This window comes from Archocentrus centrarchus, chromosome 6 (genome assembly GCF_007364275.1).
Source record: "Archocentrus centrarchus isolate MPI-CPG fArcCen1 chromosome 6, fArcCen1, whole genome shotgun sequence".
In the NCBI taxonomy this organism is placed as follows: Eukaryota; Metazoa; Chordata; class Actinopteri; order Cichliformes; family Cichlidae; genus Archocentrus; species Archocentrus centrarchus.
This window is the reverse complement of record NC_044351.1, coordinates 2,346,555-2,397,036: the sequence shown is the minus strand read 5'-3', so window position 1 is coordinate 2,397,036 and position 50,482 is coordinate 2,346,555. Positions and strand designations below refer to the sequence as shown.

At 46.5% G+C, this 50,482-nt stretch overlaps 1 protein-coding gene across 2 annotated transcripts; it reads left to right on the top strand.

Moving 5' to 3' along the window:
* The first annotated feature begins 723 nt into the window (after positions 1-723).
* On the top strand, positions 724-50,023 carry dgkzb (diacylglycerol kinase, zeta b). 2 transcript variants are annotated; one of them, XM_030731555.1, is made up of 34 exons: positions 1,037-1,395; positions 21,810-22,864; positions 24,422-24,530; positions 25,575-25,670; positions 26,369-26,446; positions 26,520-26,576; positions 26,667-26,735; positions 28,123-28,194; positions 28,351-28,467; positions 28,545-28,619; positions 28,781-28,882; positions 29,105-29,187; positions 29,490-29,550; positions 29,665-29,778; positions 30,695-30,835; positions 30,919-30,997; positions 32,437-32,492; positions 32,590-32,652; positions 33,244-33,317; positions 33,512-33,623; positions 33,944-34,143; positions 34,660-34,760; positions 36,493-36,584; positions 37,761-37,830; positions 37,905-37,945; positions 38,411-38,598; positions 39,063-39,149; positions 41,378-41,446; positions 43,288-43,322; positions 43,938-43,981; positions 44,307-44,427; positions 46,367-46,403; positions 46,491-46,590; positions 48,999-50,023. In XM_030731555.1, the coding sequence occupies exons 2-34, from the start codon at positions 21,855-21,857 to the stop codon at positions 49,086-49,088; spliced, it is 3,843 nt and encodes a 1,280-aa protein (XP_030587415.1). In that variant the 5' UTR covers positions 1,037-1,395; positions 21,810-21,854; the 3' UTR covers positions 49,089-50,023. The 2 variants fall into 2 exon arrangements, with proteins under 2 accessions (XP_030587416.1, XP_030587415.1); XM_030731556.1 differs by lacking the exon at positions 21,810-22,864 and having other exon boundaries at positions 724-1,395.
* The last annotated feature ends 459 nt before the right edge of the window (positions 50,024-50,482 follow it).

Below are 50,482 nucleotides of genomic sequence, written 5' to 3'. Positions count from 1 at the left end.
GGTGCAGAGATGGGGGGTGTTATTCATCTTCAAACGGGTCTTTTTTAATCTCAGCAGCCGTCCTCTTGCCCGCTGCACCTCCGTTTTAATTGGCTGTCAAAAATAACCCGGCTCATCCTGCAGTTGCACCTCGGAGCGGGAACCCAGGGGATGAAGCCGCCGCGTGCACGTGGTGGAGAACTGTGCGTGGGCCTCGCCGTGGCTGTGCGACCTCTGCTTCACTGCGGTACGTTCTCGCTCGCTCCGCTCGGTGTGGGCTGCTTCACAATCTTTATGTAAAACCTATATGTGGGAGGGGAGCACATTGCCGAGAAGCGCTTCAGAAATGTGATCTAAGTGAGAGGCAGGCAGCAGCAAAAAGCTCTCATGATCACAATATGTTCATGTTTGGCATCTCAGACCGGCCGACTTCTTCTTCTGCCTGTTTTTGTTTCGGTTATAACGGAAGAAGAAGAAGAAGCAGAAGAAGAAGACGAAGGAGTGTGCCCTGTCCTCAGCTGCTGCTGCTGCTGCTGGAGAGGAAAAAATGAGTTCATTTCCTCCCACCTCCTCCCCCCACCTCTCTTTTTTGAACAGCTGTACAGTGGCTGAAGCGCCAGCAGGTGGCAAAAGCACTCACCTCTCTCTCCTCAGCCAATCAGAGGCAGGAAGCCGGGGAGTGGGCGGGACAGAGGGAAAGGAGAGGGAGAGCCACAGAGCTGAGATAAAAAGTAAAGAGAAGAGAGCAGAGCGGCAGCAGAGACGCGACTCCGCGGAGAGGAAGCCAAACTGAGAAGAGGAGCAGCAACAGGTCAGCAGAGGAGGAAAAGGAGAGAAGGAGGAGGAGGAGGAGCTCCTTCTACACTGAAGGCTTTGTGTGTCTCTGTCAAACTTCCTGGATATGGAGCTGTGTTCAGAGGAGAGCAGAGAGGCTTCCTCGGACTGCGAGGGTTAGAAGGAGGAAGGAAGGAAGTTTAGAGTAAAGCTGCCCTCACCTCCTCTCCCCCACCTCCCTTCTTCTTTCACAAAGAGCACAGTTGAATTTTGCTTCCTCCTGCTCAGAGGAAACGTGCGGAAGGTCTGCAGCTGAAGCACTTCCTGTGTTTGAGAGGGTGGAAAGTTGTGCGTGGAAAGTTAAGCAGCTGTCACGATGGCCGGCTGCAGCTCGGAGCGCCTGATCCCAGAGCAGCAGTGAGCACCGAGCATGGAGGAGCAGCAGCAGCAGCCGCAGGAGGAGGAGGAGCAGCCCGCTCTGCTCAGCGCCTCGCTGCAGGATGGAGGAGAGGAGCCCTCCTCCTCCACCTCCACTTCCACCTCCTCAGCCTCCAACGCCGAGCTCCCCCCGGCGACCCCGCCCCCCCCCTGCCAGCAGAACAGCAGGACCTTCACAGGTCTGAGGATCTTCTGCAGAAGGAGGTGAGTGTCTCCTCCTGTTGCTCCACACATGCGCCTCCAGGTGAGCAGAGGCGGCCACATGCATGAAGAAGACAAGTACAACAAAGTTTTCTTTGCTCAGCTCAGATAACAAGAAACTATCGACAGTGTTCAAAAACACAGCCGAACAGAAACATTAGCAGCTGCTCTCAGTGACACTCAGAGAGCCAATCAGAAGACCCGGTGTAGACTAAATCAGACCAGCTTCACAGAATCACTCTGATGCCATTTTTCACTGTTTTCTAACCTTCTAAAGACCTAAAAGTTGATTGAGTAACATTCAAAATAACCATCAGATAAAAATCCTGCACTTTAACCTTTGAAGCTTCCAGGCAGAAGCTCCACGCGGCATCCTCATTGATTTTGGAGGCTGGTATTGATCTGCGAGAGTTTAAATGATCTGATAAAAATCTCATCCACCCTCTTCCTCTGCTGCCTTCTCACTGATGGAGAGTCTCTGGCTCATCTTTGCGCTTCAGGTTTTTGTCTTTCCTAAGCTCCCACGCTCATACGCCTGCTGTGGTTGCAAACCCCAGGATTTGAGATCCAGGGGGTTTCATATCGCCGCGTGTCCTGTGCAGTAATCCCAGAATAAGAAACCCCGCAGCAAACCCCGAGATTAGTCGATTAACCAGCTCATCAAAAACTGAAAATTAATCTGCACTTTTTAAAAATTCACAAATCATTTCAGCAACTTCTCAGTTAGAAATGCTTCTGTGAGATTTTCCAGGGTGCTGATATTAAAGTGAGGATCTCTTTGGGTTTTGGCCTGTTGGTTTAAACCCGTTTCAGCTCTTTTCTCCTAAAGGCCGTTCAGATTTGTGCAGTTTTTCCATCGATGCCGCAGCTTCTCCGCACGTTGGATGAAAATCTGATTCTTCGTTTATCTAAAATCTCGCAGCTGCAGCTCAGTGATGAAACGTCATTTCATTTTTGATCAGTTTTTCTTGTTTAACGATCAAAATCACATTTTTAAAATCAAAACAGCTAATTAATGGCTGTCGATCTGGAGCCGCAGGAATCACCCGCAGCTCTGTTTCAGAGTTAATTCAGGTTTTTGAAGGTTTTTGAATGAAGTGTGTCACAGCAGAAATCAAATGCAGCATTAAAACTGATCCATTAAGAAAATGAACCGATGAAAGTGCAAATGGCAGATTTAAAACGAGTGATTTTTCACTGGAAAAATCCGGAGTACGCCTCCCTCAGAGATTTCCATACATATTCAGTTCAGTACTGAAAGCTGAACCGACTGCACAAACGTACACAAAGTTGTGCCGGTGACTTGCACACCGAGACGTTGTTCCTACCACTTTCACTCATTCGCAGCTCTTTAACCTGTGTCAGGTCCCTTTGTGTTATCTTTGTGTCGCCCTGAAACTCAGACAGATGTTCTCAGCAGGAGTTTGAGCCTGAAATCAAACCGCTGGACGGATGAACTCTGAGCTGAGCTCCGGTCTGCCGGAGTGGGTGTCTGGTTTGCTTCTCATCATCAGAGAGACACTAAATGAGAGGCGCAGTCGTAGCTGCAGGTTTGAAAAAGTCTGACGTGCTGCAGGGCGGTGCGCGGCCTCGGGGATAAAGAGGTTCTTCAGTTAAAGTCAGTCAGTCTGACAGTTTTGGTAGTTTTTAAGCAGCTTTCCAGCAGTTATTCTGTTCCACGTCTCCATGAGCAAACAGCCTGTGATCTCAGGATAATTCACCAAACTGCCACAAAGTGTCGTCTGCTTCTTCAGGACGCTCGAGTAATTCACATCTTCTAATGTGACCAAGTGTGTTTGAGTCACCGAGAAGAGATTCCTTTCAAAATAAAACCCAGCTTATGTCTGGACTTCCTACCAGATAAATGGAAAAACAATTTTAAAGCTAAATGTATGAAATGAATTACTTCAATAATCGGTGAATCATCTCGGTTGGTTTTCTCTGTCGGTTGGATGAAATGAGACGTGTTCCTAAACTAACCAAAGCAGTTTCAGCTCTTCAACCAAAGCCCATTCAAACAGTTTTTTCCTCGGCGATGCAGTTTGTTTGATGCTTGATGAAAATGCGATGAGTCGAGGAGGACTCGTGTTAGATTCAGATCTTCAAAGATAAAAACAAGTTAAAATAAAGAAATCATTTAGAAGAAAGAGATGGGTCAGCTGCAGCACGCTGTTCTAATGAACTAAAGTCTTTTTCTGCTTTTGTGATGTTGTAATGGGCATAAAGACATTTTTCCACTGATCTGATAATCATCCAGAGCTCATGTTTTCTCTGTTTTTGTGGTTTTCACCCCTGGGGCCGTGGCGCTCGTCCAGATGTTGCTGCAGGAGTTTCAGACGGTGTGATGATTCACTGATTAGAGGAATTAATCTTGATTCATTCAGAGCTCCTGAACCTGTTCACGCCTCTGCACAGGAAGTGAGGCGTCACACGGCAGCCGAAAGTAAAGAATCTGTGTGGAGCTGCTGGCAGAGTCCCTTCATAATTTCAGTTTGGTTTTTTTTTTTTTTGTGGTTTTAAACATGTAAAGCAGCAGCGAAGCGACAAGCTCAGAAATGATAGTGAAACTCACCGGGTGCAGTTTCATCATTTTTTTTCTGTCACTTCTGATCTTGGAGTGTTTCTCTTTTCAGTCTTTAGGTTTGCAGAGGAAACGTCTCCGACAGGTCGGATACAAACGCGGTGCTGCAGTTCATTCGATCTGTCGTGCATCTGAACACTAATGATGATCAATCTGTAAATCAATCAGTAACAACAGAAATCATTCAAAACTAAGGTCCCCTCATATATTTGCTACTTCATGCAGTTCAACCCTAAATTGTTACAGGTTTGAGTACGTTAGCTCGATCAACATTTCGGAACTTTTTACATCCTTTAAAATATGTTTTTGCTGCTCGTTTAGACTCAGTGAACCTTTTCTGAACTGTGAGTCATGCAGAGCTGCTCTCGTAGCTAAAGCCTCCTTTACATTTACTTTATACCTGTAGCCTAAAAGGTGAAGGTGAGGAGGAACGATGCAGGAAGCTCACGTCGTTGGTTTTGATGCGTGGGAGCTGACATAGACGGACATGAGTCAGTGTAGTCTGATGTTTAAAGAGGGCCCGGTCTATTTCCTGTCATATATGTCCTGTTCCAGTGCTGGACATTCATCTTAAACGTTAGTGTATGCGCCCAAAGCTCGGGCTGCAGACCGCTCTAACTGTTTATCACAGTTTTTTCTACTCACAGATTTCTGTGATGTCACAGAGCGATCACTAATATGGTCATCTAAGATGCAGCGAGGGGCAGCCAATCAGAGCAAAGTGGCTTTTAAAGGGGGAGTAGCCAGAACAGCTTGTTTCAGACAGAGGATGAACTGAGGGTTGGGTAAAGAAGGGTTTTTCTGAACTTTAATAGAGTCCAAGAATAGAAACGTGGAGCTGGAAATGAGCAGCCTGGATGATCTCAGGATGTTTCCAGCAGAAGTTTCAGATCAAACAGCCGCTTGTTGAAGAGAGCTGCTCACAGACGACTTTGTAAAATAGTCCAAAAAATTACATGAAATGTAATATTTATAAAATTTACTGTAACGCGACACAATTACATTTAGTCTTTTTTTAAATGCATATCTGAGGATGAAGCTGACTGCTGGCTGCTTTCTGGAAGCCTGCTGAGGGGCAGCCCACATTTAATACATATAAACCAATCAGAGCGGGAGTAATGTTTTTCGCATTGATTGTGCCGCCTTTTGTTATATTTAAATGTTAGGGCAGTGGTCTAATAACTCTGCTCGGTTGCATTGTGGGTAATGTAGGCGTCGGGGTCAGGCAGGAAACGTGCCTTTTCTCACCCTCGATAATAAACCGAATTGTTCCAGGTTTTGGACGCCTACGTTTTAACAGGAAGTGCTTGCTGATATATTTTTAGTAACAGAATGAATCACCTGGACGGTTGGTTCATCAGTGACCCACATTGACCCGTGGAAACATGCCGCTGTACCTCCAGTAAACGCGACACATCGAGGACATGCATCATGTGGATGTTTCCAGCCTTCGGACTTCCTCTTAGATCTGCTGTGATCTCTGAGTAACGCATCAGCGTGTGCGTTAGTCAGCGTCGTCTCCGCCCTGTTACACAAGTTTCAGGGAAAATGTTCACGTTTTTATGAAGATCAAATCAGACAAAGTGCAGCTGCATCACAGAAATCACACAGGAGACGCTCAGAGCATAAAGCAAAAAGAAAGCAGCCGATTGTTTTAGTGCGGTTCAGGTGCTTTTATTTTGAAGTGAAAAAGCTGGATACGCCCGCCTGTGAATAAAAAGGTAACAAGTGCAGATTCAAGTTCAGTCAGGTGGTCCGTTTAATCTCCCATGATCTCCCATGGCCCTCTAATTATAGCTGCTATTAATGGATTGGCAGAGCAATTAATTAAAAGAGGTCATTTTTAGGGCCTGGTGGGAGTGCTTCACTCCGGAGGAGGAGGAGAGGAATCAATCTGCAGCTCTCCAAGGACAGATGAGAGGGGAGCAGAGAGGAGGAGATGGAGGGTGGAGGATGGTGGACTCCTCCTCCTCCTCCTCCTCATCCACCTCTCTGGAAACAGCAAAGGGCTTTAAAGGACGGCACTGCTGATGTTTTTCTTCTATGATTGAAAATGTAAGAAGATGCAAATAAAAAAGCCACAATATTCATACAATTCAGTATATAAACTTTGTGGTAATACACGGTGGAGCAAATATCAGCTGCTCCTCCACCAACTCTCCTCTCATCCATCTTGGACCACGTCAGTGAGCTCATCAGCCAGGTCCCCACTGCTGCAGGTTCTGTTTGCAGGGACCCTCCAGAACAGAGCTAGGACCACCATCACCTCCTGCAGTCCACCGTGGAGGAGGAGGAGTCTGTCAGACAGCGACTTCATCACAAGACAGGAAGGACTGGTCTCATTATCAGCATCTGAACTTTCAAAATAAGAGTAAGGGGATTGTCCACTAGTAAAATCATCTTAAATAAAAATAAAAATAACTCCTGAGTCAAGTCTACGTGAGTCAAATCTGTCATCGTTGCTGAGGCTTAACAGAGGGGTGTTCAACAAAGCCAGGCTTCCTCTGTGTTAGCTGGCTCAATAAAGCCTAAAACCCCAGTCAGAGAGAAGCGGTATCACACGGAGGGTTAATCTGGGCTCTCTGCTTCATAACCTGCTCCTGAACATAAAAACGGGCATTTTAATGCATCGTGTGACTTCTGCACAAAACGGTCGCTGTGCTGTAACGTCACAGCCGAGCTTCATTCAGTGGTTTTAGTAAAGTACGGTTTAACAAGCCGCACATATCAAACAGGTTCCCCCAGCAGAGACTCGATACTGAAGATAACCTGCTCCTGAACAGGTGAGGTGTTGGATGTCTTGTCTGCTCTCCTGCAAACCTTAAGTTCAGGTTTGAGCAGAAATACACCTTCAGAACCTAAAACCTCAGAGGTGGACCGTGGAGCCTCTGCTGGAAGATGTAAGAGCTCCAGGTTTTCCTCCACATCGTTTAGTTTCATGTTTTTAATTAACTGGGAATTTGTTGGATAGTTGCACCTGTCAAAGAGGCCGTGCTCTGTCCTTCATCTTAATTTATTTTAGTTTACGCCAACTTTTCTATAGTTTTCCATTAAATCACAGAGGAAGTGTGAAGGCCTTCATATGCAGATCTGAACCAAATGTTAAAAAAAAAAATTAAAGAAGACCTCATTTAATGGAAAAATTATGATGCAACAAATCTTTGCTGTTGAAGCGATGAGATATATTTCTAATATTTTAAATTCCAGCTCCCATTTTGGAGCATGAAGGGCTTCATCCAGACATTTCGGCTCTTCTGCTTTCAGACTGCAGGTTTGGTTATTGTGGGTTTGCAGCAGCTCACCGTGTTTACTCTGCAGTGTGACGGTGAATTCTCAAAGGTCACAGCAGTTTATGGGATCTGATTCAGGCCACGGCGAGCGGGCCGGACGGGCGTCATCAAACCAGCTTCTGTCGGGAAAATAAAAACTGCTTTATGAGCGCATTTGTTTTCCGTCATGTTGTAGTAAAGTCTGTTTGTACCAGTGTCTGATGAATCAGTGAGATCCATTTATGTATTATAAACTGCATAATGACTTTATTTGTGACTTATTTTGACTTAAAACTAAAAATAAAGAGTAAAAACTAAATTTCAAGGCAATGTCATTACAGTTTGAGGTCATGCAACTTAATTTCTGTTAAATTCATATTAATGTATAATGAAGCCACAGGGAGACATGAGCCAGTGTGCTGACAGAATGAGTGAATGAGGGGGAGGCAGGTGGAAAGGTGAGCATGTGAGCAGCAGAGGGAATGAAGGTGGATGAGTTTAAATACCTGGGGTCAACCATCCAAAGAGAGGGGAAGGAGAGAGTGCAGGCAGGGTGGAGCGGGTGGAGGCGAGTGAAAGGGAAGGTTTCCAGGATGGCAGTGAGACCTGCTGTGATGGTTTGGAGACGGTGGCACTGACACAAAGACAGGAGGCAGAGATGGAGATGCTGAGATCTTCACTGGGAGTGAGCAGGACGGACAGGATTAGAAATGAGTCCATCAGAGGGACAGCTCAGGGTCAGAGAGGCTGAGATGGTTTGGACATGTGGGTGGAGATACTGAAGGTGGAGCAGAGGAAGACCTCAGAGGAGGTTCATGGATGTAGTGAAGGAGGACATGCAGAGGGTTGGTGTGACACAGGAGGATGCTGGGATGGGGGGAGATGGAGGCACTGTGATGACCCCTGAAGGCCCATCGTGTATAAGACAGCACAACATGTTAGAGCTTAGAGCTCCTCACATTTATGTATTTGCTGTAATCAAATTCTCGTTCCTTCTGCTGTCCTCAGAAGCTCTGGGTCATTTTACAAACTGAAACTTTTAATGTTTAAAATCCTTTTAACAGAATTTAGAGAGTAAAAACATTTCTGTTGCTTCATTTTTAAACCTTCGAGTGTGCATCCACTTCTAACGGCGCTCATAAATAACTCCACAGAGTGTGTGTGCTGCTGTGAAGGGGGTGGGCAGAATAATACAATCTAATACAGTATAATTCAGCAGTGGCACAAAGTAAATGAACAGAATGATCTGAGGTGATCCTACAGTTGGGATTTATTAGTTCTATCTTTGTGTCGATAAAATAAGCTACAGTTTTTATCTGTGTTTGCGGATCAGTATTTAGACGTGTTCGTGCAGTAAACTGTACTTATAACGGTGATTATTAACATTCACTGAGAAAAGAACCAGGATATATCCTAACCTCAGCGTAAACCTGACCTTTCCTAATCCTCCTCTAACCCAGACCCAACCTTAAAGCTCCAATGTGCTGAGTTACACGACTGCTGCTCTCCTGTTTCTCAGGTGTCTCCTATTCTGTTTCACTGCAGTCTGACACCCAGGCCACGCCCCCGTCTGTGACATCACCGCTCCCTTTTCACCTCTGATAATGGAAAACACCTGTTGTGACATCACAGACGGAGGCGGGGCCAGACGGGTGTGCTTTCCATCAGTGAAACCGGCCTGGCTGTTTTGTGTGCCCCGAGCTGCGTCTGTCAGACCGATCTTCCTCTCAGATCTCCTCCTCTGATCTGATTGGACGGGAACAAAGGGGGTTAGTACTCCAGAGACAAAACAGTTTGGACGTCTGTCATCCTCCACATACCTCATCAGCTGTTTACGGCCTCACACAGGTCACTGCCCCGTAGAGTCTGAGTAATTTCCCACCTTGTAAACAGAAAGATTATTGAACCCAAACTTTGTGGACAAAGTTCTAAGTTGCGAAACCATCATAAAAAAATCAAACATGAGATTAAAAGTGAGACGTTTCCTGAGACTATATGAGGAATCTTTTTGACCCAGAATGAGTCACAGCTGGAAAATGATCCTGGTTTCAAATGGAGGTAAAATGGAGACCTTTCGGATGCTCTAACCTGGGGATACGAACCCTGAGAGTCTACCCAGAATGCACTTTGTGAAGTTTCCTCCAGATCAAACATGCTGGTTTCAGCTCCTGCAGCTCATTCAGACTCCATCACGCTGATGCTGCTCAGGGGAAACGGCGCCGGCCTGCAGACTCTGCAGTTTCTAACACAGCTTCAGTGTGAGTTCAGCCCTGAAGGTTCCATGTGGAGGTCTCATGAAGTTACTCCAAACTGCAGGAAAAAAATTAAAAAGCACCAGATTTGTTTACTAAGGGAAATCTTTTCAGTATGAAGGTAAACCTTTGAATGGGGGCTCAGGAGGGGGCTCATCAGGGGAGCAGCTTTCATGTAAGCGTTGACTGTCAGGCTCCTCGTTTCCTGCGTGCCGGTGAAAGTTTACATGTTTGTACCTTTTCTGATTCAGTTTAAGGTGAAAATGCCTTTATGTAAAAGTTGAACCTTTTTCTCCTGTAAGAACTCATCCCGAGTCACCACAGTAACCTTGAGGTCCTGTCCTGGCTTCAGATGTGAGAGCCGGGGTGTAAAGGGTTCACAGCTCGGCCCTTTTAAATATGTCACCTGTTCACATCAGCTCAGGTGCGTTTCCGTCAGATCTTTTTGCTCGATCTGAAAACTTTCCACACATTGGGAAAATATCAGCACACATCTGTGATGATTTTTAGGAATCGCGCTTATCTCGACTCTAGTGTGACTGAAAACAAGAAGAACAGGAAATGTGACTGATATCAGGCTGCAAACCAATGACGAACAACAAAAACAGCCCACAGACTCCATCCTCCTTCTTTTCCTTTCTGGCTCCTCCATTGTTCTGACCGAAGATTAGATAAAGCTGTAAAGCCAGTAAAAAAAATAGCTTATAGAAAGTCAGATGGCTCCTCAAAAATGGAAAAAGGAGTAAAAACCTTAACAAAAATATAATAGTAAAATACTTGGACAAGATACTGAACCACGAATTCGTCCTGATGCATCCACTGAAGTGTGAGTGTTAGACAAAGTACTGACACATGAATGTGTGTGAGAATAAAAATTATATATGCATCAAGGTGTCTCTGTGGAGTAAAACTGTTCAATCAGACAAAATCAAACAGAATCTTCATGCAGTAAAACAAAAAGCAAATATCAGGTGAACATCAGTGAGGGTTCAAATAAACGGTAACCGTGAGAGAACAGATGTTTTTCTGCTAGACAGATGTGTCACATGATGCAGGATTTCCTGCGTTATTTTTATTCAGCCTCATTCACCCACACACATGCGTCCAAGTGCTTTTTTTCTGCACCCCCCCCCCCCCCCCCCCCCCACCCCCCCCCCACACACACACACACACAGGGATACTGTGACATGCAGACTGGGGGAACCTCCTGAGCCACAGCCACTGAACACACTCATAGAACCAGGGTTACATCCAGAAACCACTGCATTTCCAGCCATTTGTTTTCCCACCTGGGAATGTTTTAGGAGTTACGATTTCCTGCTTTAACATCATAAAAGAATGCATCAACTAGTTTTTGTTGTCAAAGGGTTTAGAGCTCAGATATATTTCTGCTCATGGTGAAACATTTCTGCACATTGAAAGCACGTCATTGTGTACATCTGGGCTGCTACTGACTGAAAACAGGAAGGGCAGGCACCGCTCTATCTTAGGCCCCGGTCATTCTGGCCCAGAGATTAGTTGGTGACCATCTGGCAACTTCCAGTGGCTTGGTTGGCAAGTGTTTGCTGGACGCTGCTGGATGAAACTGGGTGGTTTTGGGTGCAGCACACTCTTCGTGACCAGTTTCACCCAGTCATTGCTTTGGTTGTGAGTAGATTGTGGCGGTTGCCTGTGGTTTGTGTGGAAGATGCTGAATAATGCTGATATGAAAAAGAGTGAGGCCGACGAGAAACCTCGACCACTCACCTTCAAGTAAAAGTGATGCCGTTACTGCTGAAACCAGCAGCAGCTGTGGCTCCTCTCCAACATCAGGTCTTCAGATTTGACCTCAGGAGAGGCCGAGGAGCTTCTGACTGAGATCACACCTGTGTGTGTGTGTGTGTGTGTGTGTGTGTGTGTGGGGATGATGAAGCTTTCCAAGAAATGTGCAGCAGTTGTATGAACTCATAATTCATATTTGGGAGGGAAAAATTAGAAACATCCAAGTATTTGCTGAATTCTTTGCTCTGATGTTTTTCCGAGCAGGTTTTCCGCTTCTTTGGTGTTTTTGTTCAAGCGGCGTCAAATCAGCTTTCAGCCTCACCATGGAGCCTCCGTCAGAGTGAAGCTGAGCTAAAGTGTCGTGGAATAAACGTGATTTTGATCAGAGGAGGTCCTGTGTGTGTGTGTGTGTGTGTGTGTGTGTGTGTGTGTGTGTGTGTGTGTGCGTCCCAGGACCCAGGGATTACACAGACCCATTTCCTGGGCTATCTTTGCCTCTCGCTGCCCTGTTTCTATAAATAGTCGGGTCCAGGAGGGCGACGCAGCGTTGAGCTCAAACTCTCACATTCTCATTTCAGCTGCGCTTCTACAGGCAGGTGAGCGCGTTACCTCATGTTACCTGGGGTTGTTTAATTTGCTGTGGGATCAGAAATGTGCCGAGTCAAACCACACGATGGCAGCACAGCGACATGAGAGCAGTGTAACGCCTCCTGAGCTGATGGAGGAAAGAAGAAGCTCCCTTTGCTCTCTGAGTAAAGTGAGTCTGAGTGGTGGTGTTGGAGGGATGATGATGTGGCTGGCCGCGCTGCACTGAGCGCTTTTATTAATCAGATTTGTCAGACTGCACAGATAATTAGTTTACTCGCCGTCCTCTTGCTCTGAAAGCTGATTGCTCACTCTCGCCTGGTCTTGGGTCAGTTTTCCTCCCTGTGAAAGCGGAGCAGCGGGCGCTCCTGCAGCCGGACGCTGGCATTATTTAAGGGAAATCCAATACAGAGGAGTTAAGAATTAAAGAGGCCAGAGAGGAGGCAGCACAGTGGTTTGACGGGTCTGCTTCATCTGGTTGTGCAGCTTTTGAGCTTCTTTAACCTTCTGCACAGACTCAGACGCAATAAAGGAAACAGCTTCCTCATCTTCATCCTCCGCTTCACACCCATTAAAGACGTAAACACCCCCAGCAACCAATCAGATAAGAGCAAGGCAACCAGGTGCCCCACCTTCACCTGAGGCTACACAACTTTTTTACTTCCTCATCCCACGCCATAAATATTTTCAGAGCCTGCAGAGCTGCATGGGAAAGTTTCAGTAAAGCCGGATGACACTGAGGCCTACGACAGGTTTAAATGATAGAGGAATGCCATCACTTTTTACAGCAGAACGTCACATAAAAGCAGCTGCACCATTTAAACATCAGGTTACAGAGCGGGTAACAGTCTGCCCCCTGGTGGAGAGTTTAAAGTTTGCACAGGGTTATTACAAAAAGTATCTTTAAAGCAGTGTTTCTCAAACTGTGGGGCGCAGGGTCATGACATGGGGGGCAAGAACGACCTGGAAGAAAACCTGGCGAAACAAGGAAATTACGTTAGCAGACGTTAGCACGGCAACTAGCGAAACTCTCCATCGTCATGCGTGTCATGCGCATAGAGCCGTCGTGCCGCCTCTTCGCCACCCCCCAGACCTCGATTCAGGTGGGGCGTGAAAAGAATTTCATCCGGCGAAGTGGGGCATGATGGAAAAAGTTTGAAAACCAGGATGAATCAGACATTTTTATATTGTCCTGTCATGACCCCCCCTGCTGGGGGGGGGGGGGGGGCAGCGCCACTGCTCTGTACCTAAATGATGTGCTGTGGAGCTGCTAATTTCTCCAACCAATTAAAGATGGACTTTTGCAGATTAACCCAAACATTTGGAGGAAATGAGTTTGGAACTAAAAAAAATGCAGATGAATTGTATTTTTAAACCTTAACTTAATTTAATTAAGTCTGTTTAATAGTAATTTAAATCACAAAAGTGAAAATGAGGTTTTTATTAATTTACTGGAAACAATGTCTCATGGCCCACCTGCAGTGCCTTCATGACCCACTGGGGGGGCTGTGGCCCACACTTTGGGACCCACCACAGTGACTATTTCAGGTACAAAATGTAAAGACATGGTTTCTACTTGCTACTATTTTTTTAAATATGCACATTTATTTATTCATATATCCATGTTTTATTCTATTTTTGGCAGCTTTATGCATGTAAAGGATCAGCCTCTCATGTGTGGAGGTGTTGCACAGTTTATTTCAAACCTGAGAAGCTGCTGCTGAAAGGATGCAGTGCAGTAAAAGCTGTAGTGTTTCCCAGAGAAGTGCAAGAGAAGAAGAAGTGTAAGAGAGGGGTGGAGGAGCTCAGCACTGTCAGTAATCTGCTGAGCGAGCAGGTCGATGATCCGGCCACAGCAGGAGCCGCTGATCTTTTAAGCCTCTTCCAGGTTTCAGGTCTGTCTCCTTATGTAAACGTAGCAGCGGGAAGGAAGTCAGGAATGCTTCACAGAACGGGAACGCGTCAGACGTCACAAACCTGCAGTGACAGGTTTTTGAAGGGGCACGCCATAGATTTGCAGTCTTCATTCGGGACGTGATGCAGGCTGTTAACCCAGCTTGGAGGACAGAATAATCCCGATGAAGCAACAACTTCTGAAAAAGGCACAAAGCTGCAGTTCCTCTGCCGTCCAACAGAGGCGCCAGCAGTGAGTCAGTCCCCATAGACTCCCATGTTAAAACTTTCCAGCAGAAATAAACATGATTACAGCCTGATACAGAAACTGCTTTGGTCTCTGTGGATAATTTCCTCCTTCATAACATTGCATTATTAGGGGCGTGGCCTCTCTGACTGACAGGTGGCTGCAGGGTCTCGCTGGGCTACAGGGTGCCAGAAACCAGCGGGCGACCTTCTGATGTGCTTTTGAGTCGTTTTAAAGCAGCAGACTTTGGGTTCCTGAAGGTTTCAGAGTCACAAGTTTATTTGCAGAACTTTTTTTTTTTTTTTTTTTTTTCACCTTTAAATGAAATGACATTGCTCAGGTTGCCATGACGCTCACTGCTTGGAAACGGCAAAAGCCAACCAACAGAATCTGATTATTTGACGGCTAATTAGCGGTGGCGCCGGGACTCATTGGAGGAACAATGAAGACAAAGAGGAAGGAGATGGCTGTGATGACTGTGAACACAGCAGACTGAATGCTTGGACAAATTAACATGCGGCCCTGCTTCCTGTTTTTCTTTTTTTTTTAAATTGGATCCATAATGCAGCAGCTGCCGGTCCTTGAAGTGCTAATGAAGAGTATTCTGGGATGTTGGAGTGGCCGGCGGCTTCATTCATCTCCAGTTGATCACAAAAGGACGAATGAGCGAAGGCTGCTGGGCGAGCTGGTCTGGGATCGGCCGCTCGGTCCCTCCTGCAGCGCAGAGTGACGTGAAGCTGCGCTCAGGTCAGATTGAGCTGCTGCGTGTTGGAGTTATTTTAAAGCAGCAGCAGCAGCTTAGTGTCTCCCTCCCTCGCTTTACCTCTCAGTGCGTTGCTCCTCTTCATCCCTCCAGGACTGACTGACGCTTCCTCTCAGGTTGTATTAAACTAAACTAAACGTGCCGGCTCTGTCGTCTGTATCTGCGCCCGTGCTCTTTTTCTCTCGTAGCTTCTTGTGCTTTTGTGGCTGTGAAGCTTTTTGAACTCTGTTTTAATCTGCTGGACCACCTCAGGTAGAAAGTCTGTGTCTGTGTGCGCCCTGTGTCGACCTCGCCATTAAATCACTGCCTGAACGAAGCAGATTACTCATTAAATGTCATTTTTGTCCTCTAGCGGGTGTTCTCATTACAGGACACATTCCTGCTTTTTCATTTTTCCACTCTTCTATTTAGGAACTTGTTGTTACAGTAGAACCTGTTATTTCCTGCCATATATCTCCTGTTCCTGTATTAAACACTTTTTACTGCCAGTATGGGAACAGTTTGTACCAGCGTGAGGACTGATTTCTATGTGAAGGATACCAAAAACCTCCATGTGGTTGTTTTGGCTGCTCGCAGATTGGCACGGTTAAAAGGCAGTTTCGACTTGACTGCAAGGATTTGCGAAGCAGTGGTAAAACATGAAAAAGTACACCAGAAACAGGAAAACGCAAACTTTCACCTTCAAAGTAAAAGCTGGTCCTCTCTGCTGCAGGCGGGACGTTTCAAAGGGCGCAGCTTTTCCTTTGAAGGCCATCGGTCTCCATTTCCACAGTTTCACTTCTGCTCAGAGAGCAAATGAGTGTTTGCAGATAAGTTGGCATCTTCCATGCAAACTGTGGGCAACCACTCACCAACCAATCAAGGAACAAACTTTTTTTTTTCCCCTCCCTTTCTCTAAGCCTGTGTGACCGAGGCCCTGTAGCATCACACGTCTAAACCACATCTATCGTGGATAGAGGTCACGTACCTGCAAGACCTGAAACCCTCTGACCTGACCTCTGTTAACTTGTTCCTGATAAGTTCACAGGCTCATTCGCTCATTTTGGGTCATCCCATGTTTCAGAAAGGAGGATTATCTAGGGTACCCTCGCTGGCTGCCAGCGTGTGACTGAAAAGCCGGCAGCCAACGGAGCAGCTCGTCAAATGCTTCCAGGTCAGGTGAGCAGTAGGCTCATCGTCTCGTGCTGGAGGTTGGAGAGAATGCAGCTTTATGGCACTTCTGCCTGCATTTGCTGTTGTTCCCCAAGTGGCAGCAAAGAACCACAGCAGTTAGCCTCCTGAGTCACCTGTATGACATCACCTGAATGATGTCACAGCAGACTATCGCCTGCTGCTTATTGCAGCTCGCGGAGGAGCTCGCTCTGTCTGCTGGTGATTACTGAGTTTGCTGTAGCCGCTTCTCCAGCGACGGGGTTCCGGTACCAGTATTTGAACCGTTAGGTGGTTTTTCCACCACGAACGCTCTCGGTGCTCGGCCAAAAAACGGGTTCAACTCGGTTCCCGCAAGCTAGCTGGACTCGAACCAAGAACACGTGATGAAAGCGGCAGAAGGGCGTGACTCTGCCGACTCAACATCAAGTTTTCTACCATATTACATGTGTATTACATGAGAAAAGCGAAGCGATTTTCACGGCTGTGAATTAGGTTGGGCTCTAAGGCTGAACTTGCTGCTTTGTATCAGTTCATATCACAGATAAAAGGACACAAAGTGCGTACTTGTCGTCTTGCTCTAATCTCTGTCTGTGTTTCCCTCTGTGCTGCACACAGATGCTGCAGTAGTTTGGTTTGGACCCTAAAACGTATTTGCAGCACAGAAAGGGGAGCGTGTTCTCCCACGTTTGTGCGCTTCGACTTCCGTATCCAGACGAGGACCCGCCCACACTCATACGTAAAGGAGCGGTTCGCAAGCACGGTGGAAACGCGGGCCCATTCCTAAGCTTTTCGCCGGTTCTTTTGGAAACAGCACGGGCACCAGAACCCCGTCAGTGGAAAAGCAGCTTGTTTGGTTTCATCCTCAGACCAATGAGGCTGCTGCGCTCGGTTTATTCACGGGTGTGGCGCGAAGCAGACAGGATCTAAGCTACAAAGCATACAGGTTTCCACACAGAGGTACAACTTTATTTATAAAACCTTTATTAAGATTGGAGCAGGCCAACATGCTTCAGAGAAGACGGTTCAGATTAAAAGATGAAACGGTTTGAGACAAACTTACTAAAGAAATGTGTGCTCATAATAATGGAACACATGTTTAAAGTGGACCTATTTTTACTCTTGGACTTTGCTAGAGCAGCTTTGCATGAGTCATTGTTTATAATCATCCTTCTTTATCTCACACTGAGCTTCAGTGCAGCCCCTCAGCTCACTGCTGTCCCTGCTTTCTTCTGATTGGCTGCCCCTCAAACAGAAGGTTAAACAGCATGTGGGTGGGGACTCCATCCCCTCTCGATGACATCATTCAGATCCAAGAATAGAAAAGAAACTGATAAACTGAGTGTTTAGAGCAGTCTGGGCTTTGGGCTCAGAGGGATTGCTGCACATTCATTGAGCTCATTGTTAGACAGAATATGGGACGGGAGCTTTATGGCAGGAAACAAGGAGAGGCATTAAAATGACTTCTGAGTCCAAAAAACCCAGCCTGCCAGCACCCAAAATACTAACACTAATCTGAACCTGAGCTCAGGTCTTTTCATTCTGAGAGTTTTTTTTTTTTTAAATCACTGCATCAGGTTTTGGTTAAGGGAAACTGCTGGTGATCTGACCGCAGCAGGTAAACCCGTCTATTTATAGAAACTCCTCCTCACTTTCACTCTGCTGCCTCACCTGTTACCTGAGTGCTCAGGTGACCCAGCAAGTCCGAGGTAACATGACACCGAGCAGCAACAGGTCATCAAATCCTCAAGTACAAATTACAGCGTGTGAGACATTGAGATGGTTACTTCACACTGCTGCAGTGGCGGGATTGAACATTTACTGCACATTTATCTGAAAGCTTTTCAGAGTTCACATGGAAAATATGTGATCAGCTTTTAAAACACACAATTCATGCAGTGCATACATCAAAAGCGTGCTGCTGCAGGAGGCTGTGCCTGCACGCTGCAGCTTTTCAGCTTCTTTAACCTTCTGCGCAGACTTGGATGCAATAAAAGTTTAATTATTTTCATCCTCTGCTTTATGTCAGCAGAGCATGAATGAATGACATAAACACTCCCAACAACCAGCTGCCCCACCTCCACCTGAAGCTACACAACTCTTTTACCTCCTCGTCCCACACCCTAAATATTTTCACAGCCTGCAGAGCTGCATGGACGTGTTTCAGTAAAGCTGGATGACACTGAGGCCTTTGACAGGGTTAAATGACAGAGGAATGCCATCACTTTTTACAGCAGAACGTCACAAAAAAGCAGCTGCACCATTCAAACATCAGGTTGCAGAGTGGGTAACAGTCTGCCCCCTGGTGGAGAGTTTAAAGTTTGCACAGGGTAATTACAAAAAGATCTTTAAAGGATGAATCAGACATTTTTATATGGTCCTGTTACTTTAAACTTGTGACTCAACCTTTTTCTGCCCTGCAGAAGCTAAAAATGTTCCCTCTGGTGGCTCTATCCCCCAGCAGGGGGCGCAGCACCACTGCTCTGTCCTTTAATGATGTTAAGACTGAGATCCAAAGATCTTTTCCAGATTAACCCAAACATTCCAACTCTGAAGCTTTCAGCCTTAATCCAGTTTAAACAGGTGAGTTATAGAACCCCCCCCCCCCCCCCCCCGCCCCCCGTACAGCTGTTATGAAGGGGGCAGTTATCCACAGAGACCAAAGCAGTTTCTGTATCAGCCGTAAACATGTTTGTTTCTGCTGGAAAGTTTTAACATGGGAGTCTGTGGGGACTGACTCACTGCTGGCGCCTCTGCTGGCCGTCAGAGGAACTGCAGGTTTGGAGGTCAGTTCCTTCAACAAATAATGATTCTTATGGGTTTTTTTTTTTTTTTTAATTCAGGCCCATGTCTTTGTAGAAACACTCTTTTGCTTTAATATTACTGCAGTAAAAAGTGAGTTTTTCCCACCTCGCAGTAAACTGAACCTGTGGCTTTGCTCCCTGCAGCCTGGGCGGGATTAACCCATAAAAGCACAGACTGCTGACAGCTGTGTTTGTGCTGCTGGCAGCGGCTCAGCAAAGTCAGCGTCACTGTCTAATTACTGGCGTATTATTTTTGTTTAGAGGGCGAGAAGCCAGCAGGTAGTCGTGGCTGTAATTACTGCTGTTGTCTGTGTCACAGGGGCGATGACAGCTTCCTGTTGTCGTGCTGCTCCCCTGTGGTGAGAAGCCCACATTTCCTCTCTGCCTCTTTTATAATTCATGCTCCTCTGGTCCCGGCGGGTCACACTGGGGATCGGATACCTCGGTAATTTGCGCTAATCTCCGTACAGCCAGCACAAAGCAGCCCCATCAGAGGCCGGTGTGGTTTTTAGAGCTTCATGTAAAGCAGAGCGAGGCTTTAAAGGCTTCAGGTTTTATTTTTGATGTGTTCAGGTGACTCACAGAAATGAGCACACGGCCCCGTGAAAGCCTGCAGGAACACTAAATGGAGATGGGGCCAGGAAATTTGCCTCACCTGTGCGTTTCCTGCTGTGCCGTCACCCCACCGTTCACGATGAGGAGCCGAAGCTGTTTTAGCCAGACTCTCAAACATTTTACCCTCACAGAAAACAGCAGCTGGTCTGCTGCTGTGCATTTTGGGAAGCCATCCACATCACTTAGGGCCAAGGCTCCATAAAGAATGTACTGCCTTATAATACTACTACTCCACCTGCTGCAGGTTCTGGTTAGAGTGACCCTCCAGAACAGAACCAGGACCGCCATCACCAGCATGCAGGCGGTGGAGTCTGCCTGCCTGCAGGATGAGTCTCACAGTGGTGACCAGCCTACCACATGAGACATGCTGAACTTTCAAAATAAGAGCGAGGCGCTTGTTCACTAGAAATTTGCTGTCATGCCTACAAAATGGATTTCAGCACTGTGTGAACTGCTTCTGTTCAGCTGTTCTTTGTTTACTGTGTGTAAGTCAGTCTGACCCTCTCCAGCCACTCAGAGTCACCTCGTCCTCTGTTCTCGTCGTCACAGCAGGCTAAACCTTCCTAACGTTGCTGGTGTGAAGACCTGCAGCCTCACCAGTGGTTAAAAAGATCTAAAGCCGAACAGACATGACACCGACATCAACTCTGTGCTCAGTATTTTCCTGACAGCAGATATCAGGGCCAGAACTTCTATTTCAGTTTTTAAATTACTGCATACAGATTTTAAATAAGCTGATAAATCTCTGCATTGATATTCAGACAACAGCCGATCCAGTGCATTTCAGCACAGTTTACCTGCATGCATCATGCTCAGCTGTGATTGGTCAACAGAAACTGAAAGGCTTCCAAAAAACACAAGTCTCGTCCCTCTCCTGCAGCTTCATCTGCAGATAGACGTTTACACATTCAGAGACTGAGGTGGTCCAGCAGCCATGAAGGTCCATGCAAAGGCTTCAAGTACTGCAGCAGTTTGGATTCTTCTAAATCACAGAAAACCAACCGAGAGGCATCAGATTCATTCTGCAGCTGAAACCTCCAGAGTCACAAAAATGATCAAACATGGCTGCTAATCAGAAGGTCGACCACAGGGATCGAACCTTCGATCAATCAGAGCTTTTTTTTTTAGAGAAAAAAGTTCCATGAATGTGTGTGAGAGTGAAGCTTAGAGTAAGAGAGGGCTTTGAGTGCTCCAGTGCATTTACCATTTAGGAGGAGCACAGAGTAGATGGTCTGACCCCCACAGAAGAGCTGACGCTCGCATTTTATTCCAAAGCTGAGACGCAGAGACGGATGTCAGTGAGATTTAAAGGATCGGCTATTTTCCAGAACTCAAACATCAGATTATAGAGCACCGTGGATTTTTACTGCTCCTGTCGTAACACACTGCCGATGCCTATTAGAACCAAAACACACCGAGGATATTGTGAAGAAGCAGCACACGCGCACACACATGATTTTCTTTTTTTTCCTGGTGACTGAGGTGTTTGAACCGGAGAAAGAGAACATTTTAAAAAGGCCTCATCAGCAGTGAGGTATAAGCCATCAAAAAAAAAAAAAAGCCTAAAATGAGCCAACTGAGGTTATTATTGTGTAATTAAGAGCCATTTAAAGCTGTAAGTCTCAGCACTGGAAACTCAGCTCGGGTTTGAGGCAGACGCACTCATTGCCAAATAGAAACGCTTTTAGCAGATAAACTTTGTATATCCAAGTTTAGCATGTGGCTAAAACACAGCAGCCCCACCTGTGACCTGTGTGGGGTCATCAGAAGCTTCACAGATGCAGGAAGAGCTGGTTTGAAAGGTGGCGTGGTTCAGAAAATAATGGTGCTGACTGGAGAGGAGGGCGACCTTCTTCTTAGGCCTGATTATGCTTCTGCGCTGGGTCTTTGCAGGGACTACGTACACCCTACACAATAATGTGCACCTTCCTATAAATGTAAGGTCAGGTTAGCTGCTGTGATCAGCCTGTTCAGCACCATCGGTTCCTCCTGTGCATTTCCGGCTACTTTTCCCCAGTTTTTGCATTTATCAGTGAGAGAATAACAATCATTGTCTCAGTATAAGGAATAATAACCATAGCATGGATATAAGGACTCAAATGTCAGCAAATTCCTGGAGGGAGATTGCTGAAACTTTCAGAACAAACAGGAGGGAAGAATTTTATTGTTCCTGGGACAGACTCACAGTATTTACCGCACGGTGCATCTGCACACACGTAGGTTCTGTACGTAGGCAAAGACCTGAAACAGAAATGTGAATCGGGCCTAGAGTCACCCTGTGAGCTGTGCCATCAAAGCTCTTCAGAGTCTGCTGAATCTGATGGCTGAAGCGCTGCCTGATGAGTCTGAGTGGGCCTCCTCTTTGACTGTATTTGATTAAAAACACTTTTCCGTGAGTTCCTGAAGCCTTTGCGCAGTCCTGTCGGTGAAGCGGCACCTTTTCCCTTCCAGTCCAACCCACTCTGCGCTTTGCACTAACCGCTCTTTACATCCAGCAGCGACCGAGGAGCCTTTCAGGAGTCGGCCTGATCGCAGCGTCCGACATGGACACGTTTTTTCGCCGTCACTTTAAGAGGAAAGACGGCGGTCTGCAGGAGGACGCAGCGTCCAAATCCTGCCGCCAGCGGAGGCCCAGCATCGCCGTCCCCACCAGTAAAGCCCGCCGGAGGTCCACCGTCGGCTTGCCTTCCTCCGCCCTATCCCAGCGGCGCCGCTCCAGCGTCCAGCCGCCCTTGCTGTGTGCAGGTGGAGGGCGTCTGGCAAAGGCGGACGCACGCAGCAGGTGGGCGGGACACGCACGCAGGCGATCCAGCACCACCACACCCAGCCTCAACCCGAGGTTTGCCGTTTGTCGGAGGAAGGTGGGGAAGCTGCGGACCATCGACACTCACCTGCTGGGGCCGTCCATGCTGCTGGCCAGTCTGATCCAGATGGCTGAGGAGGAGGAAGAGGACGGTGTGGGGGCGGGACTGCTAGCTGAAGAACAGCAGGTGGAAGTGAAAAGCGGTGCCAACAGGAGGACGTTTTCACGTGCCAGCAGCCTCCTATCAGATGAAGACGACAGCAGTCGTTACTCCACCACAGACGACAGCCAATCAGAGGCCAGCCAGCTGTCAGAGGCGGAGCAGCTGGCTGAGGAGGAGGACGACGATGCCTCCAGGTCCCCCGATCCTCACTTCTCCCGGGCCTCCAGCCCTCCCTTGTCCTTCTCCGCCACACTGGAGGTGATGAAAAAGACTCCCCCGGTGCCATCGGCATCGCGCCCGCTGATCCGGGCGCCGCGCTGCCTCCGGAGGAACTCCTCTCAGGTGTTCGCGGTAGACTCCTCCCCCTACGGCTGCTGTCGCGTCTCCAGCCAAAGGAAGAGGAGGAGGATCTCCACCATCTCCAAAGCTGGGAGCCCCTGGCCGGGAAGAGGCCCGCCACTGCCCTGCCGCAAGAGTTCGGTGTACTACCTCAACCACCCGGGCTTCTACCGGGGCCCCGGGGCCCTGAGTCCGCTGGGGGCCCCCGGCTACGACTCCTGCCTGGAGAACTGGAGCACCTTCCTGCTGTACGTAGGCCGGCTGTGCTCATTGTAGCGTGAAGCTTTTAACCGACCTCCTGATCATTACTAGCATTTTTTTATTTATGGGATTTTAACCCTTTAAATGTTAGCTGTCTTACTGTGATGGTGGTTTCAATGGAAAATGGGGGTTACAGCACCATGTAGGAGGCGTGCCAGAATATTTAAAAAATACGAACCATTCAGAACGTCTGTGTGGAAAAAACTGAGATAAAAATATATTTTCATCAACTCAAAACTTTAAAGCAATTTTTGGCACAATGACACGTTTATTTTAATAAAAATCAAATAATAAAAACCAGAGAAGCTGAACAAGGATCTGTTTAATACACTCAAAGCTTGACGACATACTACTGACATACATACTAGAAGATGACTGAAGTGAAAGCTGTGGGAGTAGACGGCACCTGCACAGGTAAAAGAGGTGAAACAGAAGGATGTTATGAGAACACTTTTCCAGTTTTGAAAGGTGTCTCATATTTTGTGCGTCAAACCCGTCACAGCAGCCCTCCAAAATAAAAGCCTCGTTTCTAACTTTTACCTGCAGGTCCCAAAAGGTCCGAACATTGATCTGTTACCTCCAGGGTAATAAGAACCCTATGGGGTATTTAATGGTCAGAAATGTGATGTAAAAACATCTTGAGATGTTTTTCCAGCCTCTAAACTTAATTCTTTATACATTATGTAGTTCTCAATATGAATTTGAGCAGCTAACGTGTGAATTGTTTCACAGACAAACAAAAATGTCAGACTTTATCAGAATGAGCTCCATGGAGGATGGAACTGATTTCCTCAGATTCCTCAGACATTATTCGAGGTCAGGCCGAGCCTCTGTGGCCTCTGTGGCCCCCGATGAGCCCGCGGCCCAGCAGGTAATCCCACACTCTGCAGCATGGAGGAGGCCTGAACTCTGCACGGCCATAAATAAGTCATGAAATGGTGACACAAACATCCTCCGAGGAGCTGAGGCTGACTCATCCACTGAGCTCAGTCTGTGATTTTAACAGGTCGTCCTAAAAAAGCCGAGAAACTGAGCTCAGTGTTGATGGAGTTCAGAGGTCAGAAACCTACACAGTTACTTTAAAGGTAACAGGAAGTCTAATTTTGGATGAAAGTGTGAGCTGCAGCCTCATTTAGCCTGTATATGTTTACCGCTGGATGTGCAGGCAGATGGCAGTGAAATAATAAAATCTGACTATTTTCATGCAGGTTCTGCAGTTCCAGATGAGTTTATGTACAGTAATCCATCCTGAAAGCCTCACAGCAGGTTCAGGTCAGACAGTACTCACATGAATACAGCCCCCAGCTGGTTTTGGAATATATCATGACCTGAAACCTTCTAACAGTTAAGAGGGGAAATAGTTCCTCCTCAAAGTCCAACCAATAGCTAACATATCTATAACATATCTCACTGTTCTCTGTGTGACAGAATCATAAATCTCTGCCTGTCATCCACATGTCTGAAGACTTTGCCAGAAAACATGAATCTTTTTCTAAAAGCAGAGCCTCCTCCTTCAAAGCTCTCCTCATCTCCTGTCTTTGCAGGAAAGCCATCTCGAAGTCAGGCGTGCAGCATGCCGGGACTCCGGCCAACGTGCCGACGTCCGGACCGAGCGACCCGCAGCAGGAGCCCAGCAGCACCGTCGACTGGAGCGTGAGTCACCTCATCACTTCATTCAGAATCAGTAAAGCCTGGAGAGAGGGGCGCTCTCCACCAATACCAGGCCAGTTTGTAATGATGAGGAATCCAGGTCTGCACCAAATTTAAATAGTTCCACCTCTGCACCGAGCATCATGATATTCAGGTGGCAGGTTCCCCATAAATTGATCTGCTTCCATAGGCCTCCGGTCTCTGCAGTTAAAACAAAGCAGGTTGAAGTGAAAATCCACCAGAGGGCATTTACCTCAGATGATTTCTCCACCAGCCGAACTCACGAGGCGAATTCCAGAAACCACGCCTCACATGTTGTTCCAGATCTCTCAGGGTTTTCCATTATGATTGCTGGAAAAATACCAAAAAAATCAAACGTGATGTTCGGGCAGCCGAAACCACTCAGCTCCTCCGAGAGCCTCCAAAGCCCACGTTACCAGCATACGGCAGACTTTCCCCACTGAGCCGCTTTGGTCGTGGAGGCTTTCTGCCTTCTGGTAATCATATTTCAGCATCTTTATATTTTTCCTCTGCTGCACAAAGGCTGAATAACAGCTGGACCTTTAATCCAGTGTTGCTGTTCACACGTCACAGTTCTTCTGTGCTGCTCCTTTCAGCTGGTTTTTACATGTATTTTTTTAAAATGGTGGTTGCTGATTATACACCATCACCATCCACTTACATCACTCAGAGGTTTCTCCAGTGCTGTGTTACCTTTGCAGAGGTAGGAGCTAAAAAAATGTGGTTCTAAGTACTTTGGTAGTTCCCGCTTCCTGCAGAACTTCCTCCAGAACTAAAACGTTTCTTCAGGTCCATCAGCTCCTTCTGAGGAAAATCAGATTGGAGCTCGTTCCCGATTTCCCTGCAGCTGGTTCAGAGCTGTGCAGATCTTTCCTGGTTGCTGTTCTGGCTCATTTCGTGCTCTCGCTGCAGTCGGACGTGGTGTTGAAATGTTTTTTCTGCCCTCTTTTTGGCTGCTGAGGCCTCCAGAGTTTTTACCTGTGAAGATGTTGCTGTGAAAAAGCTCCTGTGTTGTTTCTGTCGCAGGATAACGCCCAGTACGGGGACCACATCTGGTTTGAGACCAGCGTCTCTGGAGACTTCTGTTATGTTGGAGAGCAGTACTGCATCGCCAAGTCTCTGGTGAGTCACACACAGCGCTGCTGCTTGACTTCAGCGAAAGGGCTTTTCTCCAAAGTTTGTAAGTGCACAAACTCGAACTGAGGGGCTCAGATTTGGAGCTCTGAGGGGCTTTATTTTATTTTTATATATATATATATATATATATATATATATATATATATATATATATATGATATTTACACTCATTTACAGGCTGTGGTTGTCATATTTGGCACCTTCTCTTCTTCAGACTTATTTTCTAGAAAAGTATTAACGTCTGTGTGAAAAACCATCTCTGCTGCTCATTAATGTTTTATTTATACTCTAGAAGCTTTTATAATGACCAGCTGAGGTAGCAGAGCATCCCTCCATCAATCACAGGAGTAGTTCCCACATGAAGCTGCTCACCACGTTTGGGGTTTTTGAGTAACTGGTTAATGATTTTGGAGTTTTTCTTTGAGCACCACAAGAGGAACTCCATTTATTTCCATTACATGAAATGAAGGCAGACATCTCTACGGCTGATCTGTCCAAAACTTCACTTTAAAACCATCGGGTGGAAAAGCAGCCGCAGGAAGCACGGCTGTCTAGATGCAGTTTTTCCCCTTTTCAGTAGCAGCTCATCATTATGGTTGATTAAATCACTGATTGCAGCTTATAGGTTCTTTTAAATGTTGCTGATGATGGTGATGGTGAGTAAACCTGTTGTTTGTCTGCAGCAAAAGTCCGTAGCGAGGAAGAAATGTGCCGGATGTAAGATCTCGGTGCACACCATGTGCATGGAGCAGCTGGAGAAGGTAAAAGCTGAGGACCTGCTCTGGATTAACAGCTTCAGGTGTTTCCTGTCCTCACACACTCTCCTGTGTTCAGATTAATTTCAGGTGCAAGCCGTCATTCAGGGAACCCGGATCTCGAGCCATTCGAGAGGTCAGTGAAAGCCACGATCGAGCCCGTGATGGCAGCAGATTCATTAACATGTAAATGTGGACTTCTGTTAATGAGTGTGTTGTATTTCAGTCCAACGTTGTTCGACACCACTGGGTCCACAGGAGGCGTCAGACGGGGAAGTGTCGACAGTGTGGGAAGGTGAGCCTCTGTTCTCCGTCAAACTTTATTCTTAGTCTCGAGCATAAACCTGCAAAATAAACACAGAGCAGATAAAGAAAATGAGGGCAGCTCACCTGGAGGGAGTCACCTTAGACGTCACATCTGTCAGTAAAGTTCTGTTATGAAGTTTGTTAGCCAATAACTGTGTCCTGGTTCATCCTCTCCTCCAGCTCTAATGAGAGCATCATCATCTCCAAAAGGGGAACTTCATGTTTTATTCAGTCAGACCTGAAAGCAGCGACTGAGACCACAGACTCATTACTAAAGAGCTCATAGACGTCTATACAATCGCTTTAGAGGAGCCGCCCCCTGCTGGGCATTAGAGAGAATGCAGATTTAAGGCTTCACTTTTCAGACCTGGAAGCCACGTCCATCTTTGATATACAGTCTGTGTTCAGTGATGAGTGTGCCTGATGTTTGGGTAAATCTTTGCTGGTGCTCAGCCCTGTGTGACTGAAGCCTGACCTCTCTGCCTCTGGAGCATTTTTTATGTGATTTGTGACAGAAGTGAAAGGGAAGGTTTACAAGATTGTAGTGAGACCTGCTATGATGGATGGTTTGGATCAGAGAGGCTGAGATGGTTTGGACACGTGCAGAGGAGGGAGGGTGGATATACTGGACAGAGGATGGTGACGATGGAGCTGCAGGCAGGAGGAAAAGAGGAAGACCTCAGAGAAGATTCATGGATGTAGTGAAGGAGGACATGCAGAGGGTTGGTGTGACAGAGGAGGATGCTGAGATAGGATAAGATGGAGGCAGATGTGGTGATTCCTGAAGGGAGCAGCCAAAAGAAGAAGAAGTTGAATTGGCTGTGATGTGAGCAGAGTTCCTCAATTTTGGGTGGATTTCCACATCTGCAGGCCAGATGTTTGTTCAGACTGGCTTCACAAAGTATTTACATAATTCACTCAAAAATCCCTTAATGAATGTAATTTGATGTGTGTTTTTTGGCCCATTTGTGCATAAAAGTGATTAAAAACTGTATGAAATACAATGATATGACTCAGCGATGGAGCTTAGAGGAACTGTCTGGAAGCCTTGCTGTGGTCACTCAGGCGCAAATAAAGTGAAACAGAAGAAGTTGAGAATAACCTTTGGGGGAAAACCGCTTTCAGCTGTGTGATGATGCTTTTACCGGACGGGGAGGATATCAATAAAATGATGAAGGCAGAAACAGAGAGCTTGAAGAACCACGACAGAAACACTGATGACGAGATGAAATAAGGGTTTTATACAGGTGACATTTCTTTGCTTTCGTGCTGGCACTCTGTGGCAGGGTAGAGTCGATGGCGGCCGGTTTGTGTTGAAATTAACTTCACGTTTTGAGCCTGTCAGCTAACCGAGCCTCCTCCTGTCTCACCAACAGGGATTTCAGCAGAAATTTGCTTTTCACAGCAAAGAGATCGTCGCCATCAGCTGCTCGTGGTGCAAACAGGCGGTGAGTTCATGTGCCAAAAGATCACAGAGAACCAAACCTCTAAAATGCTGCAGGCGGTCTGTGAGACGCGTCTGAAACAGATTCTGAATAAAACTCTCAGGTGACTTCCTGTCTGTTTCCTCGCCACAGTCAGGTGACTTCCTGTTTGTGTTTCAGTATCACAATAAGGTGACGTGCTTCATGCTGCAGCAGATAGAGGAGTGCTGCTCTCTGGGCGCTCACGCTGCTGTCATCATCCCGCCCACCTGGATCATCAGGGTCCGCAGGCCGCAGGTATACACACACACACACACACACACACACACACATACGTGCAGCTGGTGACGAGGCCGTCTGTGTCCTTTCTGCAGTCGTCGCTGAAGTCGAGTAAAAAGAAGAAGAGGACGTCACTGAAGTGTAACAAGTCGAGCAAGAAGGGAGGAGAGGTGAGGAAGTGACATCATTGTTTTGGCATTTAAATCCTGAGAAAAGGATCCTAACAGCTGATTGGTTCAAGCTCCAGATCAGCAGTTATAGGTTAGACTGTGAGTTCGAGAGCTGCTGAGGTTTGTGTCCGTCGCTGTTTAATGTTTCTGTTTGTTCTCAGCCCCAAGATGGCCGCTGGAAGCCGTTCCTGGTGAAGCCCCTCCCCTCTCAGCTCATGAAGCCTCTGCTGGTGTTTGTGAACCCAAAGAGTGGTGGGAACCAGGTACTTTCATTCATTAGTCACTGCAGAAGCAGGAAATGGACCAGAATGCACTGCACAATGAACCTAAACCCCACACGGTCAGAGCGGTGGTGGAAGGTCATGTGACTGCAGTGCTTCCTCCACGCCGCGGCACTTCTGGATCATTTCCTCTGCCTTTGCTGTCGACTCGCTTCTTGGCTTTGATCTCACCAAAAAACGCGTTTCTCTGTCTTCTTTTCTCAGGGAGCAAAGATCATCCAGTCCTTCATGTGGTACCTGAACCCTCGGCAGGTGTTTGACCTGACGAAGGGCGGACCCAGAGAGGGGTAAGATCAGCCGCACTCACCCTGTGACCTCTGACCCTACACTCCCTCAGAGACCTTATATTTGCACATCAGAGGGCTTCTTCACACAATTCAAAATTCAAATCCGTCTCCATCCCGGACTGATGATGTCTGCTTGTTCTCTAACAAGAAGATCTGAGTCTGTCCTGAGAAAGGGCCCCTCCCACATTTTCGTCTGTTGATCTGTGCAGCCGGACTTCACCTTCATCCCTCAGCTTCCTCCTCTGTCCTGTACTTTCTCAGTTTTTAAAGCCTGGCGCTGCTCTACTTTGTGTTTCTTGCAGGTTGGAGTTGTACGCCAAAGTGCCCAACCTGAGGATCCTGGCCTGTGGGGGGGACGGCACAGTGAGTCACAAACACATAATTCCTTATAAATATTTAACTGGCTGTTGTTTTGTCAAACAACTTAAAAATCTCACGGATGGATGATTTTTCATCACCGTGTCTCTGTATACTCAGGTGGGCTGGATCCTGTCGGTTTTGGACCAGCTGAAGCTCCGCCCTCAGCCTCCGGTGGCCATCTTACCTCTGGGAACCGGCAACGACCTAGCGAGGACTCTCAACTGGGGAGGGGTGAGTACCACTGGACCAGGTCTGAGCATTTCAATAGCTCCTCATTTTGATTCTTAGACTCTAACAGAGCAGCTTTGCATGGCTCAGTGCAGCCCCAGAGTCTGAATCAAGCTGTTTTAGCTCCTCCCCCTTTAAGACAGCTTTCTTCTGACTGGCTTTTAGTTATACTGACCCCAATATGATGCCAAAGAAAAGACGTTACCACAACCTTCAGTTCAGGGACTCCAGTTAGCTGGGTGAACACTAGCAGACAGCTAGCCGCTACAGCCGCCTGTGTCGCCATCCACCTGTCAGTCAAAGAGGCCACGCCCCTAATAATGCAAATTTTATTTAAACAGATGAGTTATAAACCCCCCCCCCCCCCCCCCCCCCCCCCCCCCATACTGCTGTTATAAAGGGGGAAATTATCTATAGAGACCAAAGCAGTTTCTGTATCAGGCTGTAAACATGGGCGTCTATGGGGACTGACTCACTGTGGCGCCTCTGCTGGATGACAGAGGAACTGCAGCTTTGGAGCTTTTGGCTTAATTTTTATTTTTTCAACCCCAGAGGCTGATACTTGATAAAAACCTTGCTTAATAATAAAATTAGAATAGATTCACTTCAGTTCAAGATCCTGCATTTAAAATTATACCAAAGTACATTTACTTATAGCACTTCTGTAGCTTTACTTACAAGGAGGAATCCTTGAAGTGCTAAATAGAGATGATATATAACTGAGACCTTCTGGATTCCTCAGCAGGATTTTGGGTTTGGACAGTCTCATATTTAAAGGGAGTTGGAGCCTGATGGTTGTTTGATAAGAACTCTTCTTCTCTTAAAGAAGACAAAGCTAAAGTTGCATGAAAATAGAAGTCAGCATTGCTCTACATGTAACTCGCTCCTCCTCCTCCTCCTCCTCCTCCTCTTCTTCCAGGGCTACACTGATGAACCGATAACAAAGATCCTCTCACATGTTGAGGACGGCAACATCGTCCAGCTGGACCGATGGAACCTGAACGTGGAGGCGAACCCCGAGGCCCGACCCGAGGACAGGGACGAACATCAGACAGACAAGGTGAGTTTAACGTGACCTGTAAGAGCACACGCCGACCTGTGGGAGGCTCTGATGGTTCATCTCATTCTCCCGCTTCCTCTCAGCTCCCCATCGATGTCTTCAACAACTACTTCAGTCTGGGCTTCGACGCTCACGTCACGCTGGGCTTCCACGAATCCAGAGGTCAGTACGCTCACACTAATCCATGCAGTCGACACGCATCTGCTGAACCAGGGTAGGACATGCACGTAGGCTGTACGATGATGATATCGACCTTGTTGCAGTCATCACGCAAACAAGCCTCAGCCAGAGTTTCATTCAACCAAACTTTATTTGGATGGCACATTTCATGCAGGTCACTGCAGCTCAGCTGAGAGCGGGCTGTAATCAGTGATAAAAATTTTAGGTGGCACAGGACCACCTTTGTGAAGCAGTGACCAAAAATATTCCCGTGATTCGGTGCTCAAGTTTCTCCTGGGTCACGCTGGATGAAGACACACCTGCACGGGGTGAGTCTGTACTCGATTACCCTGCAGTCTTTTCTTCTTTTACGAAACACAGTCAGGCCTGGATATTTTTGGACACAATTCTAATATTTCAGCTTTTTACAGTTAACATTTCACATGAGAGACTCTCAGCTTGAATTCAAAGGTCTGAACAAACATATGGCTTTAACTGCTGGAGGGATCACTGAGCACGTCTGCTGTTCAGGAGGTCGAGACGAGTTTCTGTATGAGCTGCTCGACAAGTGAGACTCTGCAGGGAGACACAAAACACGGCGGAAACTGAGATGGTTGATGCTGTTAGCATTTTCCTGAGACAGCTGAGATGGATGATGAGATGACCACAAAGACATGCAGCTAACCACACAGTGAGGAAGTGAAACTGGCTCTTCTCATGCACGTTAGTGCTTATCTGTCCACGGACAGCATTTCACCAACCAGCTGTGGGAGCAGAGGTGCGGCAGTAAAGGTCTCGCCTGCAGATCTCTGATTGGCTGCTAGCTTTCCCAGCACTGGTCATTGTCACTGTGAGCCTCGTCTGCCCTGTTTCAGTCTGTGCTTATTAGAGCTTTGGACCCTAAAACCCCCATTACGTGCACGGTGTCCAGGCTCGAAAGGACAGCGGCCCATTTTTAAAGAGCTAAAAAGTCCACGTTAGCAGGCAGGAGGTCACAGGAGTGTTGCTGTCCTGTGTGGAACTTTGTGCTTCGATTTAAACTCATGTTGAGGTAGAGAATAAGACTGCGGTTTGGAATAAAGTTCGGACCCGCATATTTGAATGTGACCTTTCTGCACCTCAGGGGACCCGGGACTTTTTCTCTACTTGGTGGAACATGTTCCCTCGTTTGGCTCGTAGATGAACCTTCAGGACAAACTGAAGCTCAAAGTTTTTGTCTCCTCGTGAGATACAAATGAAAACATAATTAAATATACAACGAATGGAAAGATTATTAAAAAAATATGCTGTAAAACATCTGGTAACAGTCATATGATCAATAAACATGAAATCAAATGTGCGGTTTGGATGGACTTCAGCGTGTGTGTGTGTGTCTCTTTGCTGCTCAGATTCAGGGTGTGGGTTAGTTTTCTGTGCTCAGCTGCTGTTTTCTGTCTTTTTAGAGGCAAATCCAGAGAAGTTTAACAGCCGCTTCAGGAATAAGATGTTCTACGCAGGGGTGAGTGTCCTCATCCATCTGCTCTGCGGGTTCATTCACACATAAACATGTTTGTAATGTGTGTGTGTGTGTGTGTGTGTGTGTGTGTGTGTTTCAGACAGCCTTCTCAGACTTCCTGAGCGGGAGCTCCAAAGACCTCGCCAAGCACATCAAAGTGGTGGTGAGTTGAGACAGAGACCGAAAAGCGTTGTGCAGAATGAGGAAGAGGCTGTCACCATCAGCTTCCTTTTTATGCATAATTCTGACTGAGCGTTCTTAGAAGCCTTTCATGAATATGTGGTCCAATCATTTCACTTCCACTAAAAAGAGCCTCGCTGCATTCGGTCAGTAAGAGCTCCAGAGCTGTGAGCACAAAGGGAGCTGCCCCAGCCTCCACAGCCCGATAACATCAGTGACTCTCACAAATGTGATGCAACACAAATGCTGCACACAAAAACCAAGAGCATGACCCAGCAGTGACATTTCAAAATCTTCAAGTAAAAGTTTTTTTTTTTTTAACTATGCATTTCCATTTTCAGCTCAACTGTTCAAGCTACACCCATCACACTCCACACACCTGTTCACCTGCTTTACTATAACAGCACTTTGCTGTATTAGCATTTTAGCTGCCACCACGTTGGTTTTTTAGTGCCAGAAGTGACCATATTTGGGTGAGAGAGTTTCAGCCTTCTGCAGCGCATCGCTGTAGTGTAAAACACTCAGAGACGTGCAGTCCTTCATAAATCCCTGATCCTGTTTTCCTTCCCCTCAGTGTGACGGGACAGACCTGACAGCCAAAGTCCAGGACCTGAAGCTACAGTGTCTGCTCTTCCTCAATATCCCCAGGTGCGTTTTCACTCTGCTAAAGGTACAGCTATATAAAGATGCTTCACTAGAAGCATACATACTCACACAAAGGTTTATATATCAGCTCCCTCTGGAATCCAGTGTGTAGGCCTATATTAAATGGAAATGCTGTGTTAAAGTGCCGACTGCCAGTGTGTGTGTTACAGTTTGCTTGGCTTGTCTACCTGCTGCAGGTACTGTGCTGGCACCACACCGTGGGGGAACCCCAGTGAGCATCAGGACTTTGAGCCTCAGCGTCACGACGACGGCTGCATCGAGGTCATCGGCTTCACCATGACATCTCTGGTGAGCTTACAGCTGCGCTCGGCCAGACCACAGACCTACATAAAAGCCCCATCAGACCGCATCAGAGAATGAATTAGACCACATTAAGCCACATCATAGACATCACAGAACTATTTGACAGTCCTCGTTGCCTCTGCTGATTTTCACTGATGTTCTGTCTTCGACAGTTTGGGCACGAAACTTATTAAATGATGTATCTATGAGCTGTGTGTGCTGTTAAACCCTCTGAAATCATGCAGCTCCAAAGCGTCCCTTTCCTTGGCTCAGGTGTAAGTGACTCCAGATGACGTGGCCTGTTGTGTTTGCTCGTTTGTCTGCAGGCCACGCTGCAGGTGGGCGGCCACGGCGAACGTCTCCACCAGTGTAAAGAAGTGACCCTCACCACCTACAAGTCCATCCCCATGCAGGTGGACGGCGAGCCCTGCAAGCTGGCACCATCAGTCATCCACATCAGCCTGCGGAACCAAGCCAACATGGTCCAGAAGGCCAAGAGGAGGATTTCCATGCCCCACCTCAATGAGTACGTCTGTCCCACATTTAAAGACCCAGTTTTATTTTAGTTTTTTTGTAGCTGTCATCACTCTGGTTGCCCTCTTGAAAATTTCCAGCCCTTTCACTGGTCAGTCACCAGTTTCTGTCAGAACTTAAGCAAGCAGTAGTGTCAGTGCCGCTATCCACCTTTCCACCTTGCTGCGGTGTCACAGGTCCTTACCTTTCTTGGTCCTTTGTAAGCAGACAACAAATTTCTTCTTCTGAACAGGAAGTACTCAGCAGCCTGTTGCTCTGGAAGAATAGGCAGTTGAGTCCCACAGGGCTCTAATCTTGGTTCACTTCTACTTATGCTGTAGATAACTAACGTCACACTTCAGTATACTCTTCTTTGCAGATGACACTGTTTTTATACCCCCTTTTTTTTTTTTCTTGCAAGCACTTTTATCAACTGAATAAATCAGATGAATAATGTTCAGGTTTTGTCCTTGAAATGCTATCTTCATTCTTCATGTTTGTGTTTAAATGAGAGCGTGTTTGTGTGCAGTCAGCAGCCCGTTCCAGAGAAGCTGCAGATCAGGGTGAACCGGATCAGCATGGCGGCGTACGAGGCTCTGCATTACGACAAGGACCAGCTGAAGGAGGCCTGTAAGTCTGAAGGACTGGTTTCCTGCACAAGGGCTGTCAAATAACGTTGTTTACTGTGTGTTTATGGCCATGTAATTTTAACCATATATCAAGCACAGGACTTTATTCTGTGCACCTTGATGATGATGATGATGATGATGATGATACTTTATTGATCCCACAATGGGGAAATTACAGTTAACAGAACACCCATCCAAGAAGACAAACAGAACAAACATGGGGAGATAGGTGAACTGTGGCCATGCTGCCCCCCTTCTGGATACGCTGCCATTAAAAAGACAGAAACAATAGTGAAAACATATAAACATAAAGGGATGAGTGAGGAAAAAATCATCTCATACTTTGTATACATTCACACATACACAGTATAAGGTTACAAAAACCTCTGCGACAGAGCAGAAACATATAGCATGGGAGCACTAGGGTGGGGAGGGATGGACAGGGGAGCCAGCGGAGGCAAGGGGGGGGGGGGGGGGGGGGGGGGGGGTCAGGCTACTGTGGAGCTGACTCAAACTCCCTCCTCAGCTAACAGTTCTGATAAGATGTAGAGTTCATCAGCGGCTATAGGTCAGGGAGATCAGTCCAACACAGGTCAGAAGAAGACAGGACGGCGGGGGGGGGCGTAGAGCATCTGTTTACAAACAAGACAATTTGGCTCCCTGGCAGCCTTGGACTGCTGCTTATCAAATTCCTGATTCTAGGACTTGTTTTGGTACAGACTGTACTGATTAAATTGTTGACAGCCTTCAGTCTTTCTGGCTCCTCTCTGTGGAGAAAAATCCAATTCATCCGAATCTTCTTGGTTCGTTCCTTCGCCGTGCAGAAACAGATACATACATCTCCAAGATCTTACCCCTCAGAATCAGCTCCAGATACACAGAGTCTGAGTTTGACTCTGTACCTTCCCGCGTTCCCGTCATAAGCAGCCTTACCAAGGCCAGACAGCTGCCTAGACTTCCTGAATTGCAACGACAAACCAGGTATCTCCCGGTCCAATTCGGAGAAACCCCAGTGTCAATAAGCCAAATGTGTGTGTATTCCATTGACAATACGGCCAGGCACGTCATCTTCCACACCACACAGGAATCCATAACGTAGCCAGCTGGAATGTCAATAAGAGGGAATAGGGTTCTCCTTCCCCCAATCTCCTCATGGTGAAAATTTGTTCAAAACAATGGCGTTGAGAGACCAGCTGACCAGATCCATAATTATAAATTCCAGTTTGGAAGCTGTGTGAAGAGCGGCTCTAAAGCAGGGGGAAAAGGAAGGGCTGGGAGAGAAGAAAAGTGCGACCGTCTCCGCTGAGAGCTGAAGAGAAAAAAAAAACCTTATCTATCTCACATCCACAGGCAGCTTAGAATTACCGGTTATTCTAACATACACGTGTCTGGACTGTGGGAGGAAGCCAGAGAACATACACAGGCACAAAGCAAACATGCAAACTCCACACAGAAAGGCTCCAGCCGGGGATCGGACCAGGAACCTTCTTCCTGTAACACCGGTGTGCTGCCAGTAAAGGACTGAAAGAACTGGTGCCGCCCTTGAACCAGTTATTATTATTGGCCATTGAAGTGCCTGAATGGAAGATTGTTTACACCTGAAGCATGAACCATTGTTTATTTTTATTTAAAGCCAAGAATAGTTATGCCCTTAAAGAATATTTGTAACTTATTCTACCAAGTTTCCTCATCCATTCGTCGCCTAGATCTTTATGTTTCGTATCTACCTGCAGCTACGCCGCTGGGAGTCATCACCGTCCCCGGAGACAGCGATCTGGAGACATGCCGCCTGCTCATCGACCGTCTGCAGGACAACCTGGAGCAGGTAGAGCACAGACTACAGAGTATGGTTATGAGGAGTATTCATTAATCTACTGATTAATATTCAAAAGAAAGCCAAGTCAAAATATTTTTATAGCATTATTCAAATACGACTGCTTTATAGAGGGATCCAAAGAGACATGAAAACATGCTTTGATATGACGCATGCACGATAGAAATATAACAGCAACAATTAGAAGAGAACAGCAAACACTGGAGCTGTTTCCCTGCTCAGATATTTAGTTCACTGATGTAGTGACGGAGTTGCTGCAGCTGCTCGACATCATTGCTTTTATATTAGACTGTAACCAGCTGAGTCGAGCCCCCTGCTGCAAAGTGATGCGTTGCAGATGAGCTGACTCAGCCTGTCTGTGTTTATGAATTAGACAGTAATTATTTGCCATCTGTCTGAGACTTGGACTGCGATTAGAGACAGGTTGCCGCTCACTGGGCAACCTATGCAATCACCTTGCGATTGAAAGTGGTTGCCCAGAGGTTGAGGGTGTTGCATGCTTAACCGCTACTTGCCAAAACCAAATAAATTGAATGCAACCACAGATTTTTCCTACTTGCAAAGAGGTCACCATCTTACTTTGAGTCTGGCGTGACTGAGCCATAAAGCAGTTCTTAGATGGTGATGAAGATAACACCATGTTTTTTGGGGGGGGAAGTACATGACTCTCTTGTTGTAAACTGCAAGAAAAGAGATAAAAAGCCGTCAGTACAAATGATTGCAGAAGCTCCCCGTCCTCCAGCGGCTGCTTCGCGGGGACGTTAAAGCGTGAGTGCACCATCTGTTGGGAGAGGCTGGCTCCTTGGTGTAAAATTAACCAAACATCGCTGTGTATTCAGAATACTCGGGCTGAACTCCAAAGCCAGAGGCTGCAGGACTGTTTGTTGGCCTGTGAAAGACTCTGATGAGGTGATGGGGGCAGGTTATAGGGTGTTGGGGCTTTTATTGGACATGACATTTAAAAGAAGAACTGAAGACACGACCTTCTGTTGTTTCTCTTTCTTAAGACTAAATTTGCACTTGAACAGTTTTTCTCAGCTCCTCCCATGAAGTTAAAAATTGATACTGTGTTGCTGATTAAACACTTCTCTCCCCTTGTAATGCCTGATATGTGCAGGTGGTGGTTTATGAAAAGTTTTCATGCTTCTTCTCTTTTTGCTCTTCCAGGACTGTGATGCAATAAAAGGGGAGTGTCTGTCCTCACAGAAGCTCTCCATGAAGTGGTGCTTCCTCGACTGTAAGTCCACCCCGACACACCTTCGTTCGCACAAAGACCCTGACCCGCCCAAACCCGCTGTCTTTGTCTTTCAGGTACGACAGCGGATCGTTTCTACAGGATCGACCGGGCTCAGGTACGAAACTGCAGAATGCAGATTAGTGCGCTGCAGGGCTGCGTAAAAGAAAAAAGTCCCAGCTGTGAATTATAAGATAATTTGGCACATTTGTTTACTGTGCTCAGGTATTGATACGTTTTTCTTTTAATAAACCTGTTAGAAGGATTGGGTAAATAGACGGGAACTTCTACACTTTGCTTTCTTACTACATGCCTCCTTCACCCACACATTCATACAAGTGCTTTTCTTTCTGTACCCGAGAACTTTTTAACCTGAAGCTCACGCACTGATGGATGCATCGGGGTAACTTGGGGTTCCGTATCTTGCTCAAAGATAGTTTGGCATGCCGGTTGGAGGAGTCGGGGATCGAGCCTTCGACCTTCTGATTAGTAGACGATCCTTTGTCTGTTGCTTCATTGTTTGTAGTTTGTTGATGAAGAACCTGCAGCCAGATGTGTCCTGATGTGTCTTCATTTTTTTCAGGAGCACCTGAACTACGTGACAGAGATCTCTCAAGAGGAGCTCTACATCCTGGACCCGGAGCTGGTCTCAAAGGAGACGGTGGGCACCTCCCCCAGCATGCCTGACCTGGTGGACTCCGAGGAGCACAAGGACCAGCAGTTTGCCTTCCCCTGCTCGCCGTCCTCCCCCACCTCCTCAGCTGTACCCAGGTGAGAGGCAGCGGTACCGCTCGACCATTTCACCCCCGTACAGCTGTTATGAGAGAGGAAATTATCCACAGAGACCAAAGCAGTTTCTGTATCAAGCTATAAACATGTTTATTTCTGCTGGAAAGTTTTACCATGGGCATCTATGGGGACTGACTCACTGTGGTGCCTCTGCTGGACGGCAGAGGAACTGCAGGTGTTGCTTTAGCCCTGAAGTTGATGCTTGGTCACGATAAACATCTCAAAGGCCGAGTGAATGTGAATAAAGCTGCTGTGATTGGAGGTGGAGGAGTCATTATCTGCAGCCATCAGAGATGAAACGAGCTCCCGCTGCTCTTTGAAGTGCTGTTTCCATGGAGCCGCTCATCCCTCTGTTCCCCATCAGGACGACTCCGCCCGCTCGAGTCACAAATCAGAAATCAATCGCAGGGAACGGGAATAAAATCAGCGCTCCGTCTGTGTTTCAGGCCCAGAGACCAGAGGAAGAGGATTTCCAGCGACAGCTCAGTGGCCGATGCTTTGTCTCAGAGTTCCTCTAAGACCAACCTCTGCAGGTAGCAACACACACACACACACACCTGTTTGGAAAAATCCTCCATTAGATGTCTAATTTTACCGAAATAACTCTTTTCAGTAAAATTAGACTGACATGAGGCCTTCATGTGAGTCTGAAGGCCTCAGTCACACAGGCCTCTGGATCGGTCAGCGATCACCTGGAGACCTCGTTAGGGAAGCAGGGGTATTCCACAACCAGTTGGTGAGTGGTTGCTGGAGGTCTGCACTGCAAACCGTGTGACTGCTCTGGTTGCCGGCACGTTGCTGCAGCCGCCCGCTGTTTGCAGTGAAAAGCATACGACAGAGTCAGACCCCCAAAGCTCAACAATGATTCAGACGTCTCGATTCTAAAGCAGAAACCAAGAAATATTTGATATTTATGAAAACAGTGGTGCAGTTTATTTCCTGTCAGTGATCTAATGAGCTCTAATTATAAATTCAGATTCAGAAGAACTTCATTAATCCCTGCTTTGTCCTGTTATCAGTGTGTTGTCTGCTTTTTTCACAGCAGTTTGGAGCCCACGTGTTTGCATTTATCAGACTTCATATAAAATATGGATGTAGCCTGCAGTCTTCCTGATGTCCAGCAGGGGCCAACACCTCTGGCCTGATTGTATGGCAGCCTATGAGAAAATGAGGCTCCTGCTCAGGAAACTCTGTCCTGATGAGTTTCTGGTCTCAGTCTCTGCCTTCAGGTGTGACTGAATAAAATATGAAGTTCATTTTGCGAGTCAGAAAGGAGCAGGAAGCAGATGAGGATTTAGGGCGGGGCTTCCTGTCATGGATGACCCTGCAGCATCCCTCAGTTTCTCATTTACATATACATCCATCTTTTATTAAGTCTCTAGTGACATTAATACATCAAATTTGTACATCTTTTGGAGCATGAAGGCTTTGATGCTGTTGGTTGGTGCCGATCACGGCCGTAGTTTATGGTAGAGTTGTGTCCCCACCTTTAAAGTGCTATTTGTAGACCTTTTCAACGTTTGCAGAGCAGACAGATGTCTGTCAGTCAGACTCGCTGAAAGTCTGAAGGTTTCTTTCTTCATCAAACCTTTGATGAAAGTTGGTGCTTCGTTAAGACCAGTGTTAATAATGACAGCAAATTTTGATTTAGTTTTAGTCATAATTTAGTCATCTGAATAGTTTTAGTTTTAGTCGACGAAATTATCCTAAGAATATAGTCGACTAAATCTACAGTTGATTTAGTCGACTAAAATATAAAGGGTGTAAAATGTAAATGCTTTTTCTGCAGTTCCCTTGAATTAGTCATTATACACACTTACACAAAATTAAACATTTATTAAAAGTTATGGAATATTATTAATAATATTAACATTAGCGTTTCAGCTGCTTCCCACACACCTGATCATTAACACCACCTTACTGAGATAATCCGAGTGTTTTACAGCAGGACGCTCTGAAAGGTACAGGGCAGTGTTCAGGACTAAGATTATAAAGGCTAATCCACCGTGGTGTGGAGATTTTCTCTAAACACAAACTGGGAAAAACACTTTACCATGCATGACATTAAAATGCTGACCTTTGCATGGAGATCTGGGTGACTGGTTTGCAGATGTCCTTTAAGATTTGTCGTGTTTTGACCCGAGATAGTCGCCCCACATGGTTTACACATCGTGTTGTTTGTCACAGTCAAAGGACAAATGTGTCCATACATCGGCTCTTCTCTTTCTCCCTGCTGACATTGGTTACATCACTTAGTTCTATCGGAAGAACGACCAATCACAGGCTAGTTTGGTCTTCCCGGGTTTAGAGCAAATTTGTGCAACTGTGCGTTTGATTGGATGTTTTCCTCACTTGTCCCGCCCTGTCACAAAATTAAATCAGTTCTGATTGGATTTTTTCCCCAACAAGCATTTTCGTCTTGTTTTCATTCGTTGACAAAAGTGTCAATTAATTTCGTTATTGTTTTTATCCTTTTAGGTAGTTTTTATTTAGTTATCGTCATGAAAAAAAGGGTCGTCGACGAAAACTATGACAAAAATATTTCGTCAACGAAATTAACACTGGTTAAGATGTACAAATTTCTCGGATTACACACGACACCTGTCCAGCTGTACCATGTGACCGGCGTCTGGGCGCGGCCTGGTGTCGATGTCCAGACATCAACACCAGGCCGGTCCGATCTGTTTTCCACATGCTAGCACACACCTGTCAGAGTGCCTCTGACTCACCTGTCACCTGTCCATGTTGTCTGTGATTGAAGGCGAGGAGCAAAGATTATCAATGTGCATCGCTCCAACACGGCTGCGGCTGATTTCAGACCCATCATTAGGTATGACTCCATTCTGTTTCCTGTCTGCTGTTTCTCTGAAAATCTTCATCATACACACACACACACACACACACACACACACACACACACACACACACACACACACCCCTGCTGGACTCCGTTCAGAGGCAGCAGGTCAGCCTGTAAGCTGAAGGTGGTTTCAGAGCATACCTGCTAACATTTAGGCTCCTAGTTTTTCCCAGAATATCTGAAAACCTTTTGGGGTTTTTTTGTTTTGTTGCACATGTGACCGCAGATCATATTTAAAAGATAAACACCATCATGATCGCCGCTCGTCTGTGAAGTCCTGCTGCAAAGCATCGAGCTTCAAACCAGACGTGACAGTGAGAGGTTCCTCTGACTGAGAGGTTTAGCCGATAAGAATACCTCAGATCATCCTGCTTTCTGATGCTAGTAAGGTACAAAGTGAGTGACAATAATCAGGGTCCTTCTGCACCCCACTGAGTCGCCCCCTGCTGGACATTTAACAGAATGCAGGTTTAAGAACTCAGCCAGAAACGATGTCCATCTTTAATATAGAGTCTATGGACTGAGCTTGCTTGGACCTCCTGCTTTGGTGGCTGTGGAGCTCTTGGAGGGATTGTGGGAATGCAGAGGCTACAGAGGTGCACTTGCATGCAGCTATCCAGGAAGCCTCCACAGCCTGAGAGTAATTTTATTGTTTTTAACTCTCAGGTTCAGCCCACATCACCAAATGAGACAATTATTTTTAACACTGCTCCCTGGTGGAGACGCTCTCACGCTGGCAATTACATTCAATCTGTTTGTGATAATACGGTGATGAACCACAAATCCGTTGCTGTGTACGTACACAGAAATTCCTCCACAAATAGGATGGCAGTTTAACTGGTGCTGAGTTGAGTCCCCTGTTGCAAAAAAGACGTGTTGCAGACAAGTTGCAGACTGACTCAGAATGATGGCAACATGTTGGCAATCTGTCTGCGTTTATTGATTATGCAGCAGTTATTTGTGATCTTTTTCCAGTCTGTCCAGTCAGAAAACCTCTGGGCAACTTGTAGGTTACCAGAACTACTTGCAGTCAGTTACTGATTGTGAAAAAATTCAGTGCAATCACGTGCAACTACGGATTTTATTTTATTTTTCCGAGTCACAAGGAGGTTGCATCTATTTCAGCAAATAACTGACAGATTGTGTTTTGACAGATTAGCTGAAACTGTGCGAGGCAGGTGGTGTAGTGCTTTATGCCTTCACCTCACGAGAGAAAGATCCCCCGTTTGATCCCAGGAGGAAACACAAAATCTGCCAAATCAGACACGCGAAGTGACAAGGAAGCAGCAGGAAGTAGCTTTTTATATAAGTGTGTGTGTGTGTGTGTGTGTGTGTGTGTGTGTGTGTGTGTGTGTGTGTGTGTGTGTGTGTGTGTGTGTGTGTGTGTGTGTGAGAGAGATTCATAATAAAGTTTTAAGTCAAAGTTTTTAAGTTTCCTCAGAGAAACAGGGAAACGGGCGCGTGCTGGGAGATGGTCATAAAATGTGGGAGCGACCTGGGTAAAATGTTGGCAGGTCTGTTTCACTTCCACCTGCAGGCAGATCCCTCAGGAGGTCTCAGTGTGGATGAGACGGGGCTGCTTTCAGAATTACAAAGTGTTGCTCTTCAAATTTCCTCAGCTGACAGAAACATTTACCACAAAGCTGTTTCCATCAAATCTGACAGCAGTTAAAACCAAAAACTGATCGTGTGGAGATTTTTCAGGAACACGTCCTGAAGATCCCGATCACCCAGTCCACCTCTTACTGGGCTGATTTAAGCTGCTGTATCAGATGATAATATGATGATCTCCTCTCTTCTCTCATGCACAGACCTCCTGCTGCTACCTCACGCAACCCTGAAAAAGGTAAAAATTCTTCTTCTCCTCCTTCTTCTTCTCCTTCTTCTCCTTCTTCTTCTCCTTCTTCTTCTTCTCCTTCTTCTCCTTCTTCTCCTTCTCCTTCTTCTTCTTCTCCTTCTTCTTCTCCTTCTTCTCCTTCTCCTTCTTCTTCTTCTCCTTCTTCTTCTCCTTCTTCTTCTCCTTCTTCTTCTTCTCCTTCTTCTCCTTCTTCTCCTTCTCCTTCTTCTTCTTCTTCTTCTTCTTCTCCTCCTTCTTCTTCTCCTTCTTCTCCTTCTTCTCCTTCTCCTTCTTCTTCTTCTCCTTCTTCTTCTCCTTCTTCTCCTTCTTCTTCTCCTTCTTCTTCTTCTCCTTCTTCTCCTTCTTCTTCTCCTTCTTCTTCTTCTCCTCCTCCTGAACCTCCTCCTCCTCCTTCTCCTCCTTCTCCTCCTCCTCCTCCTGAACCTCCTCCTCCTTTGTACCCATAATACAAAGCGCCTTGAGGTGACAGTTTGTTGTGATTTGGCGCTATATAAATAAAATTGAATTGAATTGAACCTCCTTCTCTTCCTCCTCCTTGTGAGGTCAGTGTCAGTTACAGAGTTGTCCACCAGAGGGAGCTCAACCTCTTTGTTTCTCCTTCAGATGCAGAACTGATCAGCTGCATCAAGAATGAAAGCCTGGACAGGGTGAGTGTGGAAGTAATGATTATTTCAGGAAACGAGGGGGGAAGAACTTAAACTTCATGTTACCTCGTTTCTCTGACAGCTGCAGGTTCTAGTTTGAGTTCATGTGGATTTACATGATGAGGAGAAAGATGAAGATGTATTTTGTTTCCTTATTTAACAGATTCTCTCAGGAAAATTCAATGTGTAAACACACAAAATGGGGAATTTTACGTTTTCCGATCGTTTGTCTTACATTTAACCTGTTGAAAGTAAAATGAAATATTTAAAAAGTAAAAGTTCTTCCACCTCTGATGTGTTTGGTTATGTTGTGACTTTTGTTGTGCAGCTCAGAGAGCTCCACCAGCAGGGGGCGGACCTCCTGCTGCAGGACAAAGACGGCTGCACGCTGCTGCATCACGCCGTGGAGGCCGGCTGCAAAGACATCGTCAAGTACCTCATCGACAACGGTGAGCGAGTCGTGGAGCCGTTTGCATTAAAAACATAAAAAAACAGGAAAGAGATCATCCCGAAGAACTCGCATTTATAACACCACGGGGCGACGGCGAGTCACATCAGGGCAGCAGCCAGTCAGCAGGTTCACCGTGGAGGACACTAAAACTGTTTCTCCTCATCCAGGAAGCATAAAGCTACAGGCACACCGGGAGGCCGCGGCACGGCTACGTGCAACAAACCTGCAATGCCATTGCCTTTGAAATGTTGCTTTGACAACAGCAATCAAGTCTGCAACCACTTGCAGTCAGTTGCCATCTTCATCACGATGGTGATAGAATGACAGTAAGATGGAGTCAGTCTGCTGTCGCTTTATGACTGAATGTTGGCTATTCCACGCAGCCCGTTTGGAGTAACACAGTGATTCACTGTGAGTGCAACATCCTGACCTCTGGGCAAAATTCATTCAAAAATGTCATCTCCAGGCAACCAGCAATGAGGTTTTATTTTCACTTCCACACTGAGGGTAACTCGTGTGACTGAGTTTGTCCCTGTGGTGGAGAAACTTCAGCCCGACCCGTTCCGCTCTCACACCGAGCGCTTCCGGTGTCCACGGCTACGATCTTTTATCCTCAGGTTGTCCTGAGTCGACTTACTTCAGGCTGTAGAGAAACGTCGTCCTCAGCCTTGGATAACAGCTAAGACTGAGCGGTCCTCTCACTCCTTCCTCATCTCCACCCAGTTCAGAGAGAAACTCAGATTTCAGGGAGTTTGCAGCAGCATGGAGCCCGTTTCTCCCATCATCCACCAAAACCAGTCACACCTGGCCTTAGAGAAACATTTCAGTGACTTCTCATCTCTGAGCTCAGTCGTGTTTCTTCCATCCGAGAAACTTCGCAAAAATCAAACCTTTACCGTCACACTTTAATCTTCTGCCGTCTAGATTATTCGGACTCACTCTGTCTTTCTTCCCTTCACTGGCTTCCAGTGAAATTCAGAATTCATTTTAAAGTTGTATTAATTGCACAGAAAGGCCCGCGTGGTTCCTGCATATACATCAGACCTGCAGTCAGCTTCTCTGATCATCTGATCAGGACCGGAGGCGACCACGCCGTGAGGCTGTAGTGCCCAAACAGCCTTCCTCAGCCCAAGAATCATGAGCTGGGTTTGTTTTCCTCCTCCTCCTCATTCTGTCCTCGACTTCCCAGCAGCAGGTGAACATACAGGCTCCACATGAAACCGCTCCGAGGCCTCTTAATCACGTTAGAGGTGATTGATTAGTCTGAACTTTCTCCTCTGGAGCTGCACAACATTTCACCTCAGTCTGCCAGGCAGAACCGGAGACCCGACATGGGAACCTGAACTGAGTGTTGGTGTTTTATACAACTAAACTTGTCTTTTTAAAGCAGGAAGCAACACAAAAACAACTATAAATATTACAGTAATCATAACACGTAAGTCATTAAACTTTATTTACAAATGATTACAAATAAAATCTGTAAGATTATCTGAATTTAAAAAGCAGGATTATAATTTGTGAGATCTGCACCACATTTCATAAAAGCATCACAAAAGTCTGAGCTGGGACTTCCTGCTGAGCGTACGGAGGCCTGTAGGGGTCTCACTGTACATGTTCAGCAGTTCAGGCTTGTGATTGGACAGATCCGAGCCAATCAGGAGCTTATTCTGTCGTTTGGTCCAGCTCCCGTCAGGCGTCATTTTCATGTCACGATGTGATGAAAGCATCGGGACTCAGATCATATAAATGTTAGAAACAGGAAACGAACATCAATCCACTCGGATTCTGACCAATCACAAACGAGCTGCAGCTCCTGCCTTTTCCGTAGTGACATACTGTGGTGTTGTGTTGTTGTGCGCTGCGGCTCAGGGCTGCCACGTTAAAGTAATCTTAATGTAAATGTTTTAGGCTCACTCTGGTTGTCTCGTTGCTTTCAGTGCCCGCATCTCACCTGGATGTCACAGAGAAAGAGACGTGAGTCAGCTCCTCTCCTCGTTTTGTTTCACTCTGATTCCTCTCCACACGAGCTCGATGGCTTCATTTTGTTACTGTGCATTTCAGAGGGGAGACGGCGCTCCATAAAGCTGCCACTTCCTGTCAGAGGAGCATCTGTAAGTACCTGGTGGAAGCTGGGGCGTCGCTCATGAAGACAGATCTCCAGGTAAAGCAGTGCTCTCCTCTAACCCTGAGGGATACCTCAGGTCCATCCTTCCACTGAGAGCGTTTAGTCTTTTATTTTGAAAATGTAAAGCCTTGCGCTATTCCAGTGTCTGACTTCCTGCCCTCCTCACCTGCTCTAGCAAAAACAGGTTTGGTGTGTATTACCAGTGTTCGGCTCCTTCAGTCAGCTGAAGCATGGAGGTCATTTCTAGGATCTGAGGAGTCCATCATGTGACTCCTGGAGGAAAATCTTTAAACAAGCTGCTGACCTAAAATGAAGATGCAGCTGCTCCACATCCAATTTCTCACTTTTTTATTTCCAGAAACAAATTTCAGTGATCATCATGGGGAATGTGAGCCCTGTAATCTTCTGGGTTTACAGGTGTCACTGTGGGCACTCGAACCGGTGGCACCGGCAGCTGGTGAAGAGTCTCCATTGAAAAGGGTGCAATGCAAAGAAAAACCACTAGTGGGCTCGACTCTATGAGCCTTACAAAACAAGAAGTAGCCAACAACCTTTGCATAAATCACAGCAAGCAAGAAAATCAACTTTGTCAGGTTCAAAAATAAGAAAATAAAATAAACACCTACATGAGCAGCTGCAAGAGGCAGCCAGTCAGCACAGCGCCTCCTGCAGGGCTGAGTGAACATCAGCTTTAACCACGAGCACCAGTTTAATTATCTGCCACAATTTTAGCTAAATTAAAGCATGCTTTAATGTCCGCCTGTTGATGTGATTCTCTAACATGTTGTGTTTGCAGTGTTGGTACATTAAGCTTTGGAACTAAACAACAAGATGTGTGTAAGCCAGCCTGGCCTTCATCATTTGTGCGTTTGCATGGTCTGTTTGTAGTGCAGGGTAAGAAAAGAAATGGGTGAATCTCGAGTGTGTGTGTGTGTGTGTGTGTGTGTGTGTGTGTGTGTGTGTGTGTGTGTGTGTGTGTGTGTGTGTGTGTGTGTGGTTTTAAAGTGCAGATTTCTGCTCTGCTTGTGAATGAGGCCCAGTGTCCAAAGTGAACATCAGTTCCTGGAAAAGGGAGAATAGCCGGTCATCAGAGCTTGTGCCAGAGCTCGGAGGGCTCCAAATACTGAACTTCACCTAATAAAGGCAGACGCACACTTATGTGATCGTGATGGGAACAAATACACCAGTGAAAAGATTTGAAGTGCATCTTTTTATGCTCATTTTGCAGCTTCATGTATCCATGTAGTTTCTCTTTGGTGAAATCTGCTGTAATTAAAACAAAGTGACTTCTTAAGAGCTCTCTGGCTGTAATTTAGTGCTCGTGGACACAAAGTTTGTGTGATCAGTCGAGCTTCAGCGAAACATTTTATGAGCTGCTCGAAGCCGTTTTGTGTGTCGTTCTCAGGCGCGGTGACGGCCACCAGCCGGAGCCGAGCCACCGCACTTTAAATGGATCTCCAGCAGTATTTGACCCACTTCTATAAAGTGATTAATGTTGTGTGTCACTGAGAAACGAAGCGCCGCGGGATCCCCCGGCCTCGCTCCGGTGCATACAAAAGGCCGCGGCTCACCGTCGCCATGGTGAAGCCAGTGGTAACAGGAAGCAGCCCATAATCTGAGTTTCTTTTTTCTTCTCCTCTCCAGAAGAGGAAAAGAGTTCATGTGTTATTTAGTGTCTAATGTTGGTACGAAGCCGAGAGTCACCGAGCAGGCTTCACTCCCTTCATTTCTCACAGTCATCTCTCTGCAGCGCAGCTTCACATCATCTCAGATCCAGACTGTTGGTCCTTTATTACAAACTCAAACACTGATGTTCACAACACACTTCATCACAGTAATAACACTTAAGCACCACAGCTGCAGTTCCTCTGCCGTCCAGCAGAGGCGCCACAGTGAGTCAGTCCCCATAGACGCCCATGTTAAAACTTTCAAGCAGATATAAACATGTTTACAGGCTGATACAGAAACTGTTTTGGTCTCTGTGGCTAAGTTCCTCCTTCATAACAGCTGTATGAGGGAGGATGTTAACTCACCTGTTTAAATAAACTTTGCATTATTAGGGGCGTGGCCTCTTTGTCTGACAGGTGGTCACAGGCGGTTGTAGCTGCTAGCAGTCTGCTAGGCTTCACCTCAGCTTGCTGGAGTCCCTGAACTGGACCTCTGGACCCTGTTTGAGCTGTTGAGCAGTTTCTGGGGAGCGACTCGTTTTTAGAGGCAGGCTCAGCTGAGCACTAGAGGAACTCTGGGTTTTGGTACCCCAGTGCTCAGTGGTGACTTTGTTTTTGGGCCCTGGAGGTTACTGCTCGGTAGTGACCCAAAACAGAGCTAAAAGTGAAAGAAGACTGGCCTCAGGTTCAACATTTCTAACATGTTTTCCAAACCGGCAGCGAGTGCAGGTTTAACCATCCCGTCTGCATTCTTTCAGCTCTGCTCGTCTCTTTCAGGGTGAGACTCCCAGACAGCACGCTGCCAAGGCCGACGACCAGGAGCTGGCTGAGTATCTGAAGAGAGAGGACCAGGAGACAACCGTTTGACCTCCCAAACAAGCTGTCTGTGTTTAGGCCTTTCATGTAACTACTCCTGTCCCCGTCGTATTAATCTGCATCCTCTGAAGAGGGACGGCCAGCTCCACAGACTGAATGTAGACAGCAACATATCAGATAGTGCTTCTTCTCTGCTGTTCGGGGGCAGGAGGGTCCATTAAAAAAAATGGATCACTGTGTGTCTCTTTTATCCAAACTGCTCCGTCTGAGCGGAGGTGAGGCTTTGCTGTGGATAAAGGCCCGAAAAGCCTCCGCCCTGCGGCCGAGTCCAAACTAAACAACGTAAAAGCTTCTGGACACTAAAACTAGTTTTTATTTTCAGGCCACAAAGACTCTCAGATCTTGTTCAAACTGCATTTTGAATACGTCTTTATCGACTGAACGTTAGCGCTCTGACCTCTTTGTGACTGCGAACAGTGACGGCTCTCATCCGTCTGCAGCTGAATGCTTTCGCCTCATCGCAGGACGGCTGCAAACGTGTCTTCTTTAAGCTTTTAGTGACATTATGGATGTATTTGTTTACTGGAGAGAAATAAGTGTTGGGATATTTAACTTAGGCACACACAGATTTAGCTATTTATGAAGTCTTTGTAGAGATTTAACACATTTTGCTTGTGATCAAACAGAATTTTAGAGATTCAGTCAACATATGAGCATTTTTTTGTAATTTGTCGTTCCATAACTGTAAAGCTCGTGGCTGCCAGCAGGATGCTTTTTGTGATGTGTGTAAATAGCTGAGGTGCCCGGTAGTCGTGTCAGTGTTGGAAACTTTAAGCTGAAGCCAGATTCTGCCAAAGCAGTCAAACCTGTATGATTAATAATCACCTTTAGATAGCAGTCAGGATGAAATGATGCTGTATGACATTCAAGTAATAACTTTGGTTTTATCATTTCTGAGTGACCTGCAATAAAGCATGTCAGCAACGCTTTCCATGTGGAACTCTTATTTTGATTCAGTGCGATAAAACACAAACTTCGGGGGAGCTGCGATCCAGTTTTACTCAACAAAAACAAAATGTCGTGGTATGTGACACGTGCGTGTGGATTAACTCTGCTTACCTACTCTCAGAGGTGGGCATGGCTGCCCAAAGGGTCCTGCTGGTGCACCTGTTTCCCATCAGCACTCACCTGCACTTGTTAACTCCGCCTCCTCCACTCAGTGTGTCAGGCTACCTAGCTGTTGGATGTTTTGCTACTTGTCTGCTAATTTTACCTGCGTACTCACCTGGCCTGTCCTCTGGTGTCGGCATCCCCGCTGAGGGAAACCTCCCTGTGAGTTTGTGGAGAGCAGAGAGCACTCACCTGTCTCAAAATCCCAAATCCTGAGAAAAGACAACCTGAAATGCTTTAAACAAAACTCAAGTTTCCAACTTTTTCCAGCCACA

Excerpts from the sequence above, each read along its gene's own strand:
- dgkzb (XM_030731555.1), top strand. The coding sequence starts at position 21,855 with ATGGACACGTTTTTTCGCCGTCACTTTAAGAGGAAAGACGGCGGTCTG. Across the intron at positions 29,551-29,664 it reads CCTGTGGGGGGGACGGCACA|GTGGGCTGGATCCTGTCGGT; the intron begins GTGAGTCACAAA and ends CTGTATACTCAG. Across the intron at positions 43,323-43,937 it reads CTCACGCAACCCTGAAAAAG|ATGCAGAACTGATCAGCTGC; the intron begins GTAAAAATTCTT and ends TTTCTCCTTCAG.